The sequence below is a fragment of the Oncorhynchus mykiss genome, chromosome 6 (genome assembly GCF_057628025.1).
Source record: "Oncorhynchus mykiss isolate SJ-2025 chromosome 6, ASM5762802v1, whole genome shotgun sequence".
NCBI lineage: Eukaryota > Metazoa > Chordata > Actinopteri > Salmoniformes > Salmonidae > Oncorhynchus > Oncorhynchus mykiss.
Genome location: NC_143027.1, coordinates 85,475,978 through 85,547,607, shown reverse-complemented (window position 1 = coordinate 85,547,607; position 71,630 = coordinate 85,475,978). Strand labels below are relative to the sequence as shown.

At 44.7% G+C, this 71,630-nt stretch overlaps 3 protein-coding genes across 5 annotated transcripts in view; all 3 read left to right on the top strand.

Annotated features, from left to right (window-relative positions):
• Positions 1-4,660, top strand: part of LOC110506935 (transmembrane gamma-carboxyglutamic acid protein 4) — a 5,220-nt gene extending 560 nt beyond the window's left edge. For both annotated transcript variants that reach the window (XM_036981303.2, XM_036963546.2), the window contains 6 exons: positions 471-586; positions 710-873; positions 977-1,004; positions 1,407-1,548; positions 1,921-2,103; positions 3,036-4,660. In XM_036981303.2, the coding sequence (XP_036837198.1) occupies positions 475-586; positions 710-873; positions 977-1,004; positions 1,407-1,548; positions 1,921-2,103; positions 3,036-3,063 (657 nt within the window). In that variant the 5' untranslated portion in view covers positions 471-474 and the 3' untranslated portion in view covers positions 3,064-4,660. The remainder of the gene's footprint in view (positions 1-470; positions 587-709; positions 874-976; positions 1,005-1,406; positions 1,549-1,920; positions 2,104-3,035) is intronic.
• A 185-nt stretch (positions 4,661-4,845) lies between these two features.
• LOC118936664 (glutamine and serine-rich protein 1) lies at positions 4,846-21,812 on the top strand. Its single transcript, XM_090239208.1, has 13 exons — positions 4,846-5,369; positions 9,264-9,364; positions 9,679-9,828; positions 10,196-13,498; positions 13,748-14,058; positions 14,244-14,360; positions 14,559-14,692; positions 14,792-15,009; positions 15,163-15,300; positions 16,573-16,670; positions 16,764-16,910; positions 17,156-17,251; positions 18,617-21,812. Exons 1-13 carry the CDS (start codon positions 5,263-5,265, stop codon positions 18,755-18,757), a joined length of 5,061 nt encoding a protein of 1,686 aa, XP_090095334.1. The 5' UTR covers positions 4,846-5,262; the 3' UTR covers positions 18,758-21,812.
• A 4,883-nt stretch (positions 21,813-26,695) lies between these two features.
• LOC110506930 (DEP domain-containing protein 7) lies at positions 26,696-61,989 on the top strand. 2 transcript variants are annotated; one of them, XM_090239206.1, is made up of 10 exons: positions 26,723-26,826; positions 32,860-33,001; positions 40,541-40,997; positions 44,836-44,966; positions 45,096-45,288; positions 52,758-52,978; positions 53,299-53,441; positions 53,662-53,787; positions 61,388-61,466; positions 61,605-61,989. In XM_090239206.1, the coding sequence occupies exons 2-10, from the start codon at positions 32,983-32,985 to the stop codon at positions 61,817-61,819; spliced, it is 1,584 nt and encodes a 527-aa protein (XP_090095332.1). In that variant the 5' UTR covers positions 26,723-26,826; positions 32,860-32,982; the 3' UTR covers positions 61,820-61,989. The 2 variants fall into 2 exon arrangements, with proteins under 2 accessions (XP_090095333.1, XP_090095332.1); XM_090239207.1 differs by lacking the exon at positions 32,860-33,001 and having other exon boundaries at positions 26,696-26,826; positions 40,539-40,997.
• Positions 61,990-71,630: the final 9,641 nt, after the last annotated feature.

The following is a 71,630-nucleotide window of genomic DNA, read 5'->3' as shown; positions in this document are numbered from 1 at the left end:
CGCCAAGTATAGTGTGGAGAATCATTGTATCATCTAAACCGCTGTGAAATATCATTTACATAACCAAAAATATTGTATTTTCAGCTGTTTGAAGCTGGTGTACGAAACCTAAAGTAAAAGAGTTTAAAAAACGACATTTTTAAGAACAGGAAGCATATAAATAAAGCACATAGAACAGATCTACCGCTTATTAGACTTGCTTTCAATGAGAATTACAGATCTACAATTCATACTTGTATACGAATTTGGTCGGGTCGCCCAAAAAGTGACGTTTCAGTGTGAACAATTTAAGGTGTAAAATTAAAACTTAATAGCCAAATAATTGCTAAGCAATCAACCGATAAACTGTATAGGCTTCTGAACAGCTTTCTGGTGAAAACTGGGTGTGTCTTGTTGTCACTAACTTGTGAAATGCACGTTGTAACTTCTTATCTAATCTCTATGACCTATGCTCAAATCATTATCCGCAGGTGAATGGCGATGCTTTTGCATTTATTCATACTGTATCAACTGCTTCCCTGTGGAAACTTTGCTTGTGTGAGAAAGTTATTACACACCACAGGGACAGAGAACCAATCAAAAGAAGGTGAGACATGAGTTTCCAAACATCTTCAAATATAATTTTGTTATATTCCTAAATTATGGTATTAAAGTATTGTGTTTAAAAGTTTGCATCATTTTGTTCCACTCGTGTGATTGAGTCCCCTAGTTTTCGTGCAAGAGGAGCAGGCAAATGCATTCTTAGGACGCCATCTATTGGCCAACCGATTTGACTTTGAGCTCTTCACTCCTGGGAATTTGGAGAGGGAGTGCTTTGAAGAAGTCTGCAGCTACGAGGAAGCACGAGAGGTCTTTGAAAATGTCCCTCAGACTGTAAGTGATGCTGAGAGGGTGTTCAGGCAGTGGTTCAGGCAGTGGTAGTGGTAGGCCCAGTCTCATGACCACAACCTGATGTTGTCTTTATGTAACTTCGCAGGATGACTTCTGGAAAAAGTACACCGAGGGTAAGAGAAGTATGACTAAGTACATCTACATGTATGTCGCAGGTCAACTATTTTCCATTGTACTACTATTAATCGCACAGACTTTTCTAACTACACTGATGGGTACAGGGTGGCGGAAGACACCCTCAATCAGGAGGACGAAATGCAAAACCTAATGCAGCCTATAGCCCAGCGGTTCAACTCAGGCCCTTAAGTTCTGCAGTCCAGTTTATTTTCTCCTTGACAGGTTTATTAGTCCATAAATGTTACAGGATGGCTGGAGAGAAACCTGGTTACAGTCTAGTTTAAAAAAAGCACCATACACTGTGACTCTTTAGGAGAGTTAGCAGCATATTTAGGAATCTTGCAGTGTGTCATACATGCAAAAATACTTCAGTTGGTTGTTTTTGTGTGATCCCACAGATGAGGACACGCGGCCATCGCGGCTGGATGTGACTGCCCTGCTTGTGGGTCTGATCGCGGCAGGGGTGGCCATCGTCATCTTCGGCCTGTTGGTCTGGTACTTCTGCAAGGGGAGTTGTAAGGATAACCTCTCACGTGCAGGGTGAGTTAGATGAGGGGTATTATGTTGACTGAATGACAGTGGTCGCTGGATCAATAGTTTGAATAAGATCAAATGTTATTTGTCACATGCGCCGAATACAACAGGTGTAGACTTTACTTATGCTTACTTACAAGCCCTTAACCAACCATGCAGTTTTAAGAAAAATAAGGGTTGAGGAAAATATTTGCTAAATAAACTAAAGTAAAAAAATAAAAAAAATAACGAGGCTATATATAGGCGGGTCAATGTGCAGTGTTACAGGTTAGTCGAGGTAATTGAGGTAATATGTAGATAGGGGTAAAGTGTGTGTGTGTGTGTATACGCACACATTCTTCAAAGGGATACTGCATCATTCCTGACTGTCTCTTCCAGCTCTGTTAGGGTGCGTCCAAGGCGCAGTAATGCCTCGCTGATCATGCGGAGACTGGATGAGGTCTCTCTGCAGCCTGTGCTCCTGCCCCCGCCGGAGGAGATTGACCCCCCAGGCCTGCCCTCCTATGAGGACGCCATCGGCAAATCTGGAACGCACGACGCCCCACCTCCTCCTTACCCTGGGTATACACACGCATGCTCATGTACACACACACACACATGATTGTGCCGGTTGCTGCAGAGGAGGTCAAAGGGGAGTTTAAAAAATTAATTATTATTTTACCTTTATTTAACCAGGTAGGCTAGTTGAGAACAAGTTCTCATTTACAACTGCGACCTGGCCAAGATAAAGCAAAGCAGTGTGACACAAACAACAACACAGAGTTACACATGGAATAAACAAACGCACAGTCAATAACACAATAGAAAAAATCTATATACAGTGTGTGCAAATGAGGTAAGATTAGGGAGGTAAGGCAATAAACAGGCCGTAGTGGCGAAGTAATTACATTTTAGCAATTAAACACTGGAGTGATAGATGTGCAGAAGATGAATGTGCAAGTTGAGATACTGGGGTGCAAAGATACAAAATAAATAAGAATATGGGGATGAGGTAGTTGGATGGGCCATTTACAGATGGGCTATGTACAGGTGCAGTGATCTGTGAGCTGCTCTGACAGCTGATGCTTAAGAGTGAGTGTTGCCGACCTAAAATGGCTACCTAGTTAGCTGTGCGGGCTACTAGTGTTCAATCCGTGACATCACTCGCTCTGCGACCTTGAGCTGGTTGTTTCCTTTGCTCTGCAAGGGCCACTGCTTTTGTTGAGTGACAGGTAATGATGCTTTGTGGGTAACAGTTGTCGATGTGTTCAGTGTCCTCCCTGGTTCGAGCCCAGGTTGTGGGAAGGAGATTGACACAACCAACACTGTTACACATAAACCCAAAACTTGCTCTACCTATCTGAATTGAATTATAACTACAAAAATGTTCATACATTAAAATATTTTTCAAAACATTTTTTTGTACAATTTTATTTTGGTTTATAGACAGTAGGGATCTTTCTAACCTTGCCTTGTTAGGTGAACAACATGTTTACTTTGTTTCTTTCCCACAGGTCTCAACCTGGAAGTATTCGACGATAGCACCTTTGACCTCGCTGGATGAATATCTCCATGTTGAGCATCATCAAATGCTACTAAAGAGGTTTAGATCTATTTACCTGACATGGTTGTTCTCTACCGTGCATGTTCAACATGTGATTTTATTGGATTGTAATACCTTGTGATAATTGTAGATCTGTGTGACTGATTACCTCTTTACCTCTTCCGTTACCTGCAATTCGAGATGTTTAGCATATTTATCTATTTGTACAAATGTTTAGACATTTTTCTGCATGTGCCAAAGTTGATTTATTCCTCATCACTTTATTCCTCACTTTTGAGTTGGACCTGCTTTAACCCATAACAACTAGTGAGGTAATACTTGACATGATAAATCTTAGTTTAACTGTAACCTGTCAACTGCTCTGCTTTTATGAATGGAAAATGAAGCATGAGAAACCGTATTGAGTATATACCAGTGTCGGCTGCTGAGGGGAGGACGGATCATAATAATAGCTGGAACGGCGTGGAATGGAATGGCATCAAGCACATGGAAACCATGTTTAATATCATTCCACTGATTCCGCTCCAGCCATTACCACGAGCCCATCCGCCCCAGTTAGGGTGCCACCAACCTGTGGTATACACACAAGTCTGCCTACTACTGTAGCCTGTTGGTTAATGACACAATATGAGCATAGTGTTAGGACAGACTGAGATAATTGACACTTCCACATTCTCTGAATCACATTAGATGTACAGTGGCTTCTAAAAGTATTGGGACAGTGACAATTTTTTTGTGACAAAGTTAGATGCACAAATATCATCCCAGTCGGCACTTTAACCTCCTCGTCGTATAATTTCAAAACCAAAGTACATAGACAAAATGTGTCACTGTTCCAATACTTTTGGCGCTCACTGTATGTGTAGTAACTGCTCAAGTAGACTGTGTGAGTTTGATGACATCACACTCAGTGCTTGACTTGGACTGAAATACTATACGTGCCTGTACTCATTTACCTGTACTGTTGTTTATATTATATTTTATATATATATGTATGCCTGTGCAGGAGCTCTGCAATACTTTTGAGCTAATATTCTATAGGCGGTGCAGAAACTGAAGCAGTAGAACATTGTTGGTGCCAGTACTCAGTTCCGGTGAGATCCTGCCCACGTCAAGCACAGATCACATGCTATGCTATTATGAGTGTCCCAGGAAGTCTTTGCTCTTTTCTGAAGCTATTCATTAATGAAGAAGAAACCTATCTGTGATATTTAATGAAGTGCCTGTTAAATTGTCATAACAGGGTGCACTTTCTTTTAGGGTTTTACAACCACAGGTTGGGATAATTCTGTTTTTATTTCTGGACACTGTTGAGTAGTGGGCTGTTTCTTTACCCATTCATTTGTAAAATAGGATATTGAATTAATACTGCTCACATCTGAGCATGACTTCTGTAAGGATTAGGAGGTATAGTGACACATAGATCTATGAATGATGTCAATGGTGAGGTTGACATCATGGGACAATGTACTGTATGTGTGCTGATGATGCTTGGTTTGACTGATTGTGTACTTTTAAGTCTATGAAACATGTTAACTGTCAGAGGATCATTTCATAAATTGACATTTTAATGATTGTCTTGTCTCTCTGAAGAATGTTTGAATGGTGAAGTGTTAATGTTTGCAGCAAAACCAAAGGCTATCATTATTTTGATCATTAAATTGTCTGCAAATTATATCATGATTTCTTACATAATTATGTGACCGTGCAAAGGTTAAAAAAAAAGTCTGTGCAAAGGTCGTGTTAAAAAATATATGATCAGTGATATGACTGACTATTGATGCCATTTCAGACAGGTATAAAACGTTTCACAGAAATAAATATTGGTAAAATTATTATACTGAAGGAAAATTATGAGAAAGAACTCTTCCAACTCAAGCAGGGTTGGCGGTGCATCATGGGAAATAAACCAACATGGGGACCTGATCCAAGTACCAAACCACCATGCAGTGCCTGCACAGTTTTTGATTAAAGAAAACGAACAATGATTATCATCATAACCTCATGCTAAAGAGAAGTGGTTATAAAGTTTCAGGACTAAACAGATGAACTTGACGGCGCCTAGTAATCTATGGTCCGGGAGAATGTGATTGTTTTGTCCGGCGCCGCGCTCGTATGTGTGCCTACTGCTTCACAAAGCGCCATCGGGGAAGTGCATCACTCCCAGCCTTCGACGGATGATGGACCGGAATTACCCGAATTCCAGTTTCGCAGACCCGCTGGCTCCACCAGCACAGACCGTAGCCTGGGCCTATGAGCGGAGCACCGCAAGCATAAAGCCAAGGTAAATGAGATGAAGGAGAGGGCGGGTCACCTTTCACGGAAAATTCCGGTGATGGAAGGCCTAGCACAACAAACAGAAATGTGACGAGCTTTTAAAGTTAACGCGTCGTGTTATGGAACAATTGTGTGGAGGGCTTGACATATGAATATAAAGTTACTGATCACTCATTGAACAGTGTTTTGGAAATGTTGGACACCCCTAAAATCTGTAGCACGCCATCAGCTACGTAGCTGTGTTGCACGTTAATTGTCAATATGCACAATTAACTATCTACATGCAAGAATGCAATTATGTCGAATAGTTCAATCAAGTATTCGATCGCTTAGAATGAACCATCTTTAACTAGGAAAGAAGTCGCCAGACAGGTCCGCTTAATCACACTGATGTACGGGTATATTTGCATAGCTAGCTAGATACGTTGTTGCGCGTAAGGTTGTCAAATCCGAGGTGTTTAATTCGCTGATAATCTGGTCATTGACATGGTCTCAATTTTTAGGAAGTAGCTTGACTGGTTGGATTCTGTTTTGACTGAAAGTGAAGTCACAGAAAGACTGGTGTTTTGTACAGTTTGTTGACAGCTGTCTGACGTCTACATCGTGGTCAACTCTGAATGTTTACTTCTTCAGAGCATCGCTGTCATTTGACCATTGAACAAAATGATGAATATGAAAGTCGTGCTTGTCACACGTATATTTGGGAGGCTTAGTGGTGTGGTTGATAATGTGTATTTTTTTGGTCCACTCTCTGTGTGGAGTTAACCTGAATTGCCTGTTAAAATATCCTGTTTTATAAATGGATAGCGCTGAAAATGTGGGACACCAGCTGCCCTAGTTATGGTATCTGCTGAGTACAGACACAGCGAGAGACAAAGTGAAGTTAGTCCGTGCGTAACAGTTGATCAGATATGTGGATGTTGAGGTTCAGTCTTTAGCTTAACCCTAACTACCTGTTTAAACCCTAAACCCTAAACCCTAACTACCTGTTTAAACACTAAACCCTAAACCCTAACTACCTGTTTAAACCCTAAACCCTAACTACCTGTTTAAACCCTAAACCCTAAACCCTAACTACCTGTTTAAACACTAAACCCTAAACCCTAACTACCTGTTTAAACCCTAAACCCTAACTACCTGTTTAAACCCTAAACCCTGAACCCTAACTACCTGTTTAAACCCTAAACCCTAACTACCTGTTTAAACCCTAAACCCTAAACCCTAACTACCTGTTTAAACCCTAAACCCTAACTACCTGTTTAAACCCTAAACCCTAACTACCTGTTTAAACCCTAAACCCTAACTACCTGTTTAAACCCTAAACCCTAACTACCTGTTTAAACCTGTTTAAACCCTAACTACCTGTTTTTTGACATTAAGTTGAAACACATTTAATAGAATCATGTCTCTCGTCTTGGCAGACTGGGCTCTTCAACTCATTTCCACCTGGATGAAGAGAGGAGCCCTCGTTAGTGGTGTGAGTGGGGAATCTCTGTCCAGACATGAACTGTGGAGCCCCACACAGTGCCTCTGGGCGGCTGTGCCACCCACCCTCCTCCTTCCACCTCCCACCCCCAGGGTCTGAGGAGACAGGGAGAAGTAAAGGGAGAGCGAGGGGCTGGTTAGAGATCAGTCACTTCTCAGGTTATGGAGGGAAACTGAGATTGACACCCTTAGGGGGGAGCGTGGGGTCTTGTTTTAACCTACTCACCAACACATGTTTAGTTGAACAGTTTTAGGGGTAGGTAAGTTAAATCAGGGAAGGTAGCATATCAGACAGGTGGGTTTTAAAACAGTTTGTAGTTTTTTTTTACGGTGAAGCTGTTCGTACTAGTACTATGTCATTACATTATGAAAGTAGGCTAGACTGAACATGCTTGAAGCCTGTTCCTGAGTTCTCTCTCCAACTGCTCATTGTCCCTGTGACTGTTCTAACCTCCAGGAAAAAGGACTTGGAAAGCGTCTGTCTTTAGAGAGAACGGTGGATTCACTCTAGAAAATAGACTATCCCACTCAGGGAGGAGGTGGAGATCACCACCTCCTCATCATCCCTGAGTGCGATAATGTCTTCCTGACCTTTTCACTTTCTCTTGTCTGTGTGACAGCACCAGCGTTTTGGTTGGTTCCTCCAAACTGATCAGTGAGAATCAGCGTTTTGGTTGGTTCCTCCAAACTGATCAGTGAGAATCCGCGTTTTGGTTGGTTCCTCCAAACTGATCAGTGAGAATCAGCGTTTTGGTTGGTTCCTCCAAACTGATCAGTGAGAATCAACTCAGGGAATTTAGCTTTGACTTGGGTCCTAGTTTGTGACTAGCTTATCTCTCCCTCACCCTTTTATTGTAGATTAGTAGGGATGTGTTAGTGAAACACAGGGACAGAGCGAGAGAAGCAGATGAGATGACTCCCAGCTGAGCGTTTGTCTCCTGACTAGAACATCAGTCAGTCTGCTCTGTGTTCATCGCACCGAGACGTCTCGTATTATCTGAATAATAGGAAATGGGACATGTTCATCACATGGTCACAAAATGGAGCCGAACAGACTGACTCGTTCTGGGGTCTTTTGGGGTGGGGGGCGGGGCGCTGTGACGATATCAGTATAACAATATTTATTTGAAAGCGAAAATAAAAACATGAAGCAGACAACTCTTTGGTACTTTAAAAACCTGCTGTATGTCAAATATTGTGAGCTACAGATGGAAAATAAATAAATGTGACTCTGGATGACATAATGATGTTTCCAACATTAGGACTGTTTTCCTAAAAAAGTAAAATCCGCTTTGCGTTTTGTTTCCTTGTCAAGATACTAATGAGTATTGTATCGTACCGGCCCTAGTTGTTATTACCACATGTTTTGATGGAAAGTAGTAGCTAGCTAGCTGTTTGTACAGGGCCTTTCATTCTCAAGTTCTTATACTGACAAGGCTGTTTTGATGCTCCAGTGAATTGTAACGTGCGGAATTAAAGTTTCATTGGATGCAAATATAACCCAAGGTTCATAAGGTAGTCTGTCCTCTTAAAACGTCTCGCTCTCTGTTCTTCTTCTGCCTCCACTTCTGTGTGTGGGTTAGGCCTTTGTAGGTTTCAAGACTGAGGCCGACATAAAAATATCCCAGAGCTCTCATTCATAACCCTGTTATGACTTGTAACAATCTCCTCACCCTGCTTGGGTTCCCCTGTACAGTGTACATGAATAATTTACCTCTGGCCATGCCAGTCTCTTTGTGTCACTCTGGGGGGCTGTGGAAAGGGCATGAGAGAGCACCAGCTGGTTGTCTAGCTACACTGACACTATTCATGACAGTGCAGGTTGATAGTGCTGCATGTTATCCTGTGGTAGCTCAGCTGTGAGCAGGGAACAACAAGTGTGTCTGCTCTCATGTTGTGTGTGATCCCTGTTTAGTACAGCAGTCTTCATATGAGCTCGTCTGACACCCTGTTCTAATCAATACTAGTGTTTCTATAAAAATAACGTGTCATGTTTGAGTTCTGTCAACGTATATCATTTTCTAATCTGTTTAACTCTGTTTCTAATGCTGAACAAATAATAACCTCTTATGTGACTGTCAATTGTAATATTATCAATGGGTGAGAGATTTTTTATATATCAAATGAGACCTGTCCTGCACCACATTTTTAAGGGCCTCCATTGTGCCTGACACACTTTTGTAAGCTTGCATCATGGGCCTATAAATACCGTCTGGGTCTCTGTGTGACAGGGCAAGGCCCAGGGGGCTGACAGGGGCACAGTGTGCTGTTGTGATAGTGCTCACATCGTGTTGTTGATGTGTGGAATAAGCTTGTCTGGTTTAGTGCCTCAGGCATGGTGAGGTTGCACAGTAAAGGTGCAACATGTGCGTGTCCTAATGTATATGTGTGTGTGTGTGTGTGTTCCTTTCCGCAGTGCCAGTTATGGTGCCACACACCTGGAGTCGGAGCTCCTCCATCGGCAGACCTACGCCTGCACCCAGCTGCCCACCTACACCACTACCCATCACCCTACAGGTAAGATTTAATGAAGGACTACGAGACTTGTTTAATGAACTGTAGCGGGCTGCCACTCTGTGTTGTTATTGTAGGAAGACCATTAGGAGAATGTTACTGCGCCTGCATCAGTAACCGGTCATGTCTAGATAGATACAACTTTTGTAAAATTTGACATTTTTTCAGCGAACCCGTTTCTTAACCTAATTCACCTAACCTGCTCCGAAAAGTACATTTTTGACACAATCTGTATCCCTTCTAGACATAACCTCAGTAACCTCATGACATGTTCTCTGTCTCTCTTCACCGCCTCCCCCTTCTTCTACCTCTCCCAGGTCTGTCGGGGGGGTTTGACTCAGGCACTAACACTACTGAGACCTCTGTCATGAACTTCCTGTCGGCCATGGAGTCTAGAGCCCTGCAGCAGGCTGGTCCTGTCGGGGCCTCTCTGCTCCCCCCCTTTAGGACCACCACGTGGCAGACCGGTGAGGTCACACACAGTATATACACACACCAAATGGCTGCCATTTTACACACTTGGTTTTGAGTTAATTATTTGTTGTGGATTTATGAATTGTTCTGTGCGTCATGGATTCCAAAGAAAATGACATTTTGAATTGAGGCACCAGGCTGGTTTCAATTGGGAAATGAGACCTGTATCCATTCCACTCAGTTCATATATTACACATCGTTGGCCTTGTTCTCTTTCTACCTCTCTCTCTCATGTTTGGTTCATCTGTCGTGTGTGAGCTGTGTTAGCGGCTTGTTTTTGTCTGTATCATTTTGTATTTTGTTTGGATGTGAACTGCCCGAAGATTTATCTTTATTCATCTTTCTTTTTTTTTCACTTAGGCGCCAACCCCACCACAGAGCTGTTCCTCACCGGTGCCCTTCCTACCAGCGCCACATTCCCCTACCCTGCCCCCCTCTCCTCTTATCAGCACCCTAGTGCCTTCCCCTCGCGGAGCTACGCCACCAGCCCCTCCCTGGCCCTCCAGGACCACGCCTTCAGCACCTCCACCAACGGCCTGCTCTCCTCCCACCTCGACCCCCTGCTGCAGCTTAAACCCAGCCAGGCCACGCTACCTACCTCCCTGGCCTTCGACCGCCTCCCCACCCCCTCCCTGGGCACCGCCCTCCCTCCCCAGTCATCCACATATCGCTCGGCCCAGGAGTCGGCCCCTCACCTCCTGCAGCCCCAGTTTGGGCTACTGCCCTTGGCTACCCAGTCAGCCCCCCAGCCTTACGGGGTGCCCGTCTTCTCGGGCTCCATCGAGAGAGCACTCCAGCGGGAATGTAGTGTGATCAAGCACCACCAGAGGCCTTCTAGCAGCAGCCACGCTGTCTCGGAGCAGCTGCCTGGCTTGCAGCATTCCCTGCAGGGCTACCTCGGCTCAGGCAGCGGGGAGGGGGATGGCTCCTTCCAGCAGGACCCCTCAAGGCAGACCACAGTGCCCTGCAGCACCTCCATGGGGACGGACTCCTCCCAGGGGGTCAACGGTGCGCAGCAGCCTAAGACGGGTGTGCAATCTCAGGCCTACCCCTCCTCCATCCCCTCCCCCTCTGGGTACTGCTCGTCCTCCACGGGTGCCAAGACTAAAGACTGTTCTTCCAAACTGGCCCCAGATGGCGGACCCCAGTCACAGGGTGGATCTCCAGAGAGCTACCCCTCCCCAGGGCAGGGGCCTGGGTTGAAGCATGGTTCGGTGATTGCCAGCCAACAGACTCAACCATACACATCGGCCCCGCTACCCAGTCTGCTGTCCACTCTCAGCCACTCTCAGAGTTACATCACCTCCCAGGCTTACTCCTCTTCCTCCTCAGACCTCCTCAGGCCTTCTCTCTATAAGACTCTGCCCTCCTTCTCTGGCCATTCAGGCAATGTAGCGTCTGTCAGTCAGTCCCTGGTCTACTGCTCCAGCCCTGGGCAGAGCCAGGAGGATGTGGGCCAGTACAGAGCCCAGGTTCAGGGCCTGTGTCTGGGCAACCCCTCTCAGAGCTCCCCTGCCAGCCACTCTCAGGGTGCCCCTAACGTGAGCTACCTGTCTCAGGGGCAGGCTTCGGTCACTCAGTCTCAGAGCTACGCCGCAGGACAATCCCTCAGCGCCCCCTACCCCTCCGCCATCGCCCAGAGGTTACCCACATCAATATCGGGCCAGGGCTACACCCCCTTCTCTTCAGCCCCTCCCCTCGCCTTACAGAACAACTGCAGAGCCTCAGTACAGGACCTAAAGCCAGCCTACTGCAAACTGAAACTGGAAGGAGAGATCCCCATCGAGGACCTCCAGGCTCTCCAGCAGGTCTCTTTAGAAACCTCCAGCCTGGGGGGCAGTGACAATGTGGTCTACGTAGTCTCCAAAATGGATGACCGTTACAACACTCAGAGTGTGATCCGGAGCAACTCGCGAGCCGAAGACCAGCTCATAGGCACAAAGACTAGGACCAACGCCCAGCTCATGTCTTCCCATGAGGAGCTCAAACAGCACTCACTCCTGCTCAAAGGGCCCGAGCCACGGCAACAAAATCACCAGGCCAACGCCCAGTCTGCCCTGAACCACACCCAGAACCAGTACATCAGGGTCCCCAACTCTCAGGTTCTACTGGAGCCTAATCGGGACCAGCAGATGGTCCTGATCCAACAGCCTCTCATCCACTGTGGTCTCAACCCTTCCAAGGTGCAGCTGACCCCGGGGTCAGGCCAGGTCCAGTACCTTCACATGGAGGGAGATCATCTGATCAGCGTTAGCCTTAATGGTAGCCAGAGCCAGCCTGGGGCAGTAGGACAGAACACCATCACGGACTCCTCCATACTGCACCTCTCTTCGCCAAAAGACCCTTACAGCCAGTCGACCAATCAGCAGCAGTCGCAGGACGCCAAGCACCATTTCGCCCTGAGCTCCATCTGCTTCCCAGAGTCCATGCTGCTGGCGGACGAGAGGAACATCCTGTCCAACGTGGATGACATCCTGGCTGCCACGGCAGCCGCCTGCGGTGTCACGCCACAGGACTTTGTCAAAGCCACGTCCGGCGCTGCTGAGGGCGGCATGCCCGACCCCAAGGGTCATTTCCAGACTGGGGACACCAGACACCAGTCACCTAGTTTCTCCTCTTCATCTTCCCAGACCTCCATCATCACCAACACTAACTCCCATAACACCATGACCCTGACACTCAATGGCTCTCCTATGAGCTCAGACAGACACCAGTTTCCTAAAGGGGAGGGGCATCTGGGGCAACAGTACTCAATGTCACACTCGCACACCACTGTAGTCGACCCCAGGCACGACATGGGCGCCGACAAAGGTTTGCTACAGAAGCCCGGAGACGAGCCAAACAACATTTCACCCAAAGGACAGTCTGTTTACCCTAGCAACAGGGCCGATGGCAACCCCAACGGAGGCCACTCTGAGAATGAGTACCACCTGGCTGGCCTGGGGTACGACCCCTCAGGGAACCTCAACAGAGGCAAGGCCAATAAGCAGAACCCCAAAGGGTCCAAAGTCATCAAGAGAGAAGACGGCCTTGACGAGTGTCCCTCTGACGGCTTTGTCAACCCCAAAAAGAGGGTGCGCTCCAAGGCTTCGGCCAAGCCACCCGTTCCAGAGGAAGAGAACATCCAACCAAGGAAGAAGACAGTCCAGGCCAAGAGGCAGAACTCCCGGGGCAGCGACCCCACCAGCTCCCCTTCCACCTCGGAGGCGGCCTACGACAGCTACCAGCAGCAGGAGAGGATGAGGCAGAAGATCCGTGAGGTGGAGGAGCAACAGCCAGAGGTCAAAACAGGCTTCATCGGCTCCTTTCTGGACTTCCTCAAGTCAGGTCCCAAACAGCACTTCTCCTCATCCCCCGTACGGACCCCCAGTCGCTCCCGCAGGCCCTCGGCTTCGTCCAAGCGGCCACTGTGCGCCATACCGCCTCTACCTCTGAAAATACAACCCTCATCAGCCCCGTTGATAGGCGATGAGGGCCTTGGGGTTGCGGGGAGCTCTCAGCAGCAGCGTCTGGAGGAAGAGCTCCAGAAGAACCTGGAGACACTGCCATCGTTCAGCTCGGACGAGGATGAGAGCAGCGCTGGAAAGAACCAGGCCCTCCAGAACAGCATCAGCTCAGCCCTGTCGGCCCTGGACGAGCCCTCAGACAGGACACACACAGCGGGTAAACATGGAATGGGCTGCCCTCACAAGCCCTTAGGATTCAGTCATCTGGTTTGTTAGTTATCAGTGTAGTGTGAGACAGCATTGTGTCCTGATTGGATACCATTTAAATAAAACGCTTTGTTTTTTATCTCCAAAAACATTTTCATAAATCAAGGAGGGCATTCATTAGTACCATGTTAATTCCAGTAGTTACATTTAACATCTAATACCCTAACCTCTATCCCCTCTCTCTTCTCTCCATCAACAGACAACAGACTCTCCAACTCTCCCCTGAAGCCAGACCAGGCTCCCAGCATGCCTCACTCAGCCTCCAAAGCCCAGGAGCAGCAGACGGCTGCACCGAAGGAGTCCTCGAGAACCGTCTTGTCATCATCGGTGACTGGGTCGTCGGGGCAGGAGGGGGTGAAACCGGCCCCCCCAGGCCAGCTGGCCGTCCAGCTGACCAGCGTGGCCATAGAAGGACTGACGGACGAAGAACTGTCGGACAGCGGGGGAGAGGGCATGTACCGCGAGAGGGACGAGTTTGTGGTCAAAAACGAGGACACCGGGAGCCTGAAGGTGGGAGGGATGGGAGGGGATTTGTGTGAAACCTTGGCAGAGATTCACATTTTTTTCTTTTTTTCCCCTAATGCAGTTAGTCCAGATATATAAAACATATTTGTGTCTGTCTGTCTGTGGTTTGTTCTATTGATCCATGCTGAGACTTGTTCTACTCGTGTGTGTGTGTGTGTGTGTGTGTATAGGTGACATTGACAGCCGGACAGGAACCCCCAGCCATCTGGAAGGTCCAGAAAGCTCTGCTGCAGAAGTTTGTCCCTGAGCTGAGGGACAGCAAGAGAGTGTTCTCAGCCACTAACAGTGTAAGGACAGGTGTACATCTGATTAGACACACACACACCTATGCATGCACATACACACACTACTCATGAACACACACACACTCACAGATGATGATTAGTGTGTTTGTATAAATCCCCATAGAGTTTGAATTCTTAACATTATTCTGTAAGCAGAGTAACATGAATCCACTCTGTTGTGTGTGTCTACATCCGTTCTAGTATCTGGGCTACTTTGGTGACGCTAAGACCATGTACAGGAGGGTGTACGTCAAGTTCCTGGACACAGTCAACAAGAAGGAGTACGTCCGGGTCTGTAACCGCAAACCCCGCTGCAAGCCCATGTCCTCCATGAGGTACTGATATCTGTTCCTCTACTTATTTACCTCAGTCTGTCTCATCTTCATCATTCTGAGTCTGGTTTCATTCATTTCTACCTTCATTCTCTCCTCCAGAGGCTGTCAGGCGAAGACACTGCTCGGTCTGAAGACTCCTCCCCGCTCAGTGAACTCTGACCCTCTCGCCACGCCCACATCACAGAAGTCCCAGTCCAAGCCTCGCACCAAGCAGCCCAAGACCAAGGCAGAGCCCCCGCCCAAGAAGAGGAGGAAGTGGAAGGAGTACTCTCCATCTCCCTCCGAGTCCTCTCCTGAGGATGAGGCTGAAGATGATGGTGAGGGTTGATGCTTTAGAGGGCCTACATTTAGGCTCATTCCCATGGGTTTGATGACTTGATGGAGCTCTGCAACTTCCTCTGTTATGTGCTGTTTTATCTCTTGTTCTTCCCTCTCCCTCGTTCCCTCTGTCTCTTCTCTCTCTGTCTCAGAGTTCACTCCCCCAGTGCCGTTTTCCTCTCGGTTCCTCAACACCAGGACCATGAAGGAGACGTTTAAGAGCTTTGTAGAGCTGCTGATCAGCGTCGCCCTGGATGCAGACGTGATGAGCGCTCTGGAGAGGGAGAACGGTGGGTATACCCCCAACAGAGGGGGAGAGGGGGATGGTTGGTACCCTTCCAAGGGTTCCCAAACTGTTACAACTGTTACTGTTACAACTTTCAACAGTTACATGAAAGCCGGACTGAGTTCCTTAAAAAAAGATTTGGGAACGACTGCCATAGGGGGGTTAGGGACGGAGACAGGTGTATTCACGGAGGAGTAATCAGGTCTGGCATACCTGAGGGGGAGAGAGAGAGGGGATGGAGACAGGTGTATTCACGGAGGAGTAATCAGGTCTGGCATACCTGAGGGGGAGAGAGAGAGGGGACGGAGACAGATGTATTCACGGAGGAGTAATCAGGTCTGGCATACCTGAGGGGGAGAGCGAGGGGACGGAGACAGGTGTATTCACGGAGGAGTAATCAGGTCTGGCATACCTGAGGGGAGAGAGAGGGGATGGAGACGGGTGTATTCACGCAGGAGTAATCAGGTCTGGCATACCTGAGGGGGGACGGAGACCGGTGTATTCGCGGAGGAGTAATCAGGTCTGGCATACCTGAGGGGGAGAGAGAGAGGGGACGGAGACAGGTGTATTCACGGAGGAGTAATCAGGTCTGGCATACCTGAGGGGGAGAGAGAGAGAGGGGACGCAGACAGGTGTATTCACGGAGGAGTAATCAGGTCGGGAATACCTGAGGGGGGACGGAGACAGGTGTATTCGTGGAGGAGTAATCAGGTCTGGCATACCTGAGGGGGAGAGAGAGAGGGGACGGAGAAAGGTGTATTCACGGAGGTGTAATCAGGTCTGGTATACCTGAGGGGGAGAGAGAGAGGGGACGGAGACAGGTGTATTCACGGAGGAGTAATCAGGTCTGGCATACCTGAGGGAGAGAGAGAGAGGGGACGCAGACAGGTGTATTCACGGAGGAGTAATCAGGTCTGGCATACCTGAGGGGGAGAGAGAGAGGGGACGCAGACAGGTGTATTCACGGAGGAGTAATCAGGTCGCGAATACCTGAGGGGGGACGGAGACAGGTGTATTCACGGAGGAGTAATCAGGTCTGGCATACCTGACGGGAGAGAGAGAGAGAGAGGGGGGACGGAGACAGGTGTATTCACGGAGGAGTAATCAGGTCTGGCATACCTGACGGGAGAGAGAGAGAGAGAGGGGGGACGGAGACAGGTGTATTCACGGAGGAGTAATCACGTCTGGCATACCTGAGGGGAGAGAGAGAGGGGAAGGGAGTGGAATAGTTGTTTGTAGAATTTAGGAAGCTGATCACATTGTTTCTGGGGTTCAGATGAGCTGTTGCTGCCCCACATGAAGAGAGTGGACGGGATGATCTGGGACAACAGGAGACGCCTGCTGCCCAGACTACGAGTGGGACAACTCTTTAAGGTTTGCGTTTTAGCATTCTCCTGAAAATAAATATAGGCCTCTGCCTTCCTCAACAACCTTTTATTGAGTACCTCTCACATTGTCTCTCCTCAGACGGCGCTGGACAGCTTCCCAGAGATCTCCGTGGTAACAGAGCTCAACAAGGATGGGGAGACTCCAGCCTTTAAGGTGCGGCTCAGTGGGAAGGCCTACAACAGGAAGAACATGAAGCCTTCCAAGTCCCCCAGCAAACTGCCCCTGGTAAGAAGAGGCTCTATGTTGACACTGCTATTTACAGTGCAGGCCAGAGGGAAAGAAGAAGCCCTTTCTGCTTTTGTCCAGTAGAGGGCGTCCTGCACTCAGTTTGTGTCTCTGATGCAACATGTTTCTGTGACTGCTGGATGTGAATGCATTTAGTTTTTTATGCTTACTTGACCAAACTGTGAAGTTTGCGTGGAGTGTTTAGGAAAATGTAGTGTAATGAACTCTGTTCTCTCTGTCTCTAGGAATACACAGTGGACCAGCAGAAACCACAGTGGTTCTCCCTCTACCATTCTCTACAGCATTACAAGTACCACACATACCTCATGTGTCAGGAGGAGGTGAGACAACACTCTGTGTCTCTGTGATTGGCTGAGTGTGACCACATGTCCCTGCATGTTGGTCCTTTGTCCTGCAAGCAAACAATCATGTCCCACATTTTATCAACAGATTAAAACTCCCTCCCACCAGGCTACACTGTCCCCCAAAGTCATCCCGTTGTCCCACATTTGGGTGTTTTAAATGTGGTCACCCTAGTGGGGGCATGCATGTGCTCTGTGTGTTCCCCAGTGGGTCTGTGGTGGAATACTTCAGGGATGCTAAGAAGAAGACCATGTACAGGAGTGTGTCTGTGGACAATACACCCTAGCCAGCTGTCTAGTTGGTCCACATTGCCCTCAGTCTAAACAATACACCCTAGCCAGCTGTCTAGTTGGTCCACATTGCCCTCAGTCTAAACAATACACACTAACCAGCTGTCTAGTTGGCCCACATTGCCCTCAGTCTAAACAATACACACTAACCAGCTGTCTAGTTGGTCCACATTGCCCTCAGTCTAAACAATACACACTAACCAGCTGTCTAGTTGGTCCACGTTGCCCTCAGTCTAAACAATACACCCTAGCCAGCTGTCTAGTTGGCCCACATTGCCCTCAGTCTAAACAATACACCCTAGCCAGCTGTCTAGTTGGTCCACATTGCCCTCAGTCTAAACAATACACCCTAGCCAGCTGTCTAGTTGGTCCACATTGCCCTCAGTCTAAACAATACACACTAACCAGCTGTCTAGTTGGTCCACATTGCCCTCAGTCTAAACAATACACACTAACCAGCTGTCTAGTTGGCCCTCGGTCAAACCTCCAACGTGATATTTTGACTGCAGAACTGAGACGCTGTATCAGCAATGACCACTGAGTGTCATGTTCAGTTTAGAATAGTCTTGAACCTAGGTTATCTCTTCAGTAACAACCCCTCTGTATGTGTAATTGTTTGCGGCTTGTGCCTTTGTCAGGCAATATGTCACGCCCTGGCCAGTGAGGGCCCTGGCCAGTGAGGGCCCTGGCCAGTGAGGGCCCTGGCCAGTGAGGGCCCAGGCCAGTGAGGGCCCTGGCCAGTGAGGGCCCTGGCCAGTGAGGGCCCTGGCCAGTGAGGGCCCTGGGCACGGTTTGGTTGTACAACTGAAACCCATGATTGGCATACAACTGTTGTGTGCTACCAGGGTTGTTTAGTTGGCACAGAAACGCTGGTGTGGTTGACGTGTGGCTTGTTTTGTGGTTGACGTGTGGCTTGTTTTGTGGTTGACGTGTGGCTTGTTTTGTGGTTGACGTGTGGCTTGTTTTGTGGTTGACGTGTGGCTTGTTTTGTGGTTGACGTGTGGCTTGTTTTGTGGTTGACGTGTGGCTTGTTTTGTGGTTGACGTGTTGCAGATTGCGTCATTGCGGGTGCAGGCTGGTGACATGGGGCAGGAGGAGACGGTGCAGCTGTGCATGAGGAACGGAGCCTGGGTGGAGGGCCTGTTCGACCGCTTCGGAGAGCTCCTCAACCAGGTGCAGCAGGCCTGCCTATAGCACAGACTAAGAGGGAGAGAGAGAGCTGGAGGGAGAGAGGCCTGCCTATAGCACAGACTAAGAGGGAGAGAGAGAGCTGGAGGGAGAGAGGCCTGCCTATAGCACAGACTAAGAGGGGGAGAGAGAGCTGGAGGGAGAGAGGCCTGCCTATAGCATAGACTAAGATGGAGAGAGAGAGCTGGAGGGAGAGAGGCCTGCCTATAGCACAGACTGAGAGAGAGAGAGCTGGAGGGAGAGAGGCCTGCCTATAGCACAGACTAAGAGAGAGAGAGAGCTGGAGGGAGAGAGGCCTGCCTATAGCACAGACTAAGAGAGAGAGAGAGCTGGAGGGAGAGAGGCCTGCCTATAGCACAGACTAAGAGGGAGAGGGAGAGGCCTGCCTATAGCACGGACAGAGAGCTGGAGGGAGAGGCCTGCCTATAGCACAGACTAAGAGAGAGGGAGAGAGAGCTGGAGGGAGAGAGGCCTGCCTATAGCACAGACAGAGAGAGAGCTGGAGTGAGAGAGACCTGCCTATAGCACAGACTAAGAGGGAGGGAGAGAGGCCTGCCTATAGCACAGACTAAAAGAGAGGGAGAGAGAGCTGGAGGGAGAGAGGCCTGCCTATAGCACAGACTAAGAGGGGGAGAGAGAGCTGGAGGGAGAGAGGCCTGCCTATAGCACAGACTAAGAGGGAGAGGGAGAGGCCTGCCTATAGCACGGACAGAGAGCTGGAGGGAGAGGCCTGCCTATAGCACAGACTAAGAGAGAGGGAGCGAGAGCTGGAGGGAGAGAGGCCTGCCTATAGCACAGACAGAGAGAGAGCTGGAGTGAGAGAGACCTGCCTATAGCACAGACTAAGAGGGAGGGAGAGAGGCCTGCCTATAGCACAGACTAAAAGAGAGGGAGAGAGAGAGCTGGAGGGAGAGAGGCCTGCCTATAGCATAGACTAAGATGGAGAGAGTGAGCTGGAGGGAGAGGCCTGCCTATAGCACGGACTAAGAGGGAGAGAGAGCGAGCTGGAGGGAGAGAGGCCTGCCTATAGCACAGACAGAGATGGAGGGAGAGAGAGGCCTGCCTATAGCACGGACAGAGAGATGGAGGGATAGAGATGCCTGCCTATAGCATGGACAGAGATTGAGGGAGAGAGATGCCTGCCTATAGCATGTAGGGAGAGAGACAGAGTGAAGGACAGATAGGGGGAGGTCTGCCTAAAACAGAGACTGAGAGATGGGAAGGGGTCTATAGTGAAGAGAGAGAGCAGGGGGGGGGGGGGCAGAGATGTCTTCCTACAGCCTAGAGAGATGGAATAAGAGGCCTGCCTATAGCCTGCCCAGACAAGAGAGGCAGGGGAGCTATAGTCAGCTGACAGAGCATCAACCTCTTGCCCTCCTGTTTTAATCTACTAACTGGATGACCAGAGGAAGCAGAGGTGTCTGGAGATCAGCGCTGTCACCATGATGAGAAGAGGAGGGTCCAGCATTTCAGCACTACCTGATTGGCTAGACGCTTCTGAAACCACAGAGTACGAGGACAATCTGGGTTTTGTAGTAAAAAATATATGTAACTAGCAAACTGCTAGTGGACCTTTTCATAGACCTATTTTTCTTATGTAGTTTTGTATTTGTTTTGCAAATCATGAAAGATCGCAACCAATGAGCATGCACTAGATAGGCAGAGATTAGCATAGGAAATAGAGGACAGCCAATCAGAAAGCAGACCCTTGACTACCTACAGCAAACTTTTGGGTTCGATTCAATCGGTTGCGCTGACGATTAGCGATGTGGCGTAATTTTAAAGGTAAATACTGATTGAGCCGACATATGCAGAGTTTACAGTGAATGCAGTTTCCGCGAAAACACAGGAACATCACTTTTAAATTTCTATCGTGCTGAGATCTTCAGCACTACAGATTGAATCAAGTCCTTAGTCCGATATTTGATGAGTAAATGAAGGGGCAGGGGTTATTATATAAATATATATTCATAGATCTATATGTAAAACATGTTTTCTCACAATGGATCGCCAAATTTCTATACATATAATGTACATTTTGTAAAAAGAGCAGTTTTGTCACATTGATTCTTTCCAGGAAGAATTTTATATAATATAGATACTTACCTTTTGTGCTTCAAAAAGTCATTTTCTCATGACGAGTTGTGGATCCGAACAGAGTTGGTGCAATTCTAACACGGCTTTGTGTCTTTTATTCTAATGAAATGCTATTACCTAACTGCTGTATCTGAGGTCAAATGAGAAGAAAACAGAAAAACAGCCTTTATACTATGTGTTTTTCTTTACAAATGTACATTTTATCTCACTTATAGATGTATTTTTCACAGAAGAAAATTGTGGTCATAATTGTTTCTTGTTCATTACACCTTGCAATGCACTTTTCATTGTTTTTCAGAGAAGATTCCCTATGCGTTTATTTCGATTACATATTGTATACTTACATATATATATATATAAATATATATCTCTCTTAAAGGTCTAATGCAGCTGTTTTGTCTCAATATCAAATCATTTCTGGGTAACAGTTAAGTACCTTACTGTGATTATTTTCAATTAAAATGGTCAAAATGGAACCAATGGCTTCTTAGCACAGAGCAATTTATCAATCAAGAATGTTCCCAGGACTGTGGGAGTGGTCTGAGGGGGGAAGGGAAAATGAGCTGTTATTGGTGGAGAGGTTTGGAACTTTGTGTAACCTAGTTTCAATAAGAATGAGTCTTATTGGTCTAACTCATTTCAGCAGGTCAAAACTCCATTCCACCAAAACAGTTGGAAATGTCAGGCAGTCTTTTCAAACAGCTCTCACACTAAAAGGGCATTGTCGTCATTTTCACAATTTCACAGTATTATTTCAACCTCTGTGGAAATGTAAAACAGAAAAGTCACATTCTTGACTGCACTGTGCTTTTAAGGTCATTTTTCTTTAAGGGTTTGCCTCCATTTTGAACAGATTTATGCAGACCGCATTTTAATAGTTTTTTTCTTTTCAAGTGTAGCTGCTGATTATTTTTCTGATGTGAAAATACATTTCCTACTAAACATAGACATTGAAGTGGTTTAATTCATCTGTATGTGTCTGTTTACTTCAAGGTACTGCGCTGTCATTGAGATGTCTGTGCATGTTTAAGAAAACAAGATTCAAGCCATGACTAGGTATTGTGGCGGGTTTTAATTGACCAAATGTTTTACCTCAAACCCCTTTCAAGACAAAACCGTATAAAGAAGATGGTGTTTTTTGTCTAGATATGACAAGGCCATATGACAGGAGACTGGCATTATGAGCTGCACATGGTGGGTAAATGTTTCACGTACCACAGTAGTACTCTGACAGGCCGGTTACTGAAAATGTACACTTAACCACTCCATTTACTGAAAATGTACACTTAACGACTCCATTTACTGAAAATGTACACTTAACCACTCCATTTACTGAAAATGGACACTTAACCACTCCGTTTACTGAAAATGGACACTTAACCACTCCGTTTACTGAAAATGTACACTTAACCACTCCATTTACTGAAAATGTACACTTAACCACTCCGTTTACTGAAAATGTACACTTAACCGGTCAATCAACATTCATCTAGAACCAAATCTCTGACAAGAAAGGCATATTTTTAAGGGTCCGTTTGACTGCATGTTTTTAAGGGTCCGTTTGACTGCATATTTTTAAGGGTCAGTTTGACTGCATGTTTTTAAGGGTCAGTTTGACTCCATGTTTTTAAGGGTCAGTTTGACTGCATGTTTTTAAGGGTCAGTTTGGCTGCATGTTTTTAAGGGTCAGTTTGGCTGCATGTTTTTAAGGGTCCGTTTGACTGCATGTTTTTAAGGGTCCGTTTGACTCCATGTTTTTAAGGGTCAGTTTGACTGCATGTTTTTAAGGGTCAGTTTGACTCCATGTTTTTAAGGGTCAGTTTGACTGCATGTTTTTAAGGGTCCGTTTGACTGCATGTTTTTAAGGGTCAGTTTGACTCCATGTTTTTAAGGGTCAGTTTGACTGCATGTTTTTAAGGGTCAGTTTGACTGCATGTTTTTAAGGGTCCGTTTGACTGCATGTTTTTAAGGGTCAGTTTGACTCCATGTTTTTAAGGGTCCGTTTGACTGCATGTTTTTAAGGGTCCGTTTGACTGCATGTTTTTAAGGGTCCGTTTGACTGCATGTTTTTAAGGGTCCGTTTGACTGCATGTTTTTAAGGGTCAGTTTGACTCCATGTTTTTAAGGGTCAGTTTGACTCCATGTTTTTAAGGGTCAGTTTGACTCCATGTTTTTAAGGGTCCGTTTGACTGCATGTTTTTAAGGGTCCGTTTGACTGCATGTTTTTAAGGGTCCGTTTGACTGCATGTTTTTAAGGGTCAGTTTGACTCCATGTTTTTAAGGGTCCGTTTGACTCCATGTTTTTAAGGGTCCGTTTGACTGCATGTTTTTAAGGGTCAGTTTGACTCCATGTTTTTAAGGGTCAGTTTGACTCCATGTTTTTAAGGGTCAGTTTGACTCCATGTTTTTAAGGGTCCGTTTGACTGCATGTTTTTAAGGGTCCGTTTGACTCCATGTTTTTAAGGGTCCGTTTGACTGCATGTTTTTAAGGGTCCGTTTGACTGCATGTTTTTAAGGGTCAGTTTGACTCCATGTTTTTAAGGGTCAGTTTGACTCCATGTTTTTAAGGGTCCGTTTGACTGCATGTTTTTAAGGGTCCGTTTGACTGCATGTTTTTAAGGGTCAGTTTGACTGCATGTTTTTAAGGGTCAGTTTGACTCCATGTTTTTAAGGGTCCGTTTGACTGCATGTTTTTAAGGGTCCGTTTGACTGCATGTTTTTAAGGGTCCGTTTGACTGCATGTTTTTAAGGGTCAGTTTGACTCCATGTTTTTAAGGGTCAGTTTGACTCCATGTTTTTAAGGGTCCGTTTGACTGCATGTTTTTAAGGGTCCGTTTGACTGCATGTTTGACTGTTTTTCCTGGTCTGGCTGGTAGATGGAGAATAACACTGTATTGGCCCAGTCATACATAAAAACTCTTATCTCACCTTTGTAATAAATCTGTGTTAGACAGTGTGAAGGTTATTAGACTAGAATTTCCCTTTTCACCTGTCATGGAAATGTGGAAAGGAAACTACCTAAAAGCACTGTGATTGGCATCTCTAGCCATCGTCACACTTAGACCTTTAGTGTACCCATCCAGTTCCTCTTCAATACCACAGACTTCAACGGATCTGAGTTTGACTATGGAGGTGAGAGTGAGAGGTTTCCCTTGGCAACACACTTCACTTTCATAACCACACAGGGAGATGTGTTTAACCTGCTTATAAAACATGCTGTAGCCTCACAGTAACTTATGGTGGAGGACAGTTACTTCTCCTTACGTACTGAAAGCCTCTAAAACCTGAGAGCACTGCTCCTACCCTACGATGTGTGTGAGGGAGAGATATAGAGAGAGCCAGGGAGGGAGAAAAGGGGAATATTGTGTCTGTCTGTCTTTGTCTGCGTGTCCACTATGTGACAGATGTTCTATAGCTTACAGAGAGAGAACACACTGAGGGAGGAAGATCAGACTGTGATGCTGCTCACCCTGTCTTGGAACAGACTATTCCATCTGACAATGGACGGCTGACATTGTGACCTGTGGCCTAGCCTCCGCCTTGAGCCAGCGGCCTGTTGAATAAAATATGACTGTCCAGACGACCACAATGCAGAAAAGGTTCCCCTGTACCCTCCCCAAGACAAAAGCACCCCTGTTCTCCCACCACGGCCCTGTGAAGGAGGGCCCTGTCCTCTGGGCAGGGGTGGGGTGTGGGGCGTTTGGGATTCCAGTGCGGGCATCACTGGGAGAGACGCCGGGCTTGTGGAACACAAACCATTGTTCTAGACCTACAGCTGAAAAGCATGAATATTGATACATAGTTAGATATGTGGGAGATGAACAGAGTGGAATGCATTGAGACTGGGTGAGAATGAGCTGGTTTCTATACTAATGGGAATTTGTTTACATTGAGATGCCAGCCTGATGATGTGCTGATGATGTCCCATGTACCCACTGTGTCATGGGAACACTGTATCCTAATAGAGAAAAGACTCATGTTGGTCATAAACAGTGAGTCCATCTAGATAATCTGTCCTCACACTGAATGAGGGAGTAGACTGCAATCCACCAGAGGAGGCTGGTGGGCGGAGCTATAGGAGGATGGGCTCGTTGTAATGGCTGGAATAGAATCAACGGAACGGTATCAAACACATGGTTTCATTCCAGCCATTACACGAGCCCGTATAGCTCCTCCCACCAGCCTCCTCTGAATTTAACCAATAAACCGGGAACGATCGCTAAACAAATACATTTAGCTAATTAATAACCACATCAGCCCTAAAGCAATCATTCTCCTCTGACATTGCGTGCGTGATAAGTTTGAAGGAGAAAGTCAAGGAAATAAAGTTGGTTAATTTTCCCAGAACAGGAACTGAAAGAGGAGAGCCAACATTGCTTTCACCTTGTGGACTAGTTCTCTAAGTGTATTAACCAAACAGCTGTTTGGTGACATTTCAGCACAGGTGTATGTGTGCATGTGTGTGTACACGTGAGGTGTGTGAAAGAGAGGAGAGGTGTGTTTGTGTGTGTGTGTGAGAAATGTCTTCTGTTTTGCAGCTATGATACGCTGGGTGTACAAAACATTAGGAACACCTGCTCTTTCCATGACATAGACTGAGCAGGTGAAAGCTATGAATCCTTATTGATGTCACTTGTTAAATCCATTTCAATAATTGTAGATGAAGGGGAGAAGACAGGTTAAAGAAGGATTTTCAAGCTTTGAGACAACTGAGAGATGGATTGTGTATGTTTGCCATTCAAAGGGTGAATGGGCAAGCCAAAAGATTTAAGTGCCTTTGAACGATGTATGGTAGGTAGTAGGTGCCAGGCGCACCGGTTTCAGTGTGTCAAGAACTGCAACGCTGCTGGGTCTTTCACGCTCAACAGTGTGCTGTGTGTATCAAGAATGGTCCACCACCCAAAGGACATCCAGCCAACTTGACACAACTGTGGAAAGCATTGGAGTCAACATGGACCAGCATCCCTGTGGAGCGACACCTTGTAGAGTCCATGTCCCCAACGAATTGAGGCTGTTCTGAGGGCAAAAAGGGGGAAGTTATTCCTAATGTTTTGTACAGTCAGTACTGATGGCTGGTTTAAGAAACACAATTACATCTGAACAGAGCCTCGTTTACACCTTGCGCTAACATGTGAGTTTCGTGATCAGATGAATATGATCCAATGTCTTTCTGAACAAGTTTTGTTGCGTCTACACATGGTGTTAAAATGTGTCTCATCTGTCCACTGTGTCCACATTGTGACCTGATATTTGACAGAAATTCTTTCAAAATATTATGAATTTATTGAATTTAAGGCAATTACTGGTGCCATAAGACTTAGGTCAATGGTGCTTCCTGTCAATGATTTTAGTGGTTGGTATAATTATAATTTAAATGGTTTGACCATCCAGAACCGGAGGTCAGGAAGATCTGATCACAATCGGATGAATGTGTCTTTTAATCGCCTAATGTGGGGAAAATGAGAATTTGGACAAGATCAGGACATAGAACGAATGTTAGCACCAGGTATAAACAGGGCTAAGGAGAGCAGTAGAACCAGTTTATGTGGATGTTTTACGCAGGTTGACATTTATTGTCATGAGTCTTGCCCTGGAGGCAGCACTGAGTGGTTTCATGCCAGATTGGCCAGCAACGAAGTCAAAATTGCCGATATTGTAAAAATTCATGATAACTAAAATTAGCTTTTTTGGTGATAATTTAAGGTTATGGTTAGCCATCATTAGGGTTAGCAGTGTGGTTAAGGTTAGGGTAAGGTTTCAAATCAGATTTTATGACTTTGTGACTGTGCCAGCGAGTGACCACTCTGCAGAGCTGCCTCCATTACACGAGTCATCCCAATAAATGCCAACCTGCATGGTTTTCACGCTTCAGGCTTGACATTGACAGTCGGTACGGAAAAGAGACAGGTCTGAATTCAAGTGTAATATTCTCCTGTAACTACATTTGGACCTTCTTGATAGCGCTGTTTGCATTTGTGGTGAGTTAGTCTATTAGATTATGTTATAGGTAATCCTGTGTGTGTATAAAGGTTTCTCATTAGCATACAATATTTCATATACCTATATAGGTACACGACTGTTCAAAAGTTTGGGGTCACTTAGAAATGTCCTTGTTTTTGAAAGAAAAGCAAATTTTTTGTCCATTAAAATCATATCATATATATCAGAAATACAGTGTAGACATTGTTAATGTTGTAAATGACTATTGTAGCTGGAAACGGCTGATTTTTTTAATGGAATATCTACATAGGCGTACAGAGGTCCATTACCAGCAACCATCACTCCTGTGTTCCAATGGCACGTTGTGTTAGCTAACCCAAGTTTATCATTTGAAAAGGCTAATTGATCATTGAGACTGGTGTTTTGCGGGTACTATTTAATGAAGCTGTGATCAATTAATCTCATCCATAGAAATATAATCATTCTAGTTCTATGTTCTGAACATGCTTAGTGAGTTTTAGTTCTATGTTCTGAACATGCTTAGTGAGTTTTAGTTCTATGTTGTCAACATGCTTAGTGAGTTTTAGTTCTATGTTCTGAACATGCTTTGTGAGTTTTAGTTCTATGTTCTGAACATGCTTAGTGAGTTTTAGTTCTATGTTCTGAACATGCTTAGTGAGTTTTAGTTCTATGTTCTGAACATGCTTAGTGAGTTTTAGTTCTATGTTCTGAACATGCTTAGTGAGTTTTAGTTCTATGCTCTGAACATGCTTAGTGAGTTTTAGTTCTATGTTCTGAACATGCTTAGTGAGTTTTAGTTCTATGTTGTCAACATGCTTAGTGAGTTTTAGTTCTATGTTCTGAACATGCTTAGTGAGTTTTAGTTCTATGTTCTGAACATGCTTAGTGAGTTTTAGTTCTATGCTCTGAACATGCTTAGTGAGTTTTAGTTCTATGTTCTGAACATGCTTAGTGAGTTTTAGTTCTATGTTGTCAACATGCTTAGTGAGTTTTAGTTCTATGTTCTGAACATGCTTAGTGAGTTTTAGTTCTATGTTGTGGAATTTCATTCATAGCGTTTGACATCGTCCTGAGCTTTGTCTTTCATGTGAATTCTCTCTAGTCTGTATTTAGTCACACTGTGGAGCAGTCTGTATTGTTCTGCTTATAGGCGTGTTACATTGTGTTTTATGGTTAGGGGTTAACAGTTACTGCTCTGGAAACTGTTTCCTCTGAATGTGAGTCCTCCCAGAATGTGTGCTTCTGTAGAACGTCTAAAGATGTGTCTCTCTGAATGTATCTTATCTCTTTCTCTCTTCTCTAGAACGTTTTTTATATTTTTCTTTATCTATAATCATCTAGGAAATTAGGTGACAGGGACAGGGAGGAGACTCAAGCAAATGCACCCCCCACACACATACTTTCGGTCTCTGTCTCTCTATCTCTCTCTCTTACACACATACACACTCCAACACACACACACACACACATAATGTTAGAGAATGTAACCATCCTCTGTCAGACCGGTTTCCACCGGCACAGTTGCCTTCTTTATTCTTCTCCAGCATTGTGTCTTTGAGAGATGACCTGTAATGTTCAGTCTTCCTCTCAGTACTCATGACGGACTGTACGCCTTGAGTTCAATGTATCACCTTAATGCATTATCATTTCCATGACAATGGATTATATTTCTATCGAAATGGGGGCTTCTCCAGTGAGGATCTCAGTCTGTGGATCTAACCCCTTCAGACAGGATCTATCCCCTTCAGACTAGATCTATCCCCTTCAGACAGGATCTATCCCCTTCAGACTAGCTATGCCCTTCAGACTGGATCTATACGCTTCAGACAGGATCTATCCCCTTCAGACAGGATATATCCCCTTCAGACAGGATCTATCCCCTTCAGACAGGATCTATCCCCTTCAGACAGGATCTATCCCCTTCAGACTAGCTATCCCCTTCAGACAGGATCTATCCCCTTCAGACTAGCTATCCCCTTCAGACAGAATCTATCCCCTTCAGACTAGATATATCCCCTTCAGACATGATCTATCCCCTTCAGACAGGATCTATCCCCTTCAGACAGGATATATCCCCTTCAGATGGGATCTATCCCCTTCAGACAGGATCTATCCCCTTCAGACAAGATCTATGCCCTTCAGACTGGATCTATACGCTTTAGACTGTATCTAACACCTTCAGACAGGATCTATCCCCTTCAGACAGGATCTATCCCCTTCAAACAGGATCTATCCCCTTCAGACAGGATCTATCCCCTTCAGACTAGCTATCCCCTTCAGACAGGATCTATCCCCTTCAGACTAGCTATCCCCTTCAGACAGAATCTATCCCCTTCAGACAGAATCTATCCCCTTCAGACTAGATATATCCCCTTCAGACAGGATCTATCCCCTTCAGACAGGATATATCCCCTTCAGATGGGATCTATCCCCTTCAGACAGGATCTGTCCTCTTCAGACAGGATCTATCCCCTTCAGACAAGATCTATGCCCTTCAGACTGGATCTATATGCTTTAGACTGGATCTATCCTCTTCAGACAGGATCTATCCCCTTCAGAATGGATCTATCCTCTTCAGACAGGATCTATCCCCTTCAGACTAGATCTATCCCCTTCAGACTGGATCTATACGCTTCAGACTGGATCTATCCTCTTCAGACTGGATCTATCCCCTTCAGACAGGATCTATCCCCTTCAGACTGGATCTATACCTTTCAGACTGGATGAAGTGTGTGTGTGGTTGTTTGTGTGTGTGTGTTCTGCGTGGGTGGGTTTGTGCATGCCTGCCTTCCTGCATGTGCGTGAGTGAGTCTGTGTGGCCTCTGACAATTTGCCAAACAATCATGAGATTCCGACCACAATGAATGTTTACTAAACTGTAGACAACATAAGGGCTGTGTTTAGCCACATCATTATGGAGGCTTTGTCACCTGAGGGTGATTGTGCACAGGTGTTAAGTTTCAGATCTGTGTCCTCGGCCCCTCCTCACTCTCAATTCAATTAAATTCAAGAGCTTTATTGGCATGGGAAACATATGTTAACATTGCCAAAGCAAATTAAGTAGATAATAAACAAAAGTTAAATGAACAGTAAACGTTACACTCACAGAAGTTCCAAAATAATAAAGACATTTCAAATGTCATTATGTCTATATACAGTGTCGTAACGATGTGCAAGTTGTCTCTCTCACTGTGTGTGTGTGTGCTGTTTTATGCATGAGACTGCTGCTTCTGTTTTAGTAACGTGTCACTTTGGGTGACCACTCAGCCCTGGCACCTACCCCACATGTTAGTAACTGTTGATGTCAACAGCATAAAGGTGTCCATGGCTGCAGGAGCTTATAGAAGGGTTGTAGGGAGAATGATGGACATGAAGTGGGCTGTAGAGACAGTCATCTGTTACGGACGTCATAATAACACAAAGCTGAGGCAATTCCATTGTAACCAGCTTGTTACGATGCCTCCTTAATGACCTCCAACCTCACATCACCTATAGGACTCTATCATATTGTATCAACCTTAACCCAACACCTAGCTACGTGTGCATGTGAAGGACTTGGTATAGAGAAGTGTGGAGGGACCCAACCCTTGGCGACCTTGTTGAGAGGTTCAGATCTGTTGACTAATGTGTTGGGTTGACAGTTGTTGGACTGGGGTTCGATTCCCGGTTGGGGCTACTGCCCAAATTTGTGAATGAATCCATCTACCACAGGATTTGGAGGGTCTGAATAAGGGGTCATTATCAGTCAGTCAGCAACCCAAGACTTTAGGACTCCAATCCAAGTCTTTAGGACTTTAGGACCTGGGGTGGCAGGTAGCCTAGTGGTTGGAGGCAGGTAGCCTAGTGGTTAGAGGCATGTAGCCTAGTGGTTGGAGGCAGGTAGCCTAGTGGTTAGAGGCATGTAGCCTAGTGGTTAGAGGCATGTAGCCTAGTGGTTGGAGGCATGTAGCCTAGTGGTTAGAGGCATGTAGCCTAGTGGTTAGAGGCATGTAGCCTAGTGGTTAGAGGCATGTAGCCTAGTGGTTGGAGGCATGTAGCCTAGTGGTTAGAGGCATGTAGCCTAGTGGTTAGAGGCATGTAGCCTAGTGGTTAGAGGCATGTAGCCTAGTGGTTAGAGGCATGTAGCCTAGTGGTTGGAGGCATGTAGCCTAGTGGTTAGAGGCATGTAGCCTAGTGGTTAGAGGCATGTAGCCTAGTGGTTAGAGGCATGTAGCCTAGTGGTTAGAGGCATGTAGCCTAGTGGTTAGAGGCATGTAGCCTAGTGGTTAGAGGCATGTAGCCTAGTGGTTAGAGGCATGTAGCCTAGTGGTTAGAGGCATGTAGCCTAGTGGTTGGAGGCATGTAGCCTAGTGGTTAGAGGCAGGTAGCCTAGTGGTTAGAGCATTGGTCCAGTGACCGAAAGGTTGCTGGATCGAATTCCAGGGCTGACATGGTACAAATCTGTTGTTCTGCCCCTGAACAAGGCAGTTAACCCACTGTTCCCCGGTAGGCTGTCATTGTAAATAAAAACGTGTTCTTAATGGACTTTCCTTGTTAAATAAGAATAAATAAAAAAAGGACTCCTGTCTTTTCCTTTGTTCCTTTTCTTCAACCCCTTTCTCTCTGTCTCCCCTCCTCAGTAACTCTCCTCCCACTGTCACCCTCCTGCTCTCTCTTTCAATTCAATTCTCTCTCTGTCTGTCTGTCTCTCTGTCTCCCCTCCTCAGTAACTATCCTCCCACTGTCACCCTCCTGCTCTCTCTTTCAATTCAATTCTCTCTCTGTCTGTCTGTCTCTCTGTCTCCCCTCCTCAGTAACTATCCTCCCACTGTCACCCTCCAGCTCTCTCTTTCAATTCAATTCTCTCTCTGTGTGTCTGTCTCTCTGTCTCCCCTCCTCAGTAACTATCCTCCCACTGTCACCCTCCTGCTCTCTCTTTCAATTCAATTCTCTCTCTGTCTGTCTGTCTCTCTGTCTCCCCTCCTCAGTAACTATCCTCCCACTGTCACCCTCCTGCTCTCTCTTTCAATTCAATTCTCTCTCTGTCTGTCTGTCTCTCTGTCTCCCCTCCTCAGTAACTATCCTCCCACTGTCACCCTCCTGCTCTCTCTTTCAATTCAATTCTCTCTCTGTCTGTCTGTCTCTCTGTCTCCCTTCCTCAGTAACTATCCTCCCACTGTCACCCTCCTGCTCTCTCTTGCAATTCAATTATTTCTCTGTCTGTCTCTCTCTCGATCTCTCTCTCTCTCTCTCTCTCTCTCTCTCTCCACTCAGTAGAAGTAAATGGCCTTATAAAAACACACAGAGCAGGTTGACATCCAACTGTTCCACATGCCTCCACTCTCCTCCTTACGCGCTGTCAAAGAGAAATAGTGGTTTCTTTCTATCAGCTGCTCTGCTATCAGCGGTTTTCTACTGTATGTTTAACAAGGTGAGGCTGGGAGAGGGAGCACCACAGAGCCTGGAGACTGTAGACAACCTCTGCACAGATTTTGCCTCTGTATTTTGCCATTGGAATGGATTGCCTTTATGGTGTCATAACCAAAGAATATCCACGAGGAGTGAATGTGGTTCACTGGTTGAATGTGACTGAAGCTAGCTAAAGCTGTGATTTCTCTGTTCTAGGAAATACCTTTAGAGAGTTTTCAGATCTGAGTCATGCTGATGGGAATTCTTTAGGAGGTAGCCTAACAATAGTTTATTGCCTGGTTAACTGCTGATCAAACATGGCCCTGTAATTGACATGTGACAAGCTAAATGTAAGATGTCAATTCAGAACATGTAAACAGCTGAAGTGTATAAACCTTTGGTCTCTGTTAAAGAATTCGAAACCGATAAAATGAATGGTGTGTGTGTGCGCGAAAGTGTGAGCGAGACCAAGAAGGGGAGACAGAGAGATTAAGGGGGAAATGTAACACTTAAAAACATATTCTCGGTCTTTTCATATTCTAAATGTCTAAAAAGCGAAATACTTATCATGTAAATGAGGTTGGAGGTGGAGGCGTTATTTAACGTTGTAATCGTCCTGAATAACGTATAGCGAGCGAGGCGGTTTCGGGTCGACTTTGCAGTTACGTCACTGTGGTGCGAGAAGGGACTTCGGAGAAGCAAGAGGACACCAGACGTTAGTAGTAGGAGCCAAATGATACCGTGGAAACGAGAGGTAGCCGTTTAGCGCTCCGGGAACTGTTTTCATGCTGCACAAACCACGAGGTAGGCCTAATAAAATATTTCATCCTTATTGATAACTTTGAAATGTTTATTTATTTATTACGAAATCATGTCACAGCTTTTGTTTCGTTTTCCAGTAAGCCTAACACAAAATATTAGAGAAAGTGCTTTGATTTTGCTATAGTTTGTGTCAATACATAACTGTTTAGGCCATGGAGCTGAATAGATCCAAATGGTTTATAGTTGAAATATATTCTATAAGCCTATGGCTCTGTTTTTAGGTGTAACCCAGATGGGTCACATCCCAGTCAACTAAACTATATAGCCTGTAATTGCTCAACATTGTATATATTGTTTCCTAATGTAATAATTAACAGTTCATATTTTCAAATAATTAATTCATTACCATAGCTATATACATTATTAGGCTACTTTCAGAGTCTTTTTTTCTTCGGAGGAACAACAGTATTTCTGATTCCAATGATTTATGGCAGTGCAGTTTCTCAGCTCTTGTAGGCTATAGGCATAATCTGCAGTGAGAGGTATTTAGACAAATTCAAACTGCATGGGTTTTAGATGTACGTTAGTAGTTTCCTTCAGGCTCTATCAGTTGTGACTAGTCTGAGCGCGTAGAGGAATGAACGTCACAGAACCAAGCCTAGTTTACTTTCTGTCTGATGCCTGTTGCTTTTTTGTCATTCTTCGAAATATTCTTCTTAATAGGTTATAAAAAAAATAATCATGTAAAACTCCAAGGTCTTCTACCTGAGCCTAATTATTTCCAATAGGTACACTTCCGGCTACAGCAGATAGTCTCCCCTATCAGTCCACAAATCAACGCGTTCCGTTTGGGAGTAAGTATGCGGTGATACTGTTCCCATTGGGATTATTTACCTGCATGGTGTGCAAACACACCGCTCTCTGTTGCCCTTGACCGAATAGAGCGAATTCCCCCCCGATGCAACGCGCCCGCCAGAGGAGGGAAGGAGAGCTGGGGACTGGGGGAGGGCGGGGAAGTGGGATATTTGGCGACAGCTATGCAAACTGGCTCCAATCTCAGTTAGGGCGGGCAAACCGAGGTGACAGACCATTCCGATTCCCAGGATTGTTTTCATCCGCACATCGACCCCGTGAACTCCTCAACTCGAGTGATGCTGACATTGAGTAGATCCGGATTACTGTACCAGGATCCCCAGACGGCTTTTCCAGATGGTCGCCCTCTAATAACGCTTTCTTAACCCCCAAATGAAGGATTCCACTCTAATGCAGTTTACAGTAATTTATCCAGTAATGGGGTTTTCTGGGTGTTAAACCAATGAATGTCTTGTAATCCTGTGTAATTGTATTTCACCCTCATGTCTTTTTCCAGGCCTGCATTAGGCTGCTATTACATTGTCATCAATATCAGCCTGGGGGTTCTTTGTTAGTCATTTAAGCAGCTATCAACCATGCTGTGATGGTCATGTCAGGTTATCTACCATGCTGTGATGGTCATGTCAGGTTATCTACCATGCTGTGATGGTCATGTCAGGTTATCTACCATGCTGTGATGGTCATGTCAGGTTATGTACCATGCTGTGATGGTCATGTCAGGTTATCTACCATGCTGTGATGGTCATGTCAGGTTATCTACCATGCTGTGATGGTCATGTCAGGTTGGTCATGTCAGGTTATCAACCATGCTGTGATGGTCATGTCAGGTTATCTACCATGCTGTGATGGTCATGTCAGGTTATCTACCATGCTGTGATGGTCATGTCAGGTTGGTCGTGTCAGGTTATCTACCATGCTGTGATGGTCATGTCAGGTTATCAACCATGCTGTGATGGTCATGTCAGGTTATCTACCATGCTGTGATGGTCATGTCAGGTTATCTACCATGCTGTGATGGTCATGTCAGGTTATCTACCATGCTGTGATGGTCATGTCAGGTTATATACCATGCTGTGATGGTCATGTCAGGTTATCTACCATGCTGTGATGGTCATGTCAGGTTATCTACCATGCTGTGATGGTCATGTCAGGTTATCTACCATGCTGTGATGGTCATGTCAGGTTATCTACCATGCTGTGATGGTCATGTCAGGTTATCTACCATGCTGTGATGGTCATGTCAGGTTATCTACCATGCTGTGATGGTCATGTCAGGTTATCTACCATGCTGTGATGGTCATGTCAGGTTATCTACCATGCTGTGATGGTCATGTCAGGTTATCTACCATGCTGTGATGGTCATGTCAGGTTATCTACCATGCTGTGATGGTCATGTCAGGTTATCTACCATGCTGTGATGGTCATGTCAGGTTATCTACCATGCTGTGATGGTCATGTCAGGTTATCTACCATGCTGTTATGGTCATGTCAGGTTATCTACCATGCTGTGATGGTCATGTCAGGTTATCTACCATGCTGTGATGGTCATGTCAGGTTATCTACCATGCTGTGATGGTCATGTCAGGTTATCTACCATGCTGTGATGGTCATGTCAGGTTATCTACCATGCTGTGATGGTCATGTCAGGTTATCTACCATGCTGTGATGGTCATGTCAGGTTATGTACCATGCTGTGATGGTCATGTCAGGTTATGTACCATGCTGTGATGGTCATGTCAGGTTATGTACCATGCTGTGATGGTCATGTCAGGTTATCTACCATGCTGTGATGGTCATGTCAGGTTATCTACCATGCTGTGATGGTCATGTCAGGTTATCTACCATGCTGTGATGGTCATGTCAGGTTATCTACCATGCTGTGATGGTCATGTCAGGTTAGCTACCATGCTGTGATGGTCATGTCAGGTTATCTACCATGCTGTGGTGGTCATGTCAGGTTATCTACCATGCTGTGATGGTCATGTCAGGTTATCTACCATGCTGTGATGGTCATGTCAGGTTATCTACCATGCTGTGATGGTCATGTCAGGCTAAGATCTTTGTATTGTTTTTTTTATCCTGAGTTGTGCTGTTATTCAGGCTATCAGCAGGCTGTCAGACAGCTGTAGTGACTGGACGGTGCCTGTTACAACATAGTTCATTGGTTACATCAGTAATATGCAAAACCTTCCAAGCGGTACAGGATATTGTGTTGTCGCAGTGCCGTCCGAAGAGGGAAACTGTGTTTGACATTAATGGGACACATTAACCTGTGGTTCATGGAGATAGGAGACATCCAGCACACACCTTCTTCCTTATGAACCTGTTTTGTTACGTCAATGAAAGGACAGTTAATGTCTGCTCACTGCCTGCTACCTACGCTCCAGGTGGAAGGTGCCCTTTGACACAGATCTAGAATCAGATTACCATCCTCAAATCATAACCTTAACCATTAAGGGTGAAAATGTAAAACTGGTGTTAGATCATCTTAGGAGCAACTTGTTTTGTGTGTTTTGGAGTCATAATGGTCTTTATCAGGTTGTGATGTCTGAGTCTGTAGTGGTGCTGTGAGGAAGTGATTGAAGAGGTTCAGTCCCCAGTGTTCTTTTCTCAGCTCCTTCCTGAAGACTGCACTAACATTTGCTTACCAGTCTTTAAATGGTTCCCACTGGGGGAGGAATAAAAGCTTCTCACAGACCTACAAAAAAAAACACAACCCCCCCCCCACACACACACACACCCTTTCCTTTCCACAACCCCCCCCCCCCCCCCCCCACACACACACCCTTTCCCTTCCACAACCCCCCCCCCCACACACACACACACACCCTTTCCCTTCCACAACCCCTAGCAAAACCAATGACAGCAGTGGGGTAGGCAAGCTGTGCCTCCTGTTCATCTCAACGAGAACTTCACCAGCCCCTTTCCCTTCCCCTCAACATCTCAACGAGGACTTCACCAGCCCCTTTCCCTCAACATCTCAACGAGGACTTCACCAGCCCCTTTCCCCTTTCCCTCAACATCTCAACGAAAACTTCACCAGCCCATTTCCCCTTCCCCTCAACATCTCAACGAGGACTTCACCAGCCCCTTTCCCTCAACATCTCAACGAGGACTTCACCAGCCCCTTTCCCTCAACATCTCAACGAGGACTTCACCAGCCCCTTTCCCTCAACATCTCAACGAGGACTTCACCAGCCCCTTTCCCCTTCCCCTCAACATCTCAACGACAACTTCACCAGCCCCTTTCCCCTTCCCCTTCCCCTCAACATCTCAACGAGGACTTCACCAGCCCCTTTCCCCCAACATCTCAACGACAACTTCACCAGCCCCTTTCCCCTTCCCCTCAACATCTCAACGAGGACTTCACCAGCCCCTTTCCCTCAACATCTCAACGAGGACTTCACCAGCCCCTTTCCCCTTCCCCTCAACATTTCAACGAGAACTTCACCAGCCCCTTTCCCCTTCCCCTCAACATCTCAACGAGGACTTCACCAGCCCCTTTCCCTCAACATCTCAACGAGGACTTCACCAGCCCCTTTCCCTCAACATCTCAATGAGGACTTCACCAGCCCCTTTCCCCTTCCCCATAACATCTCAACGAGGACTTCACCAGCCCCTTTCCCTCAACATCTCAACGAGGACTACACCAGCCCCTTTCCCCTTCCCCTTAACATCTCAACGAGGACTACACCAGCCCCTTTCCCTCAACATCTCAACGAGGACTTCACCAGCCCCTTTCCCTCAACATCTCAACGAGGACTTCACCAGCCCCTTTTCCTCAACATCTCAACGAGGACTTCACCAGCCCCTTTCCCCTTCCCCTCAACATCTCAACGAGGACTTCACCAGCCCCTTTCCCTCAACATCTCAACGAGGACTTCACCAGCCCCTTCTCCTCAACATCTCAACGAGGACTTCACCAGCCCCTTTCCCTCAACATCTCAACGAGGACTTCACCAGCCCCTTTCCCCTTCCCCTCAACATTTCAACGAGAACTTCACCAGCCCCTTTCCCCTTCCCCTCAACATCTCAACGAGGACTTCACCAGCCCCTTTCCCTCAACATCTCAACGAGGACTTCACCAGCCCCTTTCCCCTTCCCCTTAACATCTCAATGAGGACTACACCGACCCCTTTCCCTCAACATCTCAACGAGGACTTCACCAGCCCCTTTCCCTCAACATCTCAACGAGGACTTCACCAGCCCCTTTCCCTCAACATCTCAACGAGGACTTCACCAGCCCCTTTCCCTCAACATCTCAACGAGGACTTCACCAGCCCCTTTCCCTCAACATCTCAACGAGGACTTCACCAGCCCCTTTCCCCTTCCCCTCAACATCTCAACGACAACTTCACCAGCCCCTTTCCCCTTCCCCTTCCCCTCAACATCTCAACGAGGACTTCACCAGCCCCTTTCCCCCAACATCTCAACGACAACTTCACCAGCCCCTTTCCCCTTCCCCTCAACATCTCAACGAGGACTTCACCAGCCCCTTTCCCTCAACATCTCAACGAGGACTTCACCAGCCCCTTCTCCTCAACATCTCAACGAGGACTTCACCAGCCCCTTTCCCTTCCCTTCAACATCTCAACGAGGACTTCACCAGCCCCTCTCCCCCCTCTCCTCTCCCCTCTCCCCCTCCCCACTCTCCTCTCCCCTCTCCCCTCCCCCTCTCCTCTCCCCCCTCCCCTCTCCCCACTCTCCTCTCCCCCCCCCTCTCCCCCTCTCCTCTCCCCCTCCCCTCTCCCCACTCTCCTCTCCCCCTCCTCTCTCCCCCTCTCCCTCCCCTCTCCCCACTCTCCTCTCCCCCTCCTCTCTCCCCCTCTCCCTCCCCTCTCCCCACTCTCCCTCTCCCCCCCCCCCCTTCTCCCCCTCCCCTCTCCTCTCCCCCCGCTCTCCCCGTCTCCCCCTCCCCTCTCCCCGTCCCCTCTCCCCCTCTCCCCCTCCCCTCTCCCCGTCTCCCCCTCCCCTCTCCCCGTCCCCCCCTCCTCTCTCCCTCTCCCTCTCCCCCCTCTCCCTCTCCCTCTCCCCCTCCCCTCTCCCCCCTCTCCTCTGACATCAGATAAATAAGGCATCAGTTGAAGTAGAGCCCTTGGTCAATGTGGTTTATGGTGCAGCAGTTGAAGTAGAGCCATGCATTGATGCACAGCGTATTGAGGTAAAAGTGTGGGTTGCTGTGTGTCTGCCTGTAATTATATATGCATGTGAAGATTACAGAAGGTTTTTGATGAGTTTGAAATGATTAGCCTCACTGGTGCGATCTGATGACGTTCAGTGTGTGTGTGTGTGTGTGTGTGTGATGTGGGATACGGCCCACCCTGTTGATGTGGCTGGATAGGAAAGAGCATGCTGGGATGGATCAGCCTGGAGACAAAAAGCTGACAATCTCATCATTGTGGCTGAGATAGCCCTGGAGATGCGGCTGACAATCTCATCATTGTATCAGAGTTGGATGAAGAGGGATGGGTGCGGTGTGTCCATCTGTTTGTGTGTGTGTGTGTGTGTGTTAGAAGAGTGTCTGTATGTTATAGGGGATCGGTTGGGGAGGGACATTAGTCCCAATGGTGCCATTACAAGGCATGTAAGAGCATTACAGTGTGTGTGTGTGTGTGTGTGTGTGTGTGTGTGTGTGTGTGTGTGTGTGTGTGTGTGTGTGTGCTATGTAGTGTAATGTCAAGGCTGGTGAGTGTGCTATTGTTCTTGGCCTAGAAGGTTCTTTACTTTGGAGATGTTGAACTATTGGAAGAGCTCTGTAAAGGAGATGTTGAACTGTTGAAGAGCTCTGTAAAGGAGATGTTGAGCTGTTGAAGAGCTCTGTAAAGGAGATGTTGAACTGTTGAAGAGCTCTGTAAAGGAGATGGTGAACTGTTGAAGAGCTCTGTAAAGGAGATGTTGAACTGTTGAAGAGCTCTGTAAAAGGAGATGTTGGACTGTTGAAGAGCTCTGTAAAGGAGATGTTGAGCTGTTGAAGAGCTCTGTAAAAGAGATGTTGAACTGTTGGAAGAGCTCTGTAAAGGAGATGTTGAGCTGTTGAAGAGCTCTGTAAAGGAGATGTTGAGCTGTTGAAGAGCTCTGTAAAGGAGATGTTGAACTGTTGGAAGAGCTCTGTAAAGGAGATGTTGAACTGTTGGAAGAGCTCTGCAAAGGAGATGTTGAACTGTTGAAGAGCTCTGTAAAGGAGATGTTGAGCTGTTGAAGAGCTCTGTAAAGGAGATGTTGAACTGTTGGAAGAGCTATGTAAAGGAGATGTTGAGCTGTTGAAGAGCTCTGTAAAGGAGATGTTGAACTGTTGGAAGAGCTCTGTAAAAGAGATGTTGAGCTGTTGAAGAGCTCTGTAAAGGAGATGTTGAGCTGTTGAAGAGCTCTGTAAAGGAGATGTTGAGCTGTTGAAGAGCTCTGTAAAGGAGATGTTGAGCTGTTGAAGAGCTCTGTAAAGGAGATGTTGAGCTGTTGAAGAGCTCTGTAAAGGAGATGTTGAGCTGTTGAAGAGCTCTGTAAAGGAGATGTTGAGCTGTTGAAGAGCTCTGTAAAGGAGATGTTGAACTGTTGGAAGAGCTCTGTAAAGGAGATGTTGAGCTGTTGAAGAGCTCTGTAAATTATACTACTCAGATCTAAAGAGTGGACTTTAGAACACTGTGATCTGTGCTGAATTTACTGAGTTTCATGCTTTCTCACCCCCCCTCCTCCTATTCCCTCCCCCAAGAGAGCAGGGCATGGCCGGTAAGCCGTTCCGGGCCACCTTCATCTGGAGCAGCATCATCGCCAACCTCCAGCAGCGCATCCAGGTCAAGCGCCACCGTCATAAGCTCAAGACCTACCATGACTGTTTCCTGGGGTCAGAGGCTGTGGACGTGGTGCTGGCCCATGTCATCCAGTCACGGTTCTGCGGCGATGCCGAGGTGCCTCGCTCCAAGGCCGTACGCCTCTGCCAGGCCCTGATGGATTCGCGGGTGTTCGAGGCGGTGGGCACCAACGTATTTGGGAATAAGGAGAAGAGGCGTGCCACCTTCGAGGACAGTAGCTGTAGTCTGTACCGGTTGCTTCCTCTTCCGTCTAGTCCCACTACCATGACCAGCTCGCACTCGACGAGCACCATCACCATCGAGAGTGGATACGACTCGCCGAGCAAACACCGGAACAGCTACAGCCCACCTCTCAAACGGTACGGTCGGCTGAGTTTATAAAGCTTTGTTGAGCTGAGTTGATATGTTTCGTAATCCTTCCCAAATAGCGGATTAACAATGGATTCCTTTTATGAGGGCTTTCATCTCAAAACTCACCAATGACCTCTGTGACCTTGTGCTTGCTCTCACTGATTGGTGCTTCTCAGTTGACCAATCAAGGCTCTCCTTGCTGATGATTGTGATAATGTCCCAGTAAACCTAATTTGCATGATTCCTATGATTTTTGGCTCTGTATTAAAGAACGGGTATTTTTTCTCTCTACCCAAACACACAGCTAGACACTTGGTTAGAGAGCTCCTTGTTAGGCAGTGAGACAGGGACTGTATGGTTTGACTCAGAGCTCTGTAAGTGATTATGGGTTTAGAGAACTTGTCACAGAGCCTGCAGATTTGGCACCGTTGGTCATTATTCTGGGAGGTCCAGACATAAAGAGTTGATGTCAATGCTTTCAATCTGTGTTGTGGATGCTATGTGTCTCTCTTCTGTCTGTAAGAGTTTAGAACATTAAGTAGCTATTCTACATGAAACTTACTAAAGGAAACTAGAGTGCAGAGGACGGAAATCTGCACTGAGACCAAAAGGGGAACTGAAGTGGTGTGATGATCATATGATATGGCCATCGGCCATGGTGGCTCTCTGGTCTCCCCTTAACCATGTGAAGTGGTCCTGAGTGACAGCTCAGGACTGTACCCATGAAAACCTGCTGCCTCCAATCTGTTTCACTGAGAAGAAAGAGTGGAGAGAGAGAGTAGAGAGAGAGCAGACCGTGTGTGTGTGTGTAGAGAGAGAGACAGGGTAGAGCGAGAGAGAGACTAGAGAGAGGGGACTCCTATGGTAGGTACACCTATAGCTCATCTCTTGGCAGTAGTATTGTAGACTACTTTATCACTGACAACCTAGAGTCTCTCAGAGCGTTCACAGTCAGCCCACTGACACCCCTATCAGACCACAGCAAAATCACAGTCTACTTGAACAGAGCAATAGTCAATCATGAGGCATCAAAGCCAAAGGAACTGAGTAATATTAAGAAATGCTATAGATGGAAGGAATGTAGTTTGGAAACCTACCAAAAAACAATTAGGCAACAACAAATGTAATCCCTTTTGGACAACTCCCTGGACAAAACGTTCCACTGCAATAGTGAAGGTGTAAACTTAGCAGTAGAACATCTTCACAATATATTTGACCTCAGCTTATCAAATCTAAAAATCTCAAATAGAAAACACTACGGAAAAAGAGGAACAGCACGTCAGAAATCAGCTCAATGTAATTGAAGAATCCATAGACTCTAACCACTTCTGGGAAAATTGGAAAACACTAAAAAAACAACAAGAAGAAGAATTATCTATCCAAAATGGTGATGTATGGATAAACCACTTCTCCAATCTTGTTGGCTCTATAACAAAGAGCAAAAACATATACATGATCAAATACAAATCTTAGAATCAACTATTAAAGACTACCAGAACCCACTCATTGAATGAACTACAGGACGAAATAAAACCATCCAACCCAAAAAGGCCTGGGGGTTGATGGTATTCTCAATGAAATTATAAAATATACAGACAACAAATTCCAATTGGCTATATTTAAACTCTTTAACATCATCCTCAGCTCTGGCATCTTCCCCAATATTTGGAACCAAGGACTGATCACCACAATCCACAAAAGTGGAGACAAATTTGACCCCAATAACTCCCGTGGGATATGCTCCAACAGCAACCTTGGGAAAATCCTCTGCATTATAAACAACATACTTGTACATTTACTCAGTGAAAACAATGTACTGAGCAAATGTCAAATTGCCTTTTTACCAAATTATCGTACGACAGACCACGTATTCACCCCCCCACCCCCCCACCTTAATTGACAAACAAACAAACCAAAACAAAGGCAAAGTCTTCTCATGCTTTGTTGATTTCAAAACAGCCTTTGACTCAATTTGGCATGAGGGTCTGCTATACAAATTGATGGAAAGTGGTGTTGGGGGAAAAACATACGACATTATAAAATCCATGTAAACAAACAACAAGTGTGCGGTTAAAATTGGCAAAACACACACATTTATTCCCACAGGGCCGTGGGGTGAGACAGCGATGCAGCTTAAGCCCCACCCTCTTCAACATATATATCAACGAATTGGCGAGGGCACTAGAACAGTCTGCAGCACCCGGCCTCACCCTACTAGAATATGAAGTCAAATGTCTACTGTTTGCTGATGATCTGGTGCTTCTGTCACCAACCAAGGAGGGCCTACAGCAGCACCTAGACCTTCTGCACAGATTCTGTCATACCTGGGCCCTGACAGTAAATCTCAGTAAGACCAAAATAATGGTAAAATTTAAGTTTAAAAAAGGTCCAGTCGCCAGGACCGCAAATACATATTCCATCTAGACACTGTTGCCCTGGAGCACACAAACTATACATACCTTGGTCTAAACATCAGCGCCACAGGTAACTTCCACCTAAAAGAAAGTGATTCCCAAACCTTCCAAAACAAAGCCATCACCTACAGAGAGATGAACCTAGAGAAGAGTCCCCTAAGAAAGCTGGTCCTGGGGCTCTGTTCACAAACACAAACACACCCCACAGAGCCCCAGGACAGCAACACAATTAGACTCAACCAAATCATGAGAAAACAAAAAGATAATTACTTGACACATTGAAAATAATTAACAAAAAACAGAGCAAACTAGAATGCTATTTGGCCCTAAACAGAGAGTACACAGTGGCAGAATACCTGGCCACTGTGACTGACCCAAACTTAAGGAAAGCTTTGACTATGTACAGACTCAGTGAGCAAAGCCTTGCTATTGAGAAAGGCAGCCGAAGGCAGACCTGGCTCTCAAGGGAAGACAGGCTATGTTCTCACTGCCCACAAAATGAGGTGGAAACTGAGCTGCACTTCCTAACCTCCTGCCCAATGTATGACCATATTAGAGACACATATTTCCTTCAGATTACATAGATCCACAAAGAAATTGAAAACTAACCTGATTTTGATAAACTCCCATATCTATTGGGTGAAATACAGTGTGCTGTCACAGCAGCAAGATTTGTGACCTGTTGCCACAAGAAAAGGTCAACCAGGGAAGAACAAGCACCATTGTAAATACAACCCATATTTATGATTATTTATTTTCCCTTTTGTTCCTTAACCATTTGTACATTGTTACAACACTGTATATGTATATATATACATAATATGACATTTATCATGTCTTTTCTCTTTTGGAACGTCTGTGAGTGTAATGTTTACTGTTCATTTGTATTGTTTATTTCACTTTTGTTTATTATCTACTTCACTTGCTTTGGCAATGTTAACATATGTTTCCCATGCCAATAAAGACCCTTGAATTGAGTAGAGTAGAGTAGAGTAGAGTAGAGTTAGTGAGTGAGTTAGTGAGTGAGTGAGTGAGTGAGATAGATAGATAGATACAGTAGATAGATAGATAGATAGATAAAATGTCAGAGCAACACGTTTAGGTGAACTGTGCTCCCAAGGAGTTTTATATAAAAACACACCAAGCTCACTCTTGAGGCAAAGTAAGATTGCACCAAGTACAGTGTTTAAAATGTCAAATTGACTGATTCTATCAAAAGCCAAAGAGGAGCGTGGAAGGATATTGGTCGAGAGTATTTGTTTTGCTAAATGTGTTTTCCCACCTATTTCATCAAATCATCTTTCACTAAGTAGACATATTCTGGTCACCTGTGATTGAACATGTTCTAAATGCTGCTTTGAGTTCCAGTAATAACAGGTCTTTGATTGCCCCCATCATGTCCACTGATTTCTCTCAATATGGTTGTCCTCAGTAAAGAGGACCAGTACTCCAACAGCCACTCTCCGGTCAAAACAGACAAATCACTAGAGGACGTGTTGGGGAACCTCAACATCACCTCAACCATCACCCCACAGATGATCAACCTCGGCCTCTCACAGGAGTGTAAGTGTCCATAGAAAATATATGTTGGCATGTGTCCCTGAATGATTATCAGTGTGTGTTTGTTACTTTGGTGGTGTGTATGTGTGGTAAAGTGTCCGTTATAGTGACTTGTCTTCCTGTTTTCCTCAGTGGTGGGCGAGGTGTGGCGCCAGCAGACGGTGTTAAGGCTGCTACAGCTGATAGAGCTCCCCCTTCTGGAGAGTCTGTTGGAGGGAGAGGAGCGGCCCAGGCCCCCTCTACACAGCATGGACAGTGACCCAGACCTGCTCTACACATCCAGCTACCTGGACAGAGAGGTCCTGAAGGCCTTCAGCGAAGCACAGTACGTATCCTACTACTACTACTACTACTACTAGTCCTACTACTACTAGTCCTACTACTACTAGTCCTACTACTACTACTAGTCCTACTACTAGTCCTACTAGTCCTACTACTACTAGTCCTACTACTACTACTAGTCCTACTACTACTCATCCTACTACTACTACTAGTCCTACTACTACTACTACTAGTCCTACTACTACTAGTCCTACTACTACTACTACTACTAGTCCTACTACTACTACTAGTCCTACTACTACTACTACTAGTCCTACTACTAGTCCTACTAGTCCTACTACTACTAGTCCTACTACTACTACTACTAGTCCTACTACTACTAGTCCTACTACTACTCATCCTACTACTACTACTACTACTAGTCCTACTACTACTAGTCCTACTACTACTACTAGTCCTACTACTACTAGTCCTACTACTACTACTAGTCCTACTACTACTCATCCTACTACTACTACTAGTCCTACTACTAGTCCTACTAGTCCTACTACTACTAGTCCTACTACTACTACTAGTCCTACTACTACTCATCCTACTACTACTACTAGTCCTACTACTACTACTACTAGTCCTACTACTACTACTACTAGTCATACTACTACTAGTCCTACTACTACTACTACTAGTCCTACTACTACTAGTCCTACTACTACTACTACTAGTCCTACTACTACTCATCCTACTACTACTACTAGTCCTACTACTAGTCCTACTAGTCCTACTACTACTAGTCCTACTACTACTACTAGTCCTACTACTAGTCCTACTAGTCCTACTACTACTAGTCCTACTACTACTACTACTACTAGTCCTACTACTACTACTAGTCCTACTACTACTCATCCTACTACTACTACTAGTCCTACTACTACTACTACTAGTCCTACTACTACTAGTCCTACTACTACTACTACTAGTCCTACTACTACTACTAGTCCTACTACTACTACTACTAGTCCTACTACTAGTACTACTAGTCCTACTACTACTACTACTAGTCCTACTACTACTAGTCCTACTACTACTAGTCCTACTACTACTAGTCCTACTACTACTACTACTAGTCCTACTACTACTCATCCTACTACTACTACTAGTCCTACTACTAGTCCTACTAGTCCTACTACTACTAGTCCTACTACTACTACTAGTCCTACTACTAGTCCTACTAGTCCTACTACTACTAGTCCTACTACTACTACTACTACTAGTCCTACTACTACTACTAGTCCTACTACTACTCATCCTACTACTACTACTAGTCCTACTACTACTACTACTAGTCCTACTACTACTAGTCCTACTACTACTACTACTAGTCCTACTACTAGTACTACTAGTCCTACTACTACTACTACTAGTCCTACTACTAGTCCTACTAGTCCTACTACTACTAGTCCTACTACTACTACTAGTCCTACTACTACTAGTCCTACTACTACTACTAGTCCTACTACTACTCATCCTACTACTACTACTAGTCCTACTACTAGTCCTACTAGTCCTACTACTACTAGTCCTACTACTACTCATCCTACTACTACTACTAGTCCTACTACTAGTCCTACTAGTCCTACTACTACTAGTCCTACTACTACTCATCCTACTACTACTACTAGTCCTACTACTACTACTACTAGTCCTACTACTACTACTACTAGTCCTACTACTACTAGTCCTACTACTACTCGTCCTACTACTACTCCTACTACTAGTCCTACTAGTCCTACTACTACTACTAGTCCTACTACTACTCATCCTACTACTACTACTAGTCCTACTACTAGTAGTCCTACTACTACTACTACTAGTCCTACTACTACTAGTCCTACTACTACTCATCCTACTAGTCCTACTACTAGTCCTACTAGTCCTACTAGTCCTACTACTACTACTAGTCCTACTACTACTCATCCTACTACTACTACTAGTCCTACTACTACTACTACTAGTCCTACTACTACTAGTCCTACTACTACTTCCGGCGCCGACAGAGATGGCCGCCTCGCTTCGCGTTCCTAGGAAACTATGCAGTTTTTTGTTTTTTTACGTGTTATTTCTTACATTAGTACCCCAGGTCATCTTAGGTTTCATTACATACAGTCGAGAAGAACTACTGAATATAAGAGCAACGTCAACTCACCATCAGTACGACCAAGAATATGTTTTTCGCGACGCGGACCCTGTGTTCTGCCTTACAAACAGGACAACGGAGTGGATCCTATGCAGCGACCCAAAAAAACGACTCCGAAAGAGAGGGAAACGAGGCGGTCTTCTGGTCAGACTCCGGAGACGGGCACATCGCGCACCACTCCCTAGCATTCTTCTTGCCAATGTCCAGTCTCTTGACAACAAGGTTGATGAAATCCGAGCAAGGGTAGCATTCCAGAGGGACATCAGAGACTGTAATGTCCTTTGCTTCACTGAAACATGGCTCACTGGAGAGACTCTATCCGAAGCGGTGCAGCCAACGGGTTTCTCCACACATCGCGCTGACAGAAACAAACATCTTTCTGGTAAGAAGAGGGGCGGGGGCGTATGCCTCATGGCCAAAGTGACATGGTGTGATGAAAGAAACATACAGGAACTCAAATCCTTCTGTTCACCTGATTTAGAATTCCTCACAATCAAATGTAGACCGCATTATCTACCAAGAGAATTCTCTTCGATTATAATCACAGCCGTATATATCCCCCCCCAAGCAGACACATCGATGGCTCTGAACAAACTTTATTTAACTCTCTGCAAACTGGAAACGATTTATCCGGAGGCTGCATTCATTGTAGCTGGGGATTTTAACAAGGCTAATCTGAAAACAAGACTCCCCAAATTTTATCAGCATATCGATTGCGCAACCAGGGGAGGAAAGACCTTGGATCATTGTTACTCTAACTTCCGCGACGCATATAAGGCCCTGCCCCGCCCCCCTTTCGGAAAAGCTGACCACGACTCCATTTTGCTGATCCCTGCCTACAGACAGAAACTAAAACAAGAAGCTCCCACGCTGAGGTCTGTCCAACGCTGGTCCGACCAAGCTGACTCCACACTCCAAGACTGCTTCCATCACGTGGACTGGGAGATGTTTCGTATTGCGTCAGATAACAACATTGACGAATACGCTGATTCGGTGTGCGAGTTCATTAGAACGTGCGTTGAAGATGTCGTTCCCATAGCAACGATTAAAACATTCCCTAACCAGAAACCGTGGATTGATGGCAGCATTCGTGTGAAACTGAAAGCGCGAACCACTGCTTTTAATCAGGGCAAGGTGTCTGGTAACATGACCGAATACAAACAGTGCAGCTATTCCCTCCGCAAGGCTATCAAACAAGCTAAGCGCCAGTACAGAGACAAAGTAGAATCTCAATTCAACGGCTCAGACACAAGAGGCATGTGGCAGGGTCTACAGTCAATCACGGACTACAGGAAGAAATCCAGCCCAGTCACGGACCAGGATGTCTTGCTCCCAGGCAGACTAAATCACTTTTTTGCCCGCTTTGAGGACAATACAGTGCCACTGACACGGCCTGCAACGAAAACATGCGGTCTTTCCTTCACTGCAGCCGAGGTGAGTAAGACATTTAAACGTGTTAACCCTCGCAAGGCTGCAGGCCCAGACGGCATCCCCAGCCGCGCCCTCAGAGCATGCGCAGACCAGCTGGCCGGTGTGTTTACGGACATATTCAATCAATCCCTATACCAGTCTGCTGTTCCCACATGCTTCAAGAGGGCCACCATTGTTCCTGTTCCCAAGAAAGCTAAGGTAACTGAGCTAAACGACTACCGCCCCGTAGCACTCACATCCGTCATCATGAAGTGCTTTGAGAGACTAGTCAAGGACCATATCACCTCCACCCTACCTGACACCCTAGACCCACTCCAATTTGCTTACCGCCCAAATAGGTCCACAGACGATGCAATCTCAACCACACTGCACACTGCCCTAACCCATCTGGACAAGAGGAATACCTATGTGAGAATGCTGTTCATCGACTACAGCTCGGCATTCAACACCATAGTACCCTCCAAGCTAGTCATCAAGCTCGAGACCCTGGGTCTCGACCCCGCCCTGTGCAACTGGGTACTGGACTTCCTGACGGGCCGCCCCCAGGTGGTGAGGGTAGGCAACAACATCTCCTCCCCGCTGATCCTCAACACTGGGGCCCCACAAGGGTGCGTTCTGAGCCCTCTCCTGTACTCCCTGTTCACCCACGACTGCGTGGCCACGCACGCCTCCAACTCAATCATCAAGTTTGCGGACGACACAACAGTGGTAGGCTTGATTACCAGCAACGACGATACGGCCTACAGGGAGGAGGTGAGGGCCCTCGGAGTGTGGTGTCAGGAAAATAACCTCACACTCAACGTCAACAAAACTAAGGAGATGATTGTGGACTTCAGGAAACAGCAGAGGGAACACCCCCCTATCCACATCGATGGAACAGTAGTGGAGAGGGTAGCAAGTTTTAAGTTCCTCGGCATATACATCACAGACAAACTGAATTGGTCCACTCACACAGACAGCATCGTGAAGAAGGCGCAGCAGCGCCTCTTCAACCTCAGGAGGCTGAAGAAATTTGGCTTGTCACCAAAAGCACTCACAAACTTCTACAGATGCACAATCGAGAGCATCCTGGCGGGCTGTATCACCGCCTGGTATGGCAACTGCACCGCCCTCAACCGTAAGGCTCTCCAGAGGGTAGTGAGGTCCGCACAACGCATCACCGGGGGCAAACTACCTGCCCTCCAGGACACCTACACCACCCGATGTCACAGGAAGGCCATAAAGATCATCAAGGTCATCAACCACCCGAGCCACTGCCTGTTCACCCCGCTATCATCCAGAAGGCGAGGTCAGTACAGGTGCATCAAAGCTGGGACCGAGAGACTGAAAAACAGCTTCTATCTCAAGGCCATCAGACTGTTAAACAGCCACCACTAACACTGAGTGGCTGCTGCCAACACACTGACACTGACTCAACTCCAGCCACTTTAATAATGGGAATTGATGGGAAATGATGTAAATATATCACTAGCCACTTTAAACAATGCTACCTTATATAAATGTTACTTACCCTACATTATTCATCTCATATGCATACGTATATACTGTACTCTATATCATCGACGGTATCCTTATGTAATACATGTATCACTAGCCACTTTATACTATGCCACTTTGTTTACATACTCATCTCATTTGTACATACTGTACTCGATACCATCTACTGTATCTTGCCTATGCTGCTCTGTACCATCACTCATTCATATATCCTTATGTACATATTCTTTATCCCCTTACACTGTGTACAAGACAGTAGTTTTGGAATTGTTAGTTAGATTACTTGTTGGTTATTACTGCATTGTCGGAACTAGAAGCACAAGCATTTCGCTACACTCGCATTAACATCTGCTAACCATGTGTATGTGACAAATAAAATTTGATTTAAAAAAAAAAACATTTTTACTACTAGTAGTCCTACTACTACTACTACTAGTCCTACTACTACTAGTCCTACTACTACTCATCCTACTAGTCCTACTACTAGTCCTACTAGTCCTACTACTACTACTAGTCCTACTACTACTCATCCTACTACTACTACTAGTCCTACTAGTCCTACTACTACTACTAGTCCTACTACTACTCATCCTACTACTACTACTAGTCCTACTACTACTACTACTACTAGTCCTACTACTACTACTAGTCCTACTACTACTACTAGTCCTACTACTACTAGTCCTACTACTACTAGTAGTTCTACTACTACTACTACTAGTCCTACTACTACTAGTCCTACTACTACTCATCCTACTACTACTACTACTACTACTACTAGTCCTACTAGTCCTACTACTACTCATCCTACTACTACTACTACTACTAGTCCTACTACTACTACTACTAGTCCTACTACTACTCATCCTACTACTACTACTACTACTAGTCCTACTACTAATTCTAGTCCTACTACTACTACTACTACTACTCATCCTACTACTACTACTAGTCCTACTACTACTACTACTAGTCCTACTACTACTACTAGTCCTACTACTACTACTCCTACTACTACTAGTCCTACTAGTCCTACTACTACTCATCCTACTACTACTACTACTAGTCCTACTACTACTAGTCCTACTACTACTAGTCCTACTACTACTACTACTAGTCCTACTACTACTAGGCCTACTAATAGTCCTACTACTACTACTAGTCCTACTACTACTAGTCCTACTACTACTAATATTAGTCCTACTACTACTACTACTATTACTACTACTAATATTAGTCCTACTACTACTACTACTACTACTACTACTACTATTACTACTACTAATATTAGTCCTACTACTACTACTACTATTACTACTACTAATATTAGTCCTGCTACTACTACTACTGCTACTAATATTAGTACTACTACTACTACTACTACTAGTCCTATTTCTAGTACTTCTCGCCGTCTCTCTTTCCTTCCTCATCCCCCCCACCCTCTTCCATGTAATTGTTTGTTCCAGGCATGGGTAAGGACAGTGAAAGGACATTCACAGGCATAAGGCTGATTGACTGACTAGCTACAGTTAAAGCTGGCTGAGCACATTCAATAACTTTCATGTTATACATAAAGCAGACGATTTTGATCACAGAAGGCAGTGAAAGGACATTCACTGACTAGCTACAGTTAAAGCTGGCTGAGCACATTCAATAACTTTCATGTTATACATAAAGCAGACGATTTTGATCACAGAAGGCCTGTCTCTAATAAAGTGACATCTCCATTCTCTCCCACTCCCTGTGAATCATAGTCTACATATTTGTCTGACTGGCAGAAATGTATGGCCGGTAGACTTGTTAAGCTTTGGTTGGCGTGTGTATTGTATGTCCAGCCTTTCAACATGTTGCAGCCAGACGCCTAGCGTAGCCTCTGTCACAGCAGGGCAGGGTTATGTAATGGAGCTGGTGTTTGTGTGCGTGTCAGTGAGGGCCTCTCTCTGTGTTGATGCTGCCCCCAGGGCTCTCGGGCACTCAGGGACAAATGGCCAACTGACTGCAGTCTGCAGGCTGTGGTTGTCTGACAGTCAAGAGCAGCTTGATTAAACCTGTCTGTCTCTCTCTGATCTTTCTCTCTCCTTTCCCCTCTCTCTCTTTATTGGCATGGGAAACGTATGTTTACATTGCCAAAGCAAGTGAAATAGATAATAAACATAAGCCAAATACCCTCTCCTCTTCTCTTTCTCTATCGCTCTGATCTAGCTCTCTTTCTGTCTTTCTCTCCGATCTCTCTGATATCTCTTTCTCTCTCACTGATCTCTCGCTCTTTCTCTCACTACCTCTCTCTGATATCTCTCTCTGATCTCTCTCTCTCTCTCTCTTCTTCTCTCTCCTCTTTAGATTAGTTTAATTTACTTCATCACTTATAATCTCCTCCCTCCCTCTGTCAGGGCTGATGAGTGGTTGTCGGCGGCGGTGGACTGTCTGGAGTTCCTGCCAGATGACTTGGTGGTTGAGGTGAGCAGGGGTCTGCCCCGCTGCGGTGAGGACCAGGGCCAGTGTAAGAGCCTGGTGTATGGGATCCTGGTCCAGCACTACGGAGAGACACAGCACCCTCCACTACTCAGCAACCACGTCTTCGACATCCACTCCAGCATCTCTGAACTACTGGGTAAGACAGCCATATACATGGTCTATGTGGTCTAGGGCATTTCCCCTGTCTAAATGGGTTTAGACTTTTTAATATCAAGTATTATGCAAGGGATTCATTCAGCTGATTAAACCAGTACGTGAAAGCCCAAACGTCATGACTGGGGACAGAGAGGGGGGGGTTCAGATTTCTCTGCTGACTCTCAGCGAGGACCCTGAAGCCACACCTGGATTTATCAACTAGTTTGGCTAAGATCCTCTCTCATGAATTCACACACCTGTGATTCCTCCCAGCCTGTCAGGGACGGTAACAGCTATCCTGTCCTCTCTGTGTGTCCATAGTGAATGGGAAGAGGGAGCAGGCTCTGGAGGCCCTACAGCTGTGTCTGAAACTACAGGACTCTCGCAGTAAAGAGGAGCTACGCAGACTGCTGCGATTCATGGCCGTCGCTGCCAAACCGCAGGAGGTCAAACTGCACAAAGAGGTGAGGGGGGGGGGGGGGGGATGTGTGTGTGTGTGTATACTGCTATAGCTCTCCCTGACTGTTTGTGTGTGTGTGTGTGCATATACTGCTATAGCCCTCCCTGACTGTTTGTGTGTGTGTTTGTGTCTTCCAAACTACTCCAAGAGGTCAAGGATCATATCTAGCAGCCACTCTCTATATTCTGTATGTACGAAGATGTGAACGTTGTGTTGTTTTCCAGGTAGAGAACAGGATGGCGGTGAAGAGATCTTTCTCTAGTGCCATCGTCTACAGCATGAGACTGGCCAAGGGGAAGGTTGACCTGCTGGTGCTGTTTATGGTGGAAAACCACTGTGACGTCTTCAAGGTGTGTGTGCACTCATCTTTTATCAGACTGTGTGTGAATAGGTGAACAGGTAGGCGTGGGTGTGTGTGTTTGTGTGTGTGTGTGGGTAGGTGGGGGATTAATATGATGTTTTGCACTTGTCTGAACTATATAGACTAAAGAAATCTGGGTCAGTGTGCTGAGACTGTTTCACACAGTCTGTTAATAGACTGTTTACTACTCAAACTGTCTGTTCATAGACTGTTTACTACTCAAACTGTCTGTTAATAGACTGTTTACTACTCAAACTGTCTGTTAATAGACTGTTTACTACTCAAACTGTCTGTTAAGACTGTTTACTACTCAAACTGTCTGTTAATAGACTGTTTACTACTCAAACTGTCTGTTCATAGACTGTTTACTACTCAAACTGTCTGTTCATAGACTGTTTATTACTCAAACTGTCTGTTCATAGACTGTTTACTACTCAAACTGTCTGTTAAGACTGTTTACTACTCAAACTGTCTGTTCATAGACTGTTTACTACTCAAACTGTCTGTTAATAGACTGTTTACTACTCAAACTGTCTGTTAAGACTGTTTACTACTCAAACTGTCTGTTCATAGACTGTTTACTACTCAAACTGTCTGTTAATAGACTGTTTACTACTCAAACTGTCTGTTAAGACTGTTTACTACTCAAACTGTCTGTTAAGACTGTTTACTACTCAAACTGTCTGTTAATAGACTGTTTACTACTCAAACTGTCTGTTAGACTGTTTACTACTCAAACTGTCTGTTCATAGACTGTTTACTACTCAAACTGTCTGTTAGACTGTTTACTACTCAAACTGTCTGTTCATAGACTGTTTACTACTCAAACTGTCTGTTCATAGACTGTTTACTACTCAAACTGTCTGTTAATAGACTGTTTACTACTCAAACTGTCTGTTCATAGACTGTTTACTACTCAAACTGTCTGTTAAGACTGTTTACTACTCAAACTGTCTGTTCATAGACTGTTTACTACTCAAACTGTCTGTTAATAGACTGTTTACTACTCAAACTGTCTGTTAAGACTGTTTACTACTCAAACTGTCTGTTAATAGACTGTTTACTACTCAAACTGTCTGTTCATAGACTGTTTACTACTCAAACTGTCTGTTCATAGACTGTTTATTACTCAAACTGTCTGTTCATAGACTGTTTACTACTCAAACTGTCTGTTAAGACTGTTTACTACTCAAACTGTCTGTTCATAGACTGTTTATTACTCAAACTGTCTGTTCATAGACTGTTTACTACTCAAACTGTCTGTTAATAGACTGTTTACTACTCAAACTGTCTGTTCATAGACTGTTTACTACTCAAACTGTCTGTTCATAGACTGTTTACTACTCAAACTGTCTGTTAAGACTGTTTACTACTCAAACTGTCTGTTCATAGACTGTTTACTACTCAAACTGTCTGTTCATAGACTGTTTACTACTCAAACTGTCTGTTAAGACTGTTTACTACTCAAACTGTCTGTTCATAGACTGTTTACTACTCAAACTGTCTGTTAATAGACTGTTTACTACTCAAACTGTCTGTTCATAGACTGTTTATTACTCAAACTGTCTGTTAAGACTGTTTACTACTCAAACTGTCTGTTCATAGACTGTTTACTACTCAAACTGTCTGTTAATAGACTGTTTACTACTCAAACTGTCTGTTCATAGACTGTTTACTACTCAAACTGTCTGTTCATAGACTGTTTACTACTCAAACTGTCTGTTCATAGACTGTTTACTACTCAAACTGTCTGTTCATAGACTGTTTACTACTCAAACTGTCTGTTCATAGACTGTTTACTACTCAAACTGTCTGTTAATAGACTGTTTACCACTCAAACTGTCTGTTCATAGACTGTTTACCACTCAAACTGTCTGTTCATAGACTGTTTACTACTCAAACTGTCTGTTCATAGACTGTTTACTACTCAAACTGTCTGTTAAGACTGTTTACTACTCAAACTGTCTGTTAATAGACTGTTTACTACTCAAACTGTCTGTTAATAGACTGTTTACTACTCAAACTGTCTGTTCAGACTGTTTATTACTCAAACTGTCTGTTAAGACTGTTTACTACTCAAACTGTCTGTTAATAGACTGTTTACTACTCAAACTGTCTGTTAATAGACTGTTTACTACTCAAACTGTCTGTTCATAGACTGTTTACTACTCAAACAGTCTGTTAGACTGTTTACTACTCAAACTGTCTGTTCATAGACTGTTTACTACTCAAACTGTCTGTTCATAGACTGTTTACTACTCAAACTGTCTGTTAATAGACTGTTTACTACTCAAACAGTCTGTTAGACTGTTTACTACTCAAACTGTCTGTTAAGACTGTTTACTACTCAAACTGTCTGTTCATAGACTGTTTACTACTCAAACTGTCTGTTAAGACTGTTTACTACTCAAACTGTCTGTTCATAGACTGTTTATTACTCAAACTGTCTGTTAAGACTGTTTACTACTCAAACTGTCTGTTCATAGACTGTTTATTACTCAAACTGTCTGTTAAGACTGTTTACTACTCAAACTGTCTGTTAATAGACTGTTTACTACTCAAACTGTCTGTTAAGACTGTTTACTACTCAAACTGTCTGTTAAGACTGTTTACTACTCAAACAGTCTGTTAGACTGTTTACTACTCAAACTGTCTGTTAATAGACTGTTTACTACTCAAACTGTCTGTTAATAGACTGTTTACTACTCAAACTGTCTGTTAATAGACTGTTTACTACTCAAACAGTCTGTTAGACTGTTTACCTCTCAAACTGTCTGTTAATAGACTGTTTACTACTCAAACTGTCTGTTCATAGACTGTTTACTACTCAAACTGTCTGTTCATAGACTGTTTACTACTCAAACTGTCTGTTCATAGACTGTTTACTACTCAAACTGTCTGTTAATAGACTGTTTACTACTCAAACTGTCTGTTAATAGACTGTTTACTACTCAAACTGTCTGTTCATAGACTGTTTACTACTCAAACTGTCTGTTAATAGACTGTTTACTACTCAAACTGTCTGTTAAGACTGTTTACTACTCAAACTGTCTGTTAAGACTGTTTACTACTCAAACTGTCTGTTAATAGACTGTTTATTACTCAAACTGTCTGTTAATAGACTGTTTACTACTCAAACTGTCTGTTCATAGACTGTTTACTACTCAAACTGTCTGTTCATAGACTGTTTACTACTCAAACTGTCTGTTCATAGACTGTTTACTACTCAAACTGTCTGTTAAGACTGTTTACTACTCAAACTGTCTGTTCATAGACTGTTTACTACTCAAACTGTCTGTTCATAGACTGTTTACTACTCAAACTGTCTGTTCATAGACTGTTTACTACTCAAACTGTCTGTTAATAGACTGTTTACTACTCAAACTGTCTGTTAATAGACTGTTAACTACTCAAACTGTCTGTTAATAGACTGTTTACTACTCAAACTGTCTGTTAAGACTGTTTACTACTCAAACTGTCTGTTCATAGACTGTTTACTACTCAAACTGTCTGTTCATAGACTGTTTACTACTCAAACTGTCTGTTAAGACTGTTTACTACTCAAACTGTCTGTTCATAGACTGTTTACTACTCAAACTGTCTGTTAATAGACTGTTTACTACTCAAACTGTCTGTTAATAGACTGTTAACTACTCAAACTGTCTGTTAATAGACTGTTTACTACTCAAACTGTCTGTTCATAGACTGTTTACTACTCAAACTGTCTGTTCATAGACTGTTTACTACTCAAACTGTCTGTTAATAGACTGTTTACTACTCAAACTGTCTGTTAATAGACTGTTTACTACTCAAACTGTCTGTTAATAGACTGTTTACTACTCAAACTGTCTGTTAAGACTGTTTACTACTCAAACTGTCTGTTCATAGACTGTTTACTACTCAAACTGTCTGTTCATAGACTGTTTACTACTCAAACTGTCTGTTCATAGACTGTTTACTACTCAAACTGTCTGTTCATAGACTGTTTACTACTCAAACTGTCTGTTCATAGACTGTTTACTACTCAAACTGTCTGTTAAGACTGTTTACTACTCAAACTGTCTGTTCATAGACTGTTTACTACTCAAACTGTCTGTTAAGACTGTTTACTACTCAAACTGTCTGTTAATAGACTGTTTACTACTCAAACTGTCTGTTCATAGACTGTTTACTACTCAAACTGTCTGTTCATAGACTGTTTATTACTCAAACTGTCTGTTCATAGACTGTTTATTACTCAAACTGTCTGTTCATAGACTGTTTACTACTCAAACTGTCTGTTAAGACTGTTTACTACTCAAACTGTCTGTTAAGACTGTTTACTACTCAAACTGTCTGTTCATAGACTGTTTACTACTCAAACTGTCTGTTAAGACTGTTTACTACTCAAACTGTCTGTTAATAGACTGTTTACTACTCAAACTGTCTGTTCATAGACTGTTTACTACTCAAACTGTCTGTTCATAGACTGTTTATTACTCAAACTGTCTGTTCATAGACTGTTTATTACTCAAACTGTCTGTTCATAGACTGTTTACTACTCAAACTGTCTGTTAAGACTGTTTATTACTCAAACTGTCTGTTCATAGACTGTTTACTACTCAAACTGTCTGTTAAGACTGTTTACTACTCAAACTGTCTGTTCATAGACTGTTTACTACTCAAACTGTCTGTTCATAGACTGTTTACTACTCAAACTGTCTGTTCATAGACTGTTTACTACTCAAACTGTCTGTTAAGACTGTTTACTACTCAAACTGTCTGTTCATAGACTGTTTACTACTCAAACTGTCTGTTCATAGACTGTTTACTACTCAAACTGTCTGTTAAGACTGTTTACTACTCAAACTGTCTGTTCATAGACTGTTTACTACTCAAACTGTCTGTTCATAGACTGTTTACTACTCAAACTGTCTGTTCATAGACTGTTTACTACTCAAACTGTCTGTTCATAGACTGTTTACTACTCAAACTGTCTGTTAAGACTGTTTACTACTCAAACTGTCTGTTCATAGACTGTTTACTACTCAAACTGTCTGTTAAGACTGTTTACTACTCAAACTGTCTGTTCATAGACTGTTTACTACTCAAACTGTCTGTTCATAGACTGTTTACTACTCAAACTGTCTGTTCATAGACTGTTTACTACTCAAACTGTCTGTTCATAGACTGTTTACTACTCAAACTGTCTGTTAAGACTGTTTACTACTCAAACTGTCTGTTCATAGACTGTTTACTACTCAAACTGTCTGTTAATAGACTGTTTACTACTCAAACTGTCTGTTAAGACTGTTTACTACTCAAACTGTCTGTTAAGACTGTTTACTACTCAAACTGTCTGTTAAGACTGTTTACTACTCAAACTGTCTGTTCATAGACTGTTTACTACTCAAACTGTCTGTTAAGACTGTTTACTACTCAAACTGTCTGTTCATAGACTGTTTACTACTCAAACTGTCTGTTAAGACTGTTTACTACTCAAACTGTCTGTTCATAGACTGTTTACTACTCAAACTGTCTGTTCATAGACTGTTTACTACTCAAACTGTCTGTTAGACTGTTTACTACTCAAACTGTCTGTTCATAGACTGTTTACTACTCAAACTGTCTGTTAATAGACTGTTTACTACTCAAACTGTCTGTTCATAGACTGTTTACTACTCAAACTGTCTGTTAAGACTGTTTACTACTCAAACTGTCTGTTAATAGACTGTTTACTACTCAAACTGTCTGTTAATAGACTGTTAACTACTCAAACTGTCTGTTAATAGACTGTTTACTACTCAAACTGTCTGTTCATAGACTGTTTACTACTCAAACTGTCTGTTCATAGACTGTTTACTACTCAAACTGTCTGTTAATAGACTGTTTACTACTCAAACTGTCTGTTAATAGACTGTTTACTACTCAAACTGTCTGTTCATAGACTGTTTACTACTCAAACTGTCTGTTAATAGACTGTTTACTACTCAAACTGTCTGTTAAGACTGTTTACTACTCAAACTGTCTGTTCATAGACTGTTTACTACTCAAACTGTCTGTTAATAGACTGTTTACTACTCAAACTGTCTGTTAAGACTGTTTACTACTCAAACTGTCTGTTCATAGACTGTTTACTACTCAAACTGTCTGTTAAGACTGTTTACTACTCAAACTGTCTGTTCATAGACTGTTTATTACTCAAACTGTCTGTTCATAGACTGTTTACTACTCAAACTGTCTGTTAAGACTGTTTACTACTCAAACTGTCTGTTAAGACTGTTTACTACTCAAACTGTCTGTTCATAGACTGTTTATTACTCAAACTGTCTGTTCATAGACTGTTTACTACTCAAACTGTCTGTTAAGACTGTTTACTACTCAAACTGTCTGTTCATAGACTGTTTACTACTCAAACTGTCTGTTCATAGACTGTTTACTACTCAAACTGTCTGTTCATAGACTGTTTACTACTCAAACTGTCTGTTCATAGACTGTTTACTACTCAAACTGTCTGTTCATAGACTGTTTACTACTCAAAATGTCTGTTCATAGACTGTTTACTACTCAAACTGTCTGTTCATAGACTGTTTACTACTCAAACTGTCTGTTAAGACTGTTTACTACTCAAACTGTCTGTTCATAGACTGTTTACTACTCAAACTGTCTGTTCATAGACTGTTTACTACTCAAACTGTCTGTTCATAGACTGTTTACTACTCAAACTGTCTGTTCATAGACTGTTTACTACTCAAACTGTCTGTTAATAGACTGTTTACTACTCAAACTGTCTGTTCATAGACTGTTTACTACTCAAACTGTCTGTTCATAGACTGTTTACTACTCAAACTGTCTGTTAAGACTGTTTACTACTCAAACTGTCTGTTAAGACTGTTTACTACTCAAACTGTCTGTTCATAGACTGTTTACTACTCAAACTGTCTGTTCATAGACTGTTTACTACTCAAACTGTCTGTTCATAGACTGTTTACTACTCAAACTGTCTGTTCATAGACTGTTTACTACTCAAACTGTCTGTTCATAGACTGTTTACTACTCAAACTGTCTGTTCATAGACTGTTTACTACTCAAACTGTCTGTTAAGACTGTTTACTACTCAAACTGTCTGTTCATAGACTGTTTACTACTCAAACTGTCTGTTCATAGACTGTTTACTACTCAAACAGTGGGATGAACTTTGAATAGGACTTCATGAAAGACACTGATCTGAACACTCTTAGAAAAAAAGGTGCTATCTAGAACCTAAAGGGGTTCTTTGGCTGTCCCCATAGGAGAACCCTTTGAAGAACCCTCCTTGGTTCCAGGTAGAACCCTTTCGGGTTCCATGTAGAACCCTCTGTGGTTCTACCTGGAACCAAAAAGGGTTCTCCTATGGGGACAGCCGAAGAACCCTTTTGGAACCCTTTTTTGGTGTGTAAAGTGTGTAAAGTGTGTAATGCCTAGCCAGGCTACCATATCTCTGATAGCTTTAATATTGGAGTCGAGCTCCAACAGTGAGTACAGTTTGTAAACAGAGTTGTGTGTGTGAGATTAAACAGATGAAGCAGCACTGATCACATGGTTTAACTTATATGATCCTCTCCTTTCAGATTCCAGGGTCGTTGCACAAACTTGTGAGCGATAGACTGACCAACATTGTGAAGGGGAAAGACCCACAAGTCTTAACAGGTATGGGAGCTTTTGGTGTCTGTTTTGTTTGATTGTACGTCTGTCTATCTGTACTAATATATGACAAAGCTTTACCTCCCTTCTGTGTTTTGTGTGGTGAATGAAGACGTAATGCCTTCTATCTTTCTCTTCACTCAGCCTCTACATATTGCAGGCGAGTCAATGGAAGAGCGTACGTGGAGAGCAAACAGAAGACCACCAAAGAGGAACTATGGGCTCTACTGAAGACGATCCACGAGAACCCCAAACTGTCCAACAAAGAGAAGAGACGCTTGCTGGGACAGTTCTACAAGGGGCATCCTGAGATCTTTGTCCAGTACTTTGGAAGCAGATTGTCAAGTGATGATCTGTAGCTAACTAGGGTGATATTTAAGTGAATAACTAATGTATTATTTGTAAAATAAAAAGACAAAGGTGATGTAAATGTTGTAAAAATGCAGTGTACTAATAGATTTTATTTACTTCACTCATGTGAAGAGTTGAATGTGGAAGCTTTAATAAAATGTGAAAATTGTTTTTATAAGTTCATGTGGAATTCTCTTCTTTTGACTGTTACAGGGCCAATCATCTCTGATGACATTTTGATAATAGAATTTCATGTTCAAATTGGATGTCAGCCTTATGAAGTAGAGATTGTCTCAGAAAGAAATGAACCCATTTGTCCTGTCTTCCAGTTCAATTGGGACATTCAACAATTTGTTCCGAAATAAGTTCAGAAAATTACAGTCCTAGACAACTTCCCAGAAATATAATTTAAATACACCGTTTAGAGACTACAAGTGTCTGTCAAAATATAATAGATATTATTTTACATTTATCCGGTTCCTTTGGAAACAGGCTGAACAAAAAGTGTTATTGAGAACTAATAGTGTGACAGATGCACATGGCTTCTAGTGTTCTATTCCTCAACAAAACCCTGGGTCTGCTGCCACTTTGGGAGAAGGTCAGAATGCGTTCTGCATATCCTGTTTCAATGAATGTATTCTTTCTCTGTGGTTACACAATACGGAGATGGTGTGGGGAATAAAGATGAAGGGTTTCAGAATAGGCTGACGTGAGGCCGTCCAGTCTAGTCCACGCTGTCATGTGGTTTGCTCACACAATATCATTCAAAGTATAACAATGTCCAGAGACTGAGATCAGGCCGGAGGAAATTTGAAATCCACAAATTTGAGTCCTATTTCTTTTCCCACTGTTGTAAACATTCATTGAAATTCATATCCATATTCATACCATCCCTCGAGTTCTTTCTGGTCTCTGTAGCTCAACCAACAGAGTAGGTGCCTCAGCAATAGAGCGACTATTGTTACTCAACAGCTGACAGTTGCATACCTAGACTCATTCATTCTCTGGGTTTCCATATCCCATATTGTCCCAGAGAAGACAGACTTCTTAGCCTGCATTCCCCAATGCTACGTCAACATCTTGTTTGTCAAGGCAGCAACAACTTGGCTTCAGGAGAAAGATAGTCAATCAGTATAGGGACGCCTAATTGGTTAAACAGGTTCTGTGATACTGATGTGACTTAATGGCCTAGTTTAGCCTACTAGATCAGGAAAGTGCTTGTCACAGTTTTCAGGGTCCCTAACCGCATCTCACTAAGTTCATTTAGGTTACCAATAACTGTATTTACACATTTCGACACATTACTGGCTGAACTGGTCATTACCCAGAGTTCTAGGAAAACTGCAAAATGTCTGTGTCATCAGTATTCTTAGTGAAATGAGGAACCTGACAAGAAATTCCCAGTCCACACAGTATTCATTTAGGTTAAGTTACCAATATTTGTGTTACCTGCTGTTGAAGTATTACTTTTATAAATTGGACATTCACCAGATTTTGAGGAAAGGATATAATGTTGGTGTCCATCACTGTGTCTAGTGAAGTGAGGAATCTGACAAGACCTTCCCAGCCCACAGACAGTACTCAGGGTTTCTTAACGTATGCTCTTGTCCGTTCGCAGACAGTACTCAGGGTTTCTTAACGTATGCTCTTGTCCGTTCGCAGACAGTACTCAGGGTTTCTTAACGTATGGTCTTATCCGTTCACAGACAGTACTCAGGGTTTCTTAACGTATGCTCTTGTCTGTTCACAGACAGTACTCAGGGTTTCTTAACGCATGCTCTTGTCCGTTCGCAGACAGTACTCAGGGTTTCTTAACGTATGCTCTTATCCGTTCGCAGACAGTACTCAGGGTTTCTTAACGTATGCTCTTGTCCGTTCACAGACAGTACTCAGGGTTTCTTAACGTATGCTCTTATCCGTTCACAGACAGTACTCAGGGTTTCTTAACGTATGCTCTTGTCCGTTCACAGACAGTACTCAGGGTTTCTTAACGTATGCTCTTGTCCGTTCACAGACAGTACTCAGGGTTTCTTAACGCATGCTCTTGTCCGTTCACAGACAGTACTCAGGGTTTCTTAACGTATACTCTTGTCCGTTCACAGACAGTACTCAGGGTTTCTTAACGTATACTCTTGTCCGTTCACAGACAGTACTCAGGGTTTCTTAACGTATGCTCTTATCCGTTCGCAGACAGTACTCAGGGTTTCTTAACGTATGCTCTTATCCGTTCGCAGACAGTACTCAGGGTTTCTTAACGTTTGCTCTTATCCGTTCACAGACAGTACTCAGGGTTTCTTAACGTATGCTCTTTTCCGTTCAGACAGTACTCAGGGTTTCTTAACGTATGCTCTTGTCCGTTCACAGACAGTACTCAGGGTTTCTTAACGTATGCTCTTATCCGTTCGCAGACAGTACTCAGGGTTTCTTAACGTATGCTCTTGTCCGTTCACAGACAGTACTCAGGGTTTCTTAACGTATGGTCTTATCCGTTCACAGACAGTACTCAGGGTTTCTTAACGCATGCTCTTGTCCGTTCACAGACAGTACTCAGGGTTTCTTAACGTATGGTCTTATCCGTTCACAGACAGTACTCAGGGTTTCTTAACGTATGCTCTTGTCCGTTCACAGACAGTACTCAGGGTTTCTTAACGTATGCTCTTGTCCGTTCACAGACAGTACTCAGGGTTTCTTAACGTATGCTCTTATCCGTTCACAGACAGTACTCAGGGTTTCTTAACGTATGGTCTTATCCGTTCACAGACAGTACTCAGGGTTTCTTAACGTATGCTCTTGTCCGTTCAGACAGTACTCAGGGTTTCTTAACGTATGCTCTTGTCTGTTCACAGACAGTACTCAGGGTTTCTTAACGTATGCTCTTATCCATTCACAGACAGTACTCAGTGTTTCTTAACGTATGCTCTTGTCCGTTCAGACAGTACTCAGGGTTTCTTAACGTATGGTCTTATCCGTTCACAGACAGTACTCAGGGTTTCTTAACGTATGCTCTTGTCCGTTCAGACAGTACTCAGGGTTTCTTAACGTATGCTCTTGTCCGTTCACAGACAGTACTCAGGGTTTCTTAACGTATGCTCTTATCCATTCACAGACAGTACTCAGTGTTTCTTAACGTATGCTCTTGTCCGTTCAGACAGTACTCAGGGTTTCTTAACGTATGCTCTTATCCATTCACAGACAGTACTCAGGGTTTCTTAACGTATGCTCTTGTCCGTTCACAGACAGTACTCAGGGTTTCTTAACGTATGCTCTTATCCATTCACAGACAGTACTCAGTGTTTCTTAACGTATGCTCTTGTCTGTTCACAGACAGTACTCAGGGTTTCTTAACGTATGCTCTTGTCCGTTCACAGACAGTACTCAGGGTTTCTTAACGTATGCTCTTGTCCGTTCACAGACAGTACTCAGGGTTTCTTAACGCATGCTCTTATCCGTTCACAGACAGTACTCAGGGTTTCTTAACGTATGCTCTTGTCCGTTCACAGACAGTACTCAGGGTTTCTTAACGCATGCTCTTATCCGTTCACAGACAGTACTCAGGGTTTCTTAACGTATGCTCTTGTCCGTTCACAGACAGTACTCAGGGTTTCTTAACGTATGCTCTTGTCCGTTCACAGACAGTACTCAGGGTTTCTTAACGTATGCTCTTGTCCGTTCACAGACAGTACTCAGGGTTTCTTAACGTATGCTCTTGTCCGTTCACAGACAGTACTCAGGGTTTCTTAACGTATACTCTTGTCCGTTCACAGACAGTACTCAGGGTTTCTTAACGTATGCTCTTGTCCGTTCACAGACAGTACTCAGGGTTTCTTAACGTATGCTCTTGTCCGTTCACAGCTGCAGTTAAGGGAGATGCCCGTCATAACCCGACAGCACTTCACCTTTACATATTTAGAAACTTAAACATACTTCAAAGTCCAGTACAGAATCTTGTTGCCCGTTTTGACTTGAGTCCTATTCAGGTCTCGATACATGACTGATTTGTAGCAGCGGAAGAGGCCTGGTCTCAGAGTCTCTTGATAAAGCTACTGAATTCCACACATTGATGTGGGAATGAGCTCTTTGGGCCAATTTTAAAGAATTAACTAGCAACAGATGAATGAAGCAAAACAAATTCGTAGTCCTCCCGTGACCCATAAGTGGGTCCCAACCAACAGTTCTAGGAACTACTAGGATACTGAATGCTGCATAACAATCCAGTTGACATAAGGGTCTGATTAGACAACAGAGACACACAGTAGCTACAGTGTTTGACACCCGGGTTACACAGCACATCCTGATGTAGAGGATCCACAGTCCTGTTTGAGACTGGACATCCTACAGACACTTCTGTTTACTTGACTAACTAGCAGTCGCTTCACAATAAAATCTTGTAAAAACCATTCAGATGGGGTAGCATACTAATGTAAAAACCATTCAGATGGGGTAGCATACTAATGTAAAAACCATTCAGATGGGATAGCATACTAATGTAAAAACCATTCAGATGGGGTAGCATACTAATGTAAAAACCATTCAGATGGGGTAGCATACTAATGTAAAAACCATTCAGATGGGGTAGCATACTAATGTAAAAACCATTCAGATGGGGGTAGCATACTAATGTAAAAAACATTCAGATGGGGTAGCATACTAATGTAAAAACCATTCAGATGGGGTAGCATACTAATGTTGTTCTTCAAACGGAAGGGAAGGAGTGGAGGAGAGAGAGGAGTGGAGGAGAGAGAGGAGTGGAGGAGAGAGAGGAGTGGAGGAGAGAGAGTGAAGGAGGAGAGGAGAGAGAGGAGTGAAGGAGTGAAGGAGAGAGAGGAGTGAAGGAGTGAAGGAGAGAGAGGAGTGAAGGAGTGAAGGAGTGGAGGAGAGAAGGAGTGGAGGAGAGAGAGGAGTGGAGGAGAGAGGAGTGGAGGGGAGAGAGAGGAGTGAAGGAGAGAGAGGAGTGAAGGAGGGAGGAGTGAAAGAGAGAGGAGTGAAGCAGTAGAGGAGCGAGAGGAGAGAAGGAGAGGAGGAGCTCTCTCACACAGTGGTGTTGGGCAACCTCTGCCTGCCTGCCAGAGAGAAAACTCCCTACTATTGACCTACAGCACAATCTGAAATTGATTTACTTGGGGCTACAGTAGATGTCTGGTAAAGGGCTGATTGACTTGGGGCTACAGTAGATGTCTGGTAAAGGGCTGATTTACTTGAGGCTACAGTAGATGTCTGGTAAAGGGCTGATTGACTTGGGGCTACAGTAGATGTCTGGTAAAGGGCTGATTGACTTGGGGCTACAGTAGGTGTCTGGTAAAGGGCTGATTGACTTGGGGCTACAGTAGGTGTCTGGTAAAGGGCTGATTGACTTGGAGCTACAGTAGATGTCTGGTAAAGGGCTGATTGACTTGAGGCTACAGTAGATGTCTGGTAAAGGGCTGATTGACTTGGGACTACAGTAGATGTCTGGTAAAGGGCTGATTGACTTGGAGCTAGGTGTCTGGTAAAGGGTTGATTGACTTGGGGCTACAGTAGATGTCTGGTAAAGGGCTGATTGACTTGGGACTACAGTAGGTGTCTGGTAAAGGGCTGATTGACTTGGAGCTAGGTGTCTGGTAAAGGGTTGATTTACTTGGGGCTACAGTAGATGTCTGGTAAAGGGCTGATTGACTTGGGACTACAGTAGGTGTCTGGTAAAGGGCTGATTGACTTGGAGCTAGGTGTCTGGTAAAGGGCTGATTGACTTGGGGCTACAGTAGGTGTCTGGTAAAGGGCTGATTGACTTGGGGCTACAGTAGGTGTCTGGTAAAGGGCTGATTGACTTGGGGCTACAGTAGGTGTCTGGTAAAGGGCTGATTGACTTGGGACTACAGTAGGTGTCTGGTAAAGGGCTGATTGACTTGGAGCTAGGTGTCTGGTAAAGGGCTGATTGACTTGGGGCTACAGAAGGTGTCTGGTAAAGGGCTGATTGACTTGGGACTACAGTAGGTGTCTGGTAAAGGGTTGATTGACTTGGGGTTACAGTAGGTGTCTGGTAAAGGGTTGATTGACTTGGGGTTACAGTAGGTGTCTGGTAAAGGGTTGATTGACTTGGGGTTACAGTAGGTGTCCGGTAAAGGGCTGATTGACTTGGGCTAGGTGTCTGGTAAAGGGTTGATTGACTTGGGCTAGGTGTCTGGTAAAGGGCTGATTGACTTGGGGCTACAGTAGATGTCTGGTAAAGGGCTGATTGACTTGGGGCTACAGTAGGTGTCTGGTAAAGGGTTGATTTACTTGAGGCTACAGTAGATGTCTGGTAAAGGGCTGATTGACTTGGGGCTACAGTAGGTGTCTGGTAAAGGGTTGATTTACTTGAGGCTACAGTAGATGTCTGGTAAAGGGCTGATTGACTTGAGGCTACAGTAGATGTCTGGTAAAGGGCTGATTGACTTGGGACTACAGTAGGTGTCTGGTAAAGGGCTGATTGACTTGGGGCTACAGTAGGTGTCTGGTAAAGGGCTGATTGACTTGGGACTACAGTAGGTGTCTGGTAAAGGGCTGATTGACTTGGGGCTACATTAGATGTCTGGTAAAGGGCTGATTGACTTGGGGCTACAGTAGATGTCTGGTAAAGGGCTGATTGACATGGGGCTACAGTAGATGTCTGGTAAAGGGCTGATTGACTTGGGACTACAGTAGATGTCTGGTAAAGGGCTGATTGACTTGGGGCTACAGTAGGTGTCTGGTAAAGGGCTGATTGACTTGGGGCTACAGTAGATGTCTGGTAAAGGGCTGATTGACTTGGGGCTACAGTAGGTGTCTGGTAAAGGGTTGATTTACTTGGGGCTACAGTAGATGTCTGGTAAAGGGCTGATTGACTTGGGACTACAGTAGGTGTCTGGTAAAGGGCTGATTGACTTGGAGCTAGGTGTCTGGTAAAGGGCTGATTGACTTGGGGCTACAGTAGGTGTCTGGTAAAGGGCTGATTGACTTGGGGCTACAGTAGGTGTCTGGTAAAGGGCTGATTGACTTGGGGCTACAGTAGGTGTCTGGTAAAGGGCTGATTGACTTGGGACTACAGTAGGTGTCTGGTAAAGGGCTGATTGACTTGGAGCTAGGTGTCTGGTAAAGGGCTGATTGACTTGGGGCTACAGTAGGTGTCTGGTAAAGGGCTGATTGACTTGGGACTACAGTAGGTGTCTGGTAAAGGGTTGATTGACTTGGGGTTACAGTAGGTGTCTGGTAAAGGGTTGATTGACTTGGGGTTACAGTAGGTGTCTGGTAAAGGGTTGATTGACTTGGGGTTACAGTAGGTGTCCGGTAAAGGGCTGATTGACTTGGGCTAGGTATCTGGTAAAGGGTTGATTGACTTGGGCTAGGTGTCTGGTAAAGGGCTGATTGACTTGGGGCTACAGTAGATGTCTGGTAAAGGGCTGATTGACTTGGGGCTACAGTAGATGTCTGGTAAAGGGTTGATTTACTTGAGGCTACAGTAGATGTCTGGTAAAGGGCTGATTGACTTGGGGCTACAGTAGGTGTCTGGTAAAGGGTTGATTTACTTGAGGCTACAGTAGATGTCTGGTAAAGGGCTGATTGACTTGAGGCTACAGTAGATGTCTGGTAAAGGGCTGATTGACTTGGGGCTACAGTAGATGTCTGGTAAAGGGCTGATTGACTTGGGACTACAGTAGATGTCTGGTAAAGGGCTGATTGACTTGGGGCTACAGTAGGTGTCTGGTAAAGGGCTGATTGACTTGGGACTACAGTAGGTGTCTGGTAAAGAGCTGATTGACTTGGGGCTACATTAGATGTCTGGTAAAGGGCTGATTGACTTGGGGCTACAGTAGATGTCTGGTAAAGGGCTGATTGACATGGGGCTACAGTAGATGTCTGGTAAAGGGCTGATTGACTTGGGACTACAGTAGATGTCTGGTAAAGGGCTGATTGACTTGGGGCTACAGTAGGTGTCTGGTAAAGGGCTGATTGACTTGGGGCTACAGTAGATGTCTGGTAAAGGGCTGATTGACTTGGGGCTACAGTAGGTGTCTGGTAAAGGGTTGATTTACTTGGGGCTACAGTAGATGTCTGGTAAAGGGCTGATTGACTTGGGACTACAGTAGGTGTCTGGTAAAGGGCTGATTGACTTGGAGCTAGGTGTCTGGTAAAGGGCTGATTGACTTGGGGCTACAGTAGGTGTCTGGTAAAGGGCTGATTGACTTGGGGCTACAGTAGGTGTCTGGTAAAGGGCTGATTGACTTGGGGCTACAGTAGGTGTCTGGTAAAGGGCTGATTGACTTGGGACTACAGTAGGTGTCTGGTAAAGGGCTGATTGACTTGGAGCTAGGTGTCTGGTAAAGGGCTGATTGACTTGGGGCTACAGTAGGTGTCTGGTAAAGGGCTGATTGACTTGGGACTACAGTAGGTGTCTGGTAAAGGGTTGATTGACTTGGGGTTACAGTAGGTGTCTGGTAAAGGGTTGATTGACTTGGGGTTACAGTAGGTGTCTGGTAAAGGGTTGATTGACTTGGGGTTACAGTAGGTGTCCGGTAAAGGGCTGATTGACTTGGGCTAGGTATCTGGTAAAGGGTTGATTGACTTGGGCTAGGTGTCTGGTAAAGGGCTGATTGACTTGGGGCTACAGTAGATGTCTGGTAAAGGGCTGATTGACTTGGGGCTACAGTAGATGTCTGGTAAAGGGTTGATTTACTTGAGGCTACAGTAGATGTCTGGTAAAGGGCTGATTGACTTGGGGCTACAGTAGGTGTCTGGTAAAGGGTTGATTTACTTGAGGCTACAGTAGATGTCTGGTAAAGGGCTGATTGACTTGAGGCTACAGTAGATGTCTGGTAAAGGGCTGATTGACTTGGGGCTACAGTAGATGTCTGGTAAAGGGCTGATTGACTTGGGACTACAGTAGATGTCTGGTAAAGGGCTGATTGACTTGGGGCTACAGTAGGTGTCTGGTAAAGGGCTGATTGACTTGGGGCTACAGTAGATGTCTGGTAAAGGGCTGATTGACTTGGGGCTACAGTAGATGTCTGGTAAAGGGCTGATTGACTTGGGGCTACAGTAGGTGTCTGGTAAAGGGCTGATTGACTTGGGGCTACAGTAGGTGTCTGGGAAAGGGTTGATTGACTTGGAGCTAGGTGTCTGGTAAAGGGCTGATTGACTTGGGGCTAGGTGTCTGGTAAAGGGTTGATTGACTTGGGCTAGGTGTCCAGATAATAGGACAACATTATGGTATGGAGGGCACATCGTTAGTGTTGTGATCTGTTATGGATCTCTCTCCTACAGAGGATGTTGTCACTGTGAATAGGTTTAATAGAGCCCAGGGTAAGTGAGCTGCCAAACAACTCATTGTCAGTTGATTATCAGCCGTAGTGGAAGCTATTGTGTGCATGGGTGGATAAATATTGATGTACCTGCCTTAATGAACAGCAGGAAGATTTCCTCTAGGAAGCATGTTATTGAGTGTGTCTTCCTTTCCTAGGCCAATATTAAACTCACCTGTCCTCCAAACCACACAACTAGAGTACAGCCAATGCACCATTAAAATGTATTCTAGTATGTATCCATGTGAAATGCACCAACACACACAGCTCCGTTCAACAAGACTATTTTTGATTGGCTAGTTTTACCGTCCATATCGGATTGTTACATATTAGGTTGTGTAAGCAGGAAATAGCAGCAGGTATTTAAATCAGTCCCCTCTCCACATCTTCTCTTCCACATCCTTAACTCATGAGGAATGCGGTCAGTGGAGATTTGGACCGGAGGGAAGAACACTATTTCTAAACTCACTGAACCAACTTCTCCCCTCCCAACACATTAGCCATCACGTTTAAACTTTGGTTTGGA

Coding starts and splice junctions, on each gene's coding strand:
- LOC110506930 (XM_090239206.1), top strand. Junction 45,289..52,757: donor AAGGCCTTCAGCGAAGCACA/GTACGTATCCTA, acceptor TCCCTCTGTCAG/GGCTGATGAGTGGTTGTCGG. Junction 52,979..53,298: donor CAGCATCTCTGAACTACTGG/GTAAGACAGCCA, acceptor GTGTGTCCATAG/TGAATGGGAAGAGGGAGCAG.
- LOC118936664 (XM_090239208.1), top strand. CDS start 5,263: ATGATGGACCGGAATTACCCGAATTCCAGTTTCGCAGACCCGCTGGCT. Junction 5,370..9,263: donor ACCGCAAGCATAAAGCCAAG/GTAAATGAGATG, acceptor TCCTTTCCGCAG/TGCCAGTTATGGTGCCACAC. Junction 15,301..16,572: donor CGCTCTGGAGAGGGAGAACG/GTGGGTATACCC, acceptor TCTGGGGTTCAG/ATGAGCTGTTGCTGCCCCAC.